The sequence below is a fragment of the Ochotona princeps genome, chromosome 20, assembly GCF_030435755.1.
Source record: "Ochotona princeps isolate mOchPri1 chromosome 20, mOchPri1.hap1, whole genome shotgun sequence".
In the NCBI taxonomy this organism is placed as follows: Eukaryota; Metazoa; Chordata; class Mammalia; order Lagomorpha; family Ochotonidae; genus Ochotona; species Ochotona princeps.
The window spans coordinates 2,130,120-2,201,043 of NC_080851.1; the positions used below are offsets into that span (position 1 = coordinate 2,130,120).

At 48.7% G+C, this 70,924-nt stretch overlaps 1 protein-coding gene and 1 pseudogene across 4 annotated transcripts; both read left to right on the forward strand.

Annotated features, from left to right (window-relative positions):
- Positions 1–4,595: 4,595 nt before the first annotated feature.
- Positions 4,596–40,408, forward strand: OLFML2B (olfactomedin like 2B). Of its 4 annotated transcripts, XM_058678040.1 has the most exons (9): positions 4,611–5,243; positions 7,557–7,820; positions 9,393–9,500; positions 20,982–21,155; positions 27,359–27,587; positions 29,115–29,252; positions 29,388–29,642; positions 38,840–39,016; positions 39,653–40,408. In XM_058678040.1, exons 1-9 carry the CDS (start codon positions 5,070–5,072, stop codon positions 40,252–40,254), a joined length of 2,121 nt encoding a protein of 706 aa, XP_058534023.1. In that variant the 5' UTR covers positions 4,611–5,069; the 3' UTR covers positions 40,255–40,408. The 4 variants fall into 4 exon arrangements, with proteins under 4 accessions (XP_058534024.1, XP_012783601.2, XP_004589174.2 ...); XM_058678041.1 differs by having other exon boundaries at positions 4,596–5,243; positions 27,362–27,587; positions 29,115–29,642; positions 38,840–39,020; positions 39,653–39,954; XM_012928147.3 differs by having other exon boundaries at positions 4,608–5,243; positions 29,115–29,642.
- An 11,577-nt stretch (positions 40,409–51,985) lies between these two features.
- On the forward strand, positions 51,986–53,269 carry LOC101524251 (26S proteasome regulatory subunit 4-like; annotated as a pseudogene).
- The last annotated feature ends 17,655 nt before the right edge of the window (positions 53,270–70,924 follow it).

Below are 70,924 nucleotides of genomic sequence, written 5' to 3' on the forward strand. Positions count from 1 at the left end.
GGTTTGTAACAGACACTTCAGAGCAGAAGCAGGAGGCATCTTTCGTAAACTGGGAGACAGATGCTCTGACCAGAAGCAAACCTGTCTGGGGGTGGTGGGTCGTGGGAACTGAGGGAGTCTTCTGAATCCAGCAACCTGCTGACCAGTCAAAGCTGGCTCTCCGGCAGTTATAGTAGCACATCTGGCTCCTTCTGAGCCCCTTTTGTTTGAACATGTCCACACTGAGTTCCTTTCGGAATCTGATTCTCTTTGTAAGAGGGCATGATATCTCCAACGCAGGGATTTTGTAAACATTAAATGATGCCTGGCATGAAATTGGTGCTTAGCACAGTGCAGCCATTGTGTGTGCCATGGTCCTGGGGCCTCAGTGATTTCATCTGCTTTTCAGGGACAGCTAGCCTTGCTCCCTACTGTTAGGCTCAGAACAAAGTGATGTGCACTGGCAGCTCTCTACTAAGGATCCTGGGAGCTTCAAGTGCATCCACTTGGATGTTCTAAGCCAAACCAAGCTCACCTCTGGATCTGTAGATCCAACTACCAGTGCAAGAAATACCATGAGCATTGGAGCTTGCTTTTTAAATTTTTAAAAAAGATTTATTTATTTTTACTGGAAAGGCACATATACAGAGGAGGAGAGATGGAAAGGAATATCTTCTGTCCAATGGTTCATTTCCCAAGTGACTGCAACAGCTGGAGCTGCGCTGATCTGAAGCCAGGAGCTCTTCCAGGTCTTCCATGTGGGTGCAGGGTCCCAAAGCTTTGGGCCGTCCTCGACTGCTTTCCCAGGCCACAAGCAGGGAGCTGGATGGGAAGTGGAGCTGCCGTGATCAGAACCGGTGCCCATATGTGATCCCAGTGTGGGCAAGGTGAGGACTTTAACTGCTATGCTATTGCTCCAGGCCCATGTAACTTGCATTCTGTGGTGACAAAGACCTCCCAAGGAATTCTTGCAAACACACAGCCATGTAATCTGGAGCACTGACACTTCTGTCGGCCTGACATCGATTTAGGGACTTTTCCTACTAACGGTCTAGGGTTCTAGAACCTGGCCCTATCTGAATGAAGACAGCTTTTAAAACTTAATGATGTGAATTAAACAGAAACTATACCTACTGGGTTTGGAAATTATGCAGAACTGGGACAAGAGCTGAAACAGTAAGAATTCAACAGGGTGAATCAACGGGCCAAAACCATCACACTCTTCAGTGAATAAAATTGCAAAAGCTGCACTTGTGTTTTAAAAAAATGATCATAACTGGAAAGCATGAGATAAAGGAAACCAGCATAAAATTCATAATTTAGAAAAAAGAAATCTACACTGGAGAAATAAATCAATGTGAATCATTGTTGCATTTTCGCTGCCAAAAAAGCAAAGGCGGTGTTGGGCTGCATGAATAAAATAGCAATGTTCAGGAAAGGGAAGAAATGGTTTCAATAAGCCCTAAATTCTGCTCAAACTGAAGATTTTTCTAGAGAAGAAATAACCAGGAAAGAGGAGGGTCTGGGCAGCCATGTGGCCTGGGGAACAACTAAACCAAACATAGATAAAAGATGCAGCAAGTGGAAACCAGACACAGTTTAGGAAGATTTAGAAGGTCCTTGATTTCTATCTTTAAAGATTTATTTGTTTTATTTAAAAGGCAGAGTTACAGAGAGGTATAGAGGGAGAAAGGGAGAAAGAGAGAGAGAGAGAGAGAATCCCAAATGGCCTAAATGGCCAGGGTTCAACCAGGCTGGAGCAGGAACCAGAAAGTTTGTTCTTCCCAGTCTTCCACATGGATGCAGAATCCCAAGCAATTACATTCTGCTGTTTTCCAAGACAGATTAACAGGAAGCTGGATGGAAATTGGAACAGCTGGGACTTGAACAGCCACTCGTATGGGATGCTGGTGCTACAGGCAGTAGCTTTACCCACTACACCACAATACTTGTCACTACTTTCTTTAAGTGTAAAAAGTGAAAGTGTAAGAGCTCCCATATGGGAAAGGTCTTAGGTGGACTTTAAACGAGCTCTGTTCCAGTTCTGTGGCTGAGAGGATTCAAGCTCAAGATGCCTGCTGTTGTTCTGGGCACCCTGACCATCATCACAGACAAGATGTCAGGGGAGAGCGGTAACAGGAAATTCCTCTCTCCTGTATGCTTCTTTAAGCAGGAAGCAAAACATCTTTCCCAGAAATTCCCTGCAGGTTACATGCTATGGTATAGCATGGAGGGGCCTGATTCTAGACCATTCCCTTGGAAACCAAAGTCTGTAACTGCTCTTATCCCTTATGAAAAACAATGTAATATTTGAATATAACCCATATAATCCTTCCTTATATTTTAAATCACCTCTAAACGACTCATAATGCCTAATACAGTAGAAATGTTACATAAATAGCAGATATTCTGTCTTGTTCATATGCTTTTTTTTCACTAAATTTTTTTTGATCTAATGTTGGTTGAATCCATAGATACAGAACTCAGGATGTGGAACCCACAGAAACAAGGGCCTGACTATATTTTATTCTCTAGGTCAGAATGGAGTCACGTGACCACCCCTAGTTGTAAAGAAAGCTGGGAAACTTAAAGTGTGACCATGAGGTAGCTGGGATTGGCTTAAATCACTACAGATTAGGTTAAAAAGGCAATACCCTGCGAATAATGAAGTGGAAAATGGAAAGCGCAGGGGATGACATCACTGAATTGCCAAACCACATTTCAAACAACCAACCTCCAGTCTTCTCGGGGAAGAAAACTAAATGCCTATTTGATGAAGCCATTGCTGGTAGGAATTTCCATTATTTGCAGTCAAATGAGTCCTAATGGATACAAATAGGGTTTTCATGAGGGCAAGTGGGAAGACATCCAATCACACTCTTTGTAGTTCTCATTCAACCAATATTCTCTTACTGTCCACTTCATTCCAGATACAGGTGAAACTCGGGATTGAATGCGGAATTAAACTAGACAGAGGGCCTGCCCTCATGGAGTTTATAGACAGTTAAGAAGACAGGAACCTCTGAAACAACCCACAAAAGAGTGCAGGAAACTCCATAAAGGAGATACACGGTATGGCAGAGGCACATAACACAAGGCAGGCAGGGGGGCAGCCTGGGGGGAGCTGGGGAATGGACTTGGAGAAGCTTTCCCAAGAGATGGGCTGCAGCGTGAGGTCCCATGTACACATTCAGGCTGCGTGTAGTCTCTCTCTCTGTCTCTCTCTCCTCTTGTCGAATTACTGAAGCCCGTCCTCATCATCCCAGCCATCTTCAGGACCCCTCTTCCCGGGAAATCACTGACCTTCCACCTGGAAGTGGCCTAGTCCTTCTCCCAGCCGCAAAGGGTGTGTGTGCTACATGTACCTCGTATGTCAGGAACAGGATTCTGTTCTGCAGGGTCCTCACGCTGCCTCATGCCTCCTGCTGGACACACACTCTGTCAGGGACACAGACTCCCGCTGAGTGGCCAGAACCTAACTGATGGCCTTGCATTCAGTCGCCACTGCACATATATTTCAACCAAACTGTGAAGCTACAATTTACAGATGGCACTACAATATGGGTCCAGCAACTACCTGAGACCTCTCCCAGAAGAATGTGTTAATATCCCAACAAACCCAGGCACTTAGAACTTTGGATTTGTGTCCATATACTGAATTTTTAAAAAAGAGTAATAAAATTGTATCAATAGGGGTTGTTGTTATGCTTCTGTCAACTGTCATCACAGATTTCAGAAGTCTCATTACATTGTTACAACACTATTCCTTAGCCTGAAGGGCAAAGTGCTTGAAGGTCTCAATACCTTCTACATCTTCTGTTCTCTCAGGGTGACACAGTGTCTCAGCTTAAGTCCGGCTAATCTTCAGGAGCTGTAAACGACGAACACCACCAAGAGCCATCGTAGCACAACTGCCCACTGTTGTAAGCTGGATGCCCTCTGAGAGGTCACGTGGGAGCAGAAACGGGGTGGGGGAGGACACTTGTCCCAAACTACGAAGACGGTAAGAGGAGTTCCCTTGGGAACCTTTTGAATTCCCGGGCAGGAGCGCTCTCCCTCGGGGACGTGCAAAACGATATCGGAGGTTTTTCCGGTACTCCCCTTACTTTCTAACATTTACGTAAATCGACACACGGCAGCACAGAGTTCGAGTTATCCTCCGGGTAAAGAATTACCGGGTCCTGAAACAGCGGCAAACGCACTAACCATCAACGGCGCTAAGTTCAAAGCTGCCGGAGATGAAGTCAGAGCCAAGTCAGAAAAGCAAAAAACGTTCCTTTTCTCCCGCCCCAGGTGCAAAACAGGGCAATAGCCTAGGAGCTGCAGCCCCAGGGCTCAGCGCCCGCATCGCACTCTAAGGGACACTCGCTCCCCTTGGCGAGAAGAGGGGCGAGCGACCCGGATCCGGGCACCTCCGTCGGCTCGTCGCGGGGGCTTCGATGAAACAAGAGCAGCGCCCCGGCTCCTTTCCCCGCGGGCAGCGCCGGTGGCCGCCCGAGGGAGCGGGGGCGGGGTCGGCCGCGCGCCCCTCCGCCCGAGCCCGGGCGCCTCGCGGTCCTCCTCCTCCTCCTCCGCGCCGTCACTGGCTGCACCGCTGCGGCCCCGGCACAATAGAGACTCCGCCCTCCCTCCTCGCGAACGCTCCGCGGCGCCCGAGCCCGGTCGCCCTTGCCTCTTGCCCCGCCGCCGTCCACCTCGCGCTGCGCTTCTCCGACCGGGTGCCTGGTCCTGGTGCGCCCCGAGGCTCCCCGCCGCCCGCCTGGGCGCGCTCCAGCGTCTGCCTGGTCGTCTGCCTTTCACCTGAGATCTACGGCTCCACCTTCCCCCGTCACCTCCTCTCGCGCGCCCTGCCTCTGTCCTGGAGTTGCACAGTCCAGGACTGCTCGCCTAGGGAAAGAGATGCCCCGGGTCGCTGGGGCGCACCCTTCCACCCGGCTCAGCCGCACCCAGCTTTAAAAGACGCTCTGAGCAGACACTCGGGGTCCAGCTAGGGAGACCCTGTCGCCTCGGTCCTTGGCAAAGACCTTTGCTCCCCGGAGTCATTGAGTCGTTCTTTGAAGGAGCCAAAGCCCTCTCTGGTCGCCACAGGCATGGCCAAGCCTGGGCTGCTCCTTCTCAGTTTCGCTCTGCTTGTGGCTCGGGGTTGGGGGTCCACCACTCCTCCCGCAGGGACAAGCGAGCCCCCAGATGTGCAGACAGTGGCTCCCACGGAGGATGAGACTCTGCAGAACGAGGCGGACAACCAGGAGAACGTTTTGTCCCAGGTAGGATGCTGGTGGAGCCCCACACCTTCCTGTCTAAGTGGTGGCAGGGGCCCAGGGATAGTCATAACTCGACGTGTTTGTGGGGGCGGCTGGGTCCCCTCTGTTACCAAGGGCGAGGGCATTTGATGTTCACGTCTCAGGATATTTTCTTAAATGGAAAGACATGGGTCCTCAAAAGAAAAAAAAAAATCACAGAATCTTTCAAGGTTACCAAATCCAGAGACCAGAGAGCACAAGGAAAGGCTCCGTGGGACTCCAGTATCATTCTTGAGTTTGATGTAAGAGCTGTGAAAAGCATGTCTGTGGCTGTTTGTGGGAACTGGGCTGTGGCAAACAGTCGGCATATCCAACAGGAGGTGGTAGATGGCATCGCTTATGGAGAGAGATGTATGGCTAGGGTGAGGTGTGCATTTAAGACGGAGCGGCAACCTAGGTGATGCCTGCAGAGGGGTGACCCCAAAACAGAGGGACTGACCACATACTGGTGTATTGGGGGGTGGAGTTCCATGCAAGTCTGTGGGATGGCTCATGGGGGCTCAGTGAGATGACGGTAAGAGACATGACTCTGCCGTGCTTGCTTCCTCTGGCTCAAGCCTCCAGACACCCCAGGACCATTCTCTAGAAAATGAGAACCATGGAATTAGAGAACGCTGGCCGGACCTCCTGATAGCCTGCAGTGGAGCTCTCAGGACGGCAGGCGCAGTTTCGGCCACAGTGCTTATTTTTACAGAGGTGGGGAGAGGTGTGGAGGGCAGCGGAGCAGGGCTCCTGAGACAGCTGCCTGCACCTCCACTCAGCTCCCTGCACTGAGCCTGCCTCCTTCCTGTAGACAGAGCCACTCAAACCCCATCCACTAGCTTCCCTCTAAAGACCATGTTCCTCCATTTCCTCTAGCCACCCAAAAATTCACCCTGACCCCTAGATCAAAAAGACTTAAGGATCCCTGATACCAAGGGAGCCATCAACAAAAATTTTCCTGCCACTGGGGCCGCCTGAGAGGAAGGCATGCACGCAGGGTGTGGGGAGCCAGGTGATGGAAGAATCTCGGCAGAGTGTCTACGAGTGGGACAGGCACGATTTACTATCAGCTCATAAAGACCAGCCGCTGAAGTCACCCTCAACTCCACCTCCTTCTTCCACTGCTCCGTTCTGTGTTTGACAACAGCTCAAAAGCAAATATTAGTGTTAGAAGAAACCCAACCTTTGCGAGGAAAGCATTACAGCCACCCATTTCCCCCCTCCTCCCACCGGGTCCCAGCATCCCAAAGAACATTTCCACTCAAACAGGCTCCGTGCCTGCCTGCCTGCCGGGATCGTTGGTCAGAGGAAGGGAATATTTCTGCCTGCCTTAGGAGTGGAGCTGTGGCTTTTAGGGATGCGGGGCTTGTTGGACAGAGATGCCCTAGCTGAGGGAGGCCCTTTTCCCCAGCCTGCACTTAGCAAGCCTGCTGACTGAGGTTTTCCTGACCGGGAAGACAGGTGAGGGCAAGCACTCCGAAGGAAATGCTTAGCCTTGTAGAAGCAGCAAGCACTCCCTGGTTGCTCTCCTGGGTCTGGCCTGGGATTTGAGTTCAGGAGCTGTTCTAGGAGGCAAATGCGCTTGACACTGTGTTAAAACCTTGTTATTCTCTAGATCTGTTTTCTCTCAACTCCTTGTCTTCAAATCTAATCCAGTTGTCAAGTCCCAGGTCCAATGCCACTTCCTCCAAGAAGTCTTCCCTGATTCCACATTGGAGCCACTCTTGGCTTCCACTGCACTTTCAGGACACTTCTCATGCCCCACTCTCTGTAACTATAGGTCTCCCGCACTACAGGCTTCTTGGAGTAAGCTGTCTGGCCTATCATTCTACTTCTCACCGTGGCCCCCACAGTCTCTGGGAGCTACTCAGATATTAAATGAATGAATGAGGAGAGAAGCCAGTAGCCTTCAAGTTTGAATGCTAACCTTCCCATCCCTCCTTTTCTGTTCTTTTTTTTTTTTTTTTTTTGCATCTAAGCCTGAATTCTAGCTGAAGGCAGAGACTATTGGGAGAACGATGGGTTTGTCTGTTTTTTCCTTTTGATGTTGAAAGGCTAAGGCCCCCTGAGAGATGCACAGCTTTCCAAGACAAACGAGGAGAGCTGAACTCTGAGTGCCTTCAAGGGGAAGGCAGAGTCAGCAGATTGTGTGGCAATGACCTAGTAGCTCCGTGCACCAGGCTTGTCCGAGATCTCTGACAGTGCAGGGTGTGGCACAAAGCAGAGGGGGAACCTCCTTGAAGAATCTGCTCCATGCCTGTGTTTGTACACCCCTCCCTTGCTCTCCACGTCCAGTTGCTGGGGGACTATGACAAGGTCAAGGCTGTGTCCGAGGGCTCCAACTGTCAGTGCAAGTGCGTGGTGAGACCGCTGGGCCGGGATGCCTGCCAGAGGATCAACACGGGGGCCTCCAGGAAGGAAGACTTCTACACAGTGGAAACCATCACCTCTGGCCCGTCCTGCAAGTGTGCTTGTGTTGCGCCCCCTTCTGCCCTCAATCCCTGTGAGGGCGACTTCCGGCTCCAGAAGCTGCGGGAGGCGGACAGCCGGGACTTGAAGGTAGGCGCACATGTGGGACAGCGCCATGGGTTAGAGGTCCCCTTAGAAACCCATGAGTCCACCATGGGGGGGGGAGATTTGGGGAGGGGTGGGGGGAATCCCAGTGCGTATAGGACTGTGTCACATAATGCAATGTAATTAATAAAAAAAAAAAAAAAAAAAAAAAAAGAAGAAACCCATGAGTCTGGGCAGAGCCATTGCAGGGGATTGTAAGGTCTTTAGAGATGAGCTCCTGGTCCCTGAGGTTCTCCTATGTGGATCTATGTAAGAAGATCATTTTGACAGTCTAGTCATTTTCAGCTCTGGGCCTGGAGGAAGATGCTGACAGCAAAGTGCACTGGTTTCTCCTTCTGGAGAGGGAGAGCAGCTGCCAGGCCCAGCTGGCCAAAAGAACCTTGTGTTCTGCAGGAAAATTACTGCCACGATTTACTGCCAGGCCAGCATGCATGATGAAGAGGCGGTAGATGGCAGAGGAGTGAATCTTGTGTCCTTGGCATCCAGGCTGGGCTTCCTCAGGCTCTGTCACTAACCTGCTGGGCAACACTTCACATAGCCCTTCGCTGGTGGTGTGGAGTAGCGGAATGAGCTCTGTTTGAAAGTCAGATGGAGTAACATCACAGCTGCATACTCCTGCTCAAGTTATTGAACCTATCTGACTTCTATCGCTTTGCATAAAATTTGCCTCATAAGACTATGAGAAGCAATAAGCTCACCATTATGAACAATAGCTGACAGTCACTTGGGCATGACCACAAATTGTGTGACCATGTAAAGCACTACTTTTGTGCTTGGCTTCTGTACCCACTCATGACTGGTAGTCACTGAGAGTCTTTTAAGCAGAGTAGTAGTTACCAGTACAAGGAGTTTTCCAGGATCTGGCTACATGACTCAGTACTGTAAATCTGTCATTGTCACCCATTATAGCTCTGGGTTCTGCAAGCTTCTGGAACAGTATCAGGGAAATTGTCTGTTAAGAATCAGAGTATCATTGCAGAGCATGTAGCCTGCAGTCCTTCCGTGGACCTTACCCCAAACTCAGGTGTCTGTTTTGGATGGGCTTTTCCTAAACCTTAAGTGCTTCCTTCATGGAATTCTTCATCTGGAAGCTGCAATACCAGGAGATCGCATAGACAAAGACATTGTGTATTTCAGAAGTATGTCCTTAAAGTGATGATGTTTCTAGCTGCTTAGTTGGGTATTTATAGATTACCTGTTATGGACCAGTTATTATAAAACAAGGATAGATGACAAAAATAGACACAACTTTCAAGCAGCACACAGCCTAGTAGAAAGACATGTGTGTGCAAATGATGTAAATCATAAAAGAAGAGCATGGTATTTGTGAGAATGAGTAGACCTCAGGCTCACTTGTTCTTACAGGATTATCCCATTTGCTTATCCCAAGTGCAATGCACATAAGCCATTGTGTTTACCTGTATGTTATTGCCTATATATTTCAGAGGGCCATCTCTCAATTTTTGGCTAGTGGCCTCCCTGTTGAGCTTCCCACATGGAAATATGATAGGAAGTGTCTCCTGAGTCCTGGACTAACCCCTCTCCTTTGCTTCCTAGGTCTCCACAATCATAGACATGCTGGAAGGTGCTTTGTATGGCCTGGATCTACTGAAGCTACATTCGGTGACCACCAAGCTGGTGGGGCGAGTGGATAAACTAGAGGAGGTAGGAAAGATTAAGATTATTTTTTTAAGATTTATTTATTTTATTACAAAGTCAGATATACAGAGAAGAGGAGAGACAGAGAGGAAGATCTTCCGTTCAATGATTCACTCACCAAGTGAGCCGCAATGGGCCGGTGCTGTGCCGATCCAAAGCCAGGAACCTGGAACCTCTTCCGGGTTTCCCACTCGGGTAAAGGGTCCCAATGCATTGGGCTGTCCTCGACTGCTTTCCCAGGCCACAAGCAGGGAGCTGGATGGGAAGTGGAGCTGCCGGGATTAGAACCGGCACCCATATGGGATCCCGGGGCGTTCAAGGTGAGGACTTTAGCCGCTAGGCCACAGTGCCAGGCCCAAAAATTAAGATTTTGGTAGCCTTCTCTTTCTCAGGTCCCAAAGTGAATCAAGCTACCTACAGTATTTTCTCAGAAAGTATGTGCTCTGACTAGACTTTAACCCATTCTGTCCTTTGGAAAAGAAACATGTGCAAAACGTTCATCCAAAATCATGCCAAATTGCTGATGGCAAAGAGAATCGGTGGAACAAAACTGTAAATACTATTTTTATCTATAAGAACACATGTCAGTGTGTTTCTGTTTTCATCTTGATTTTCAGGGAGCTCAGATCTAAATGAAATACAAAGGTGAAATACATATCTTATTCCTAGTTTTAATATGGAGTCAGATTGGTTCTGGATGTATGATTGGTGATTTCGTACACTGATTTTGTTTTTCTTTAATTATTCTCATGTACACCTGTGTGTGTGTGTGTGTGTGTGTGTGTGTGTGTCGAGCTTATCCATTTTATAGAAAAAGAAGCAAGAATGATGACTGATAAGTAACTTCACTACATGGGCCTGTAAGTAGTTGTTTAGTGGTAGAATTTTAAAGATTTATCTATTTTTTTATATTTTTATTGGAAAAGTAGATATACTCATAGAAGGAGATACAGACAGAAAGATCTTCTGTCTTCTGGCTCACACCCCAAGTAGCTGCAATGGCTGGAGCTGAGTCAATCTGAAACCAGGAGTCAGGAGACTCTTTTGGGTCTCCCACGTGGGCGTCCCAAGGCCCTGGGCCATCCTCTCCTGTTTTCCAAGGCCACAAGCAGGGAGCTGGATAGGAAGTGAAACAACTGGGACATGAACCACTAGGCCATCACACCAGGCCCTAGTAGTAGAATTTTAATAGACAAAGGACAACACAGCCTAGAGCAACTGGCATATGATTTTCAATTAGTAGTATGTGATAGGATGTGAGAGTAACGTCTATTACAGATAGACAGTAACACTGACATATACTTTTTATGTAAATAATAGACTATTTAGTTACCAGAAACAAGGTCCACCATTTAGCTTCATTGGTGAGAAGCTCGATGGGTGTGTTTTGCTGAGTGGCATCCAGTTGCTGGAATAATACTCCAAAAGAGGGTGCTGTCTCAAGCTGAAGTCAGTTTCTTTCATTTTTGGAGTGTTACTATAACTGGTACACTTTATAACACAGTAATTGTAAACATACCGTGATTTCTTGTGAAAAAGGTGCACTTTTGAGGTTTGTCATGGAGGAGCTCTGGTTCCCTAAGGAGTTATTAGTGAGTAGAAGATGGGAAGCAATACAGCTGCCTTGTGCATGGCAGAAAGGGACACGAGGTCTGGAGTCAGGATGGGATGAAACACTAGTCTACTATTGCCAGGCACCCGTATCTTAACTGTTTGGATGAAGCAGAATGGTACTCTGCCTCCTTCGTGTGACTTCTGAGGGGGTAAGGTACATTAGTCACAATGAAAATCACTGGAAATGGTTAAATTAAATAAGGCCCTTAGATTATTCTTAAAGAGAAATGGGCCAAACTTTCCCATTTTGTTTTGCCAAGAGTGGTGGGACAAAGATGACAAAATGCTGTAAATGCCAGGATTGGTTTCGGTACAGTCATTCCTCTGCAGAAGTTGGGCACGAGTGCTTTCTCCATGCACGTTGGCCCCGTCCAGGATGAGGCTCCTCTGACTGTCGCCCTTTGTTCTGGGAGGGCTGCTGAGTCCACAGTCCACCTTCACTGATGGAGTCGGATGGGGAGAGTCCCACACACTGAGCTTGCGAGATGGGTTGGGTGGCCAGTAGGACCAGGTGCCTGCTCAGTGTCTTGCTGCTTTCCCCGAGGGAGTCCCTAGGAGAACTAGGTCACCAGGCATCTTGAGTCTTTTCATTGCTAACCTTGACAGCTGGGTGATGAGGATGGGAATGGGCCACATGAACATGCTCTTACTGGATTTCATGCAGGCTTAGGACTCTCCCTCTCACTTGAAATCACACTCAGATCCTTCTCAATAGGCTGAAAGGGAATGCAAGTCCAGTATTGGAAAAGGCCTGTTTCTCAAGGCCCCAGAATCATGTCAATGTGCAATGTCCTTTTAAGAAAACGATTGCATTTTTACAGAAACAAGGCTGACAGCCACTTCTGCTTCCACCTGACCTTGGCAACCTGTGGTTTTCTATCCATCTGGGAGACACTGCCTTGGAAAGATAGCTGTGAAGGGAGAGCACAGCACTTGGAAGGCCAAGTTCAAGCACCTGACCCCTGAGAACGCCAGAGGAGTTGAGGGCTGTATTCAAAAGCCAGACCTGTGTACTACTACCAAGCAGGAGGTTATCTTCTACAGAATAGCACGACTGGGTTTTTGCTCAAAAAAATAATATTTTAGTTGCATCATTGAGATAGCCCTGTTTCAAAAATGGTATGCTAATAGTAAACAATGGACCATACCAAAAGTAATCTTTTAATGTTTGTGTAACATTTTATATATTTAAAAAAAATCATTCCATGTGCATTTAACCCATTTCTTCTTGTGATCTGGATGGTATGTGAGACCCAAGGAAATTGCAGAAGTTGTCTAAGATTATAGAGCTAAGGAGGTAGGACTGGAGTTCGGCCTCCTGATTCTGGGTCCAAGACTCTTTCTAATCAAACCCATAACTTTCTTCGAATCATCATCATCTGGCAGTGAGCATCAGTTTTTCCTAACCAGAACTTACAAACAATGGTTCTTCCAAGGGGATTTCAATGCAGAAGTCTGGCTATGTTCCATCTGTCCCATTAGATGGGATTAAATTTGAGTTTGAGATGGTTCCACTTGGAGGAAGGTTTCCACAACCTGGACATTCCAAGGCAATGGAGTGCTGTGGGGTGGCAGTAGAGTCTTGGGATGGGTCTGGGCTTCTGGACCCATGGAGTGGAGCCCTGCATCTCTGCTTGAGGTCGTCTCCTGGCTCGTGCCTGCTGACTGTCTGGAGTCTGCAGTAATTGAAAAGACAGAATGTTGGGTAAATGGGAAAAACACTCCCTTTCTACCCTGACTCTACAGGAGGAATGGAAGTCAAATTCTGCCCCTGGTCTTTGGAAATTCCTGAGTCCCCAGGGTAGTTTTCTGGAGGTCAGTCGGGACAGAGGGGATTAGATTGGAGGGGCAATTTGCCCAGAGTGAGATCCATGCTTGGCAATGTGATCAAATGCACACACATGCATCTATGGGTCTATAGGAGGAGCTAGAAATGGAAACTTCATTTGCAGATTAAACAGGAAGGAAGGAAAGAGAAAGCAAATCTGAACGACAGAGCCTCACCCCTTGGTAAGTCAGCTCAGGGAGCTTTGCCGGGTGCATTAATTTTGATTAAGTCATTTTTGTCTTAAATTGTGAGAAATAAAGGTGCCAGAATAATGGCTAATTCTCTGCCTGCAAGTGCCAGCATCCCATAAGAGCACCAGTCTCTCCTCTTTGTAAATCTGCCTTTCCAATAAGAATAAATAAATATCACACCGGTAGACAGATAAGTGTGTACAGAACTGTGCATGCACAGACTAACAGATGTCTGTGTACCACCGCCCGGTTCGAGAAATGAGATGATGTTTCCATGCCAAGAGCCACCCACAGGCTCCTTCTACTCATGCCCACTCACTGAGTGGGACCTCATCCTGCCTTTCCTGTTAACTGTCTTTCTTGCTTTTCTTTACAGTTTCATCATCTAAACATGTGTCTCTATGATAGTTTCACTGGGTTTTGAATCTTATGCAATCCTACAGAATCTGTGTCTGCATATGTTTGTGTATTGGTTGTCTTTGACTCAATTGTATGTGTTTTATAACTGCCTATATTGTTTTCATGCCTTGTGGTTTATCCATTTTTACTGCTGTGAAGTACCCTATTAGATGAATATGCCACAGTCTACGAGTGTCTGTATATTCTGCTGGTGATGGACGTGTGGGTTGCTTCCAGTTTCCTGACTCTTAATGACCCTTTCAGTGTCCTGTATACAAACATCTTTGTGCAGGAACTGTGTGTGGTCAGTCGTTCTACTTGTCTCCGACTTCAGAGGTTATTGCCAAATGGTTTCCCCAACAAGTACAAGTCTACACTCCCTCCAGCAGGATATGAAGGCTCTATACACATGCTGCCCAACACTTGATATTGCTGCATTTGCAGATTTATTTCAGTTTGAAAAGCATGTCTTCATGGGGCCATTTCACCAGGTTCCAGAATCTTAATTCCCTGCGCTTGGGTGAGGCCAGTTCTATTTTAGAACTGATCCAGCGAGAATTCATGGTGAGCGTGCCCAGAGCATTCCCTATGACAGAGCCAGGCTGACCCTCACCTACAAATGCCAAGGAGGGGAAGAGGATTAAGGAAATGTGATGTGTTCGGGAGTTGGGGAAAGTGGGGGAGATTGGTAGGCACAAAGCATAGGAACCAGAGAATTTAAAGGAAAACCTACAGTTGCCATGTGGCAAAGGCAAAGCCTGTTTATTGCATACACTGTTGGGTGTGGCACTGATTTGGTTCCAGAAAAGATTGCCCTAGAACTCTGGGAACCCTTAGAGACTCAGAGAGCCTGGCTGGTTGCTCAAGCCTGACCACGAGACTGAAGGCAGCAGGACTAGAGGCCTGGAGTACACCATCTGAAACCACGTAGTTCTGCCAGGAGCCAGTTTACTACTAGAGTAGAGAAAAAGACACAAGGACAGGTCATTAAAGTAATCTCCTCTACCATCGAGACTTTAGCTGGATTAAATCATTCTCATAAAAGTGGCAAATGTTCGTGAGGAAACGCCCCAGCCTCACGTAGCTGCAGGACACCTGTTTGCAAGTTCTGGCTGTGCTAATGCTGGGGCTCATATGCCTTTGTATGTGTGTGGGTGCAGCCTGTGATTTCTGTGCCTGAGGCCTCGCCTCTTCTCCTGTGTATGTGAGTCTTTCTACCCCCTGGGGTTTGCAAACCCTGGCTGTGAGCACTGATGTGCGCTGGGGGACTTCGGGTGTCAGCCAAACCTGAACCTGTGCTTCTGATGAGGTTGCTTGCAAAGATGATTGAAAGTCCATGATGGGTTTATCAGACTCTTCACTGGTCCACTCCCTAGAATAGGCTGAGGGCTTCTCTCCCAAACCTAAAGCTCTGAAGGTTTCTGGCTGGGAGGCAAGATCAAAGGAGCTTCCCTGGCTCTGGGGGATTTATCTTTTCACCAACTTATAGGAAAATGCAGTCTTCATCAGTGCAGGTCTGGCTGGGCACTGGGGGGGACCTCTCTCCAAGCCCCCGATTTCCTCCTGCTTTGCACTGCCATCAGGGACTCACTACCGACTGAGGGAACTGGCCTGTGTGTAGGGCTTTGCCCTCAGTCACTCTTCTTGGAGTGCAGGCGTGGAGGGACTGAATGTATGGCTGTCCTCTGGGGAAAGGCGGTGGGTCGAAGATAATGTTTCCGAGATACATTTCAGCTCTAATGTTATGTAATTCAATTTCCATCTTCATCTGAGTTCTAGCCAATATATTTCCTCTCTTGAGGCTATGTATACCTCCAATCTAATTTGCCACTGTGGAATGTAAAGTTTTCTTCTTAGCTAAAGGAGCTCAACATGCGAGAATTATCCCTCAACTGCTAAGCTAGAGCAGTGTGTAGCTGCCAGGACATGTGGCTCTGTTCTCAGCATGGGTAGCCCACCCCTAATATAGAGTCTTCCCCCGAGGCCTGGGTTTCTTGCTCTTCACTTCTGACTTCCCTCTTGGTGTCTGGGTGGTTTGAAGGTGCCCCGGGCACGAGTCCTCTCTGGTTCCTCACCCAGTCCATGATGTACAAGAGCTCCCTAACAGCTGTTTGGTTCAGTAAGGGATTTAATTGGCAGCTGGTGATTTCTTGAGCCCAGGCCTGCCTATCTGTCCTCATCAGCTGTGACTGGAGGGATTGGGCAGAGGCCTGCCTGTCCTGCCATCAGGAGCTCCAGCTGTTTTCCTGGGGCTAAGGGACAGCTGCGGCGGGGGTGGCAGTCTCAGATCACAGGTCCCAGCGATGACGAGGAGGGCTCAGGGAAAGAGATGGGCAGGACAGACTGTGAGCCTGCTTGCCCCACACCTGTTCCTTTCACTCCACCAGGAACCATGTGCCTTCTGCCCTTAGGTTTGCCATGTGCCTTAAGGTCCTGTGCACATTCAGCCAGGCGGCCTCTCAGGCAGCCCCTCTTAGAGCCAAGGTTTTGCCCACCCACAGTCAGTCCTTGTCTGCCAACCAACACCCCAGCCTTAGATTCCTTCCTGACTGCCACACCAAACCTTAGCTCTGCTATCCTTTTTGCACCTGCAGATCTGTCACTGAAATCTTACGAGTCTACCCAGCCCCTTGCCCCTCGGATACATCTGCAGTCCTACTTAGTGCCAGACACCAGCCACGCCAGCCCCCCCTTCACTCTTCACATCAGGAGGCAGGCGTCATCATTCTTTCTTCAGCTGGGACCTAGAGCGAATTCATTACATACCTTACATGGTTCCAGGTGGTGGGTGTTTTACACTCGAGCTCGAGTGTTGCCTCCCTCCCCATCTGCTGTGCACACCCCTGACTGGCATCAGAAAGCAAGATCCTAGACTACTGACAGAGCTCCTTTCTGGGTTCATCTTTGATCCTGCTCCCTACATGTTTGGCCTAACTGGTGCCCAGTTCCACTCCTGCCATACCCATTCTTGTCCAGGAGCTGGCAAGGTCAGGATGTAGTCCATAGCCACGGAGCAGCCTCCCCTACACCTGCAGCGTGGCTCCTTCAGCGTGGGTGCTAACCAGTCGTACTTAGTACCTCCAGTTCCGCTCACACTCCCCTTCTCCCTGGCTCAGGGGCCCTGTCTAGCTTCCATGCATCTGTCTGTCATCAGCACCCAACACCTGTCCCCATCTGGTGTTGAGGGTTTGTTTTCAGAAGACACCCCCCAGTGTCCACCGCCTGCTCCTCTGGCGCATAGCCATGGTTGAATGAGCACCCCAACCCATCGACTCCACTTAGCCCAGGGACTCCTCACAAAGGTTCCTAGGGACTTCGTTGTGTCCGGCCTTCCACACAGTCCCCTCTCTGTGTGCCTTCTCCCTCCCCTTCATTCCTCTACCAGGATCTTGCCAAGGGGTTGTGTGGTGATGCACTTGCTCCTGCCTGATAGGATCCCTCCCCATTTCATCCACCCTACTGCCAGCACCGCCTGCCCCTGAGCAAAGCTGCACACATCATAAATGTCAGGGTTGCAGCTGTCCCCGAGGGGAAGAGCCTGAGGCATGAGGTCATGGGCTTACCCACCTTCCAGGGCAGGATTGAGAGAGCCCTCTGGGCGGGCAGCATCCCCCTGCTTCCTCCGACCTCCTGGGAGGCACCCGACAAAAGGCCCTTGGTGCAAGGACAGCAGAGCCCTTGGCGAGAATGCCACCCTTCAGGCTGGGAGCAGCTGAGTAGGGGTGTCAGGGAGGGGCAGCAGCTGCTGCAGCTGCTGCCTGGGGGACACCAGCTGGCTTGACCCCCCCCCCCCGGCAGGCCCAGGGGGTGATGCCACCACCAGCCTGCTGTTTATTCAGGCGGCTGGTGGGCTTTGCCATTCCCTGGGGCCAAATAAACCTATTGCTCCTCCAAACTCTCCAAGCCAGACCCACTCCCATGCTCCTCTGTGGAAACCCGGAATAATGGCTCCCTCACAGAAAGCAGGAGGAGGACTTAGAGAGAAGCCCACTAGGGCCTAGAGACCCAAGGATCTGGGAGGGGAGGGCGGAACAGGGGCAGCATCTGAGGGGCTGGGCCTTTACTCACAGCATGTCTTACGCTGGGCTGATGGAAACTGTCCCAAAGTGTCCAGGGAGCAGGTGACACTTGGGCCATGCCATCCACTATGCCCCATGGTGCCATTGCCTTACGTGGCTTCCTGGACAGCAGGTGTGGGCTGCCTCAACCCTCTCCCTAGAGAGACAGCATCCACTACACCGAGGAGTCAGTGCCTATGTCACATCCCTCTGACTTCATTTCCCCATGGCACTGTTTCCTAGCAGATGTTGCCATGTTTGCTGCCTAGTCTTTGCTTCACATCCCCACGGAGGATGGTGTTTGCTGGGGTGGGGTCCTCAGCCGTCTTACTCACCCTTGGCAGCCCGGTGCCAGCACTGAGCTCGTGAATGTATTAGCGAATGACTGAAGCACTTGGATCGCTGACCCTGCTCAGCAGTATGACCTGCTTTAGGGGGGATCCCCACAGGAGGGAGTTCACAGGTGCTTCTCTCTGCAGGTGCTTAGGGATTACAGATATGCTTGAGCCAAAAGGATGGGGAATTTCCCTTATCCGTTCCCTTGTCCATTGACCCCTGTAACACAGCATCTCACTAGCACATTTCTGTTCCTTTATCCCCCACTGTCCTCCAGTTTAAGACAATGGTCCTCAGACCTTCACGGGTGTGCAGAAGACCTGGGAGTCATGTTAAAACTCAGGCAGTGCTTCCACAGGGGTAGGGGGTACCCATGACTGCATCTCTGAGAAGTCCCTGCAGGATGTTAGTGCTGCTGGTCTCTGGGCCACCTGTGCCTGAGCAGTTTAGATCTGAGGGAGTCACACCTTTGTCTGCATGTGCTCAGCTTCTCCTGTCTCCTGAAACCGAGTTGCAGGTGTTCTCTGGCTGCTTTGCCGTGCTTGGTGCTGCGAGGGCTGACTGCGTCCCACGCTCCCCTAGGCTGTCTGTGGTCTCCATGTGAACTGAAGAAGTGGGAGCAGCAGGCCAAATTTTTTTGAAGTTTTTTTTTTTGAAAGGCAGATTTACAGAGAGAAACAGAGAGACCTTTCAATTGCTGATTTGCTTCTCAAAGAACCACAACAGCCAGGACTGGGCCAGGCCAAAGCCAGGAAACAGGAGCTTCATCCAGGTCTCCCATGTGTGTAGAGGGTCCAAATACTTGTGCTACCTTTTATACTTTCTCAGGCACATTTGCAGGGAGCTGGATCAGAAGTGGAGCAGCATGGGGCATGAATTAGCAACCATTTGCGATGTTGGTATCACAGGCAACAGCCTAATGTGATATGCCACAAAGCCAACCCTCCCCCATTATTATTATTGTTATTATTGTTATTATTATTAGTGATCTTGGGCAAATCACATCTTTACTGTGTGCCTCAGTTTCTCTGTGAAATGAAAGGTTAGGCTTCAGTTCTGGGATCTCTTCCAGCTGTAACATTCTATGGTCATTTCCAAACAAATCCGCGCAGTTTCACTCATTTAAGCCTCCTGCAACCCATGGAAAAAGTGCTAGTATTATCCCCATTTTAAGATGCTGGAGACATCACAGAATAGCAGCACAACATTGAGGTGTGAACACAAAGTTTCTTCTAGAATCCTTACACTTAGCCATTGCACTTGACCTTCCTGGATTATCTTGGTCAGGAATGATAGCAAAATCAGTCAGATGACTCATGCTGGGAGTACTGAAAATGAAACTGCTTTCTCGTGGGCTTAGCTCTCACAGTTACTTCTGTGCAATTTAGAGAGGCTGAGTTGGCCTGAGCCCTGTGGAACATACTGAGTCCTTCCAGGGCCCTAAGTCTGGCATGCAGTGAAATACCAGAAGAATGGCATGGCCAATGCTTCTGGGACCTGCTTAGTTTAACACACACCTATTGGGCTCCTCTGAGCAGCCTCTGTGGGAGCCCCTGGAGCCACAGTGTCTGGACCTTGTGATCCATGTTGATGTGCACTCATCCCCCCGGGCTCAGGGCCACTATGCTGCCCTGGAGGACATTAGCGTCATACCAGGCTGCAAGACTGTGCCTGGGAGTGTCTGAACTTTTACACTTGCCATGTTTGTTTATTAAAGACAGACAAAAGGCACACACACCCTTAATTTTACATGTTTGCTTCCTCTACTGACGTAAACAAGATCCAAAGGAGGCCATCATGTCGGACACTGCAGATGACGTGAAAGAGGAGGGCTGTTACTGGGCTGATTGCAGCTTTCGTGGGATCAAATCCCATCTGAAATTTGCTTTCTCCAAGTTTCCTTTTTAAATATCTTTTTTAAAGAGTTATTTGCTTTTATTTGAATGGTATATTTGTAGAGAAAGAGACACACAGATAAAATTCTTCTATCCACTGGTTCACTCCTCAGATGGCCGCAATGGCCAGAGCTGAACCGATCTGAAGCCAGGGGGCAGGAGATTCTTCCAGGTTTCCCACATAGGTGCAGAGTCCCAAGGCCTTGGGACATTTTCTTCTGCTTTTCCAGTCCCTAAGCAGAGATTTGGGTGAGAAGTGGAGCAGTTGGCACTAGAACTGTTGCCCTTATGGGATGCCAGCATCACAGGGTGGAGGATTAGTCTGGTATGCTATTGAGCCAGCGGTTGCTTCTGACTCCTCCAACCCTCTCTGAGTTCACTGATCCTCACAGGTAGCACTTATAGAACCTACTGTGGTGGTCACCATTGTCATCCCTAACCCCTACAACTTAGGACAAGTGCCCCAGGGTATTGCAAGTTTCTGACATGGCTGCCTCTTTCCCACTAACTTGCACCCCGCAGTGTTGGATGACTGACATGTCACTTTGGCCCTTTGGTGTGAAAGACCAGGCCTTTTACGGGTCTGTAATGTGGCTGATTGCCAAGTGGGGGTCATTTAGGGAAAGCACTTTTATGAGAAAATAGGAAAGTTTGAAGCTAGCCTAGCACTCTGCTATGTAAATGATACTGCCAAAGTACTGGGGAAGAGTTGGTGCTCATTAGAAAACTCCACTCACTAGCCTTGTTTGGCCACATCTTCTAAAATTGCTCAGAAAACCCTACTTTCACTAATTCTTGTACTGGTTTCCACGCACGGGGTGTAAGGAAACAGAACATTTTGTGATGTTTTGCTTCCATAGGTAAGGGAGGATTAAACATAAACAATAGAAAAAGCATAACGTTGTGGTGGTCCAGGGGCACGACAATGTTATTATCAGAAAGTCCGTGGCAGTTTGGGCAGTATTTTCAGAGCTGGATGACCCTGGAAATGCTGCTGGGGTGCCTGACACCCATCGCCAGTCCATGGCTGGGCACACTGTTGGACTGTGGTCACTTGCTGACTAATTCTCAATCTGTTTTCTGTGTCCCCATTCTCTGGCTGCCAGCTCATCCTGTTTGTCTACAAAGCATGTGAATAGATCCTGTTTTTAAATGTTTCTTCTCAGGAAGTTTCTAAAAACCTCACCAAGGAGAACGAGCAAATCAAAGAGGATGTGGAAGAAATTCGAACTGAGATGAATAAGCGAGGCAAGAACTGCTCCAGTGCCATTCGAGAGGGCATGCCAGACATCCGCTCAGCCCTGCAGAGGGATGCAGCCGCGGCCTACGCCAACCCAGAGGTACAGCCCAGTCGCCATGGGAGGGGGGGACTGTCATCACAGCCCCTACCCCTACGAAATGGGAGAGCCGCGTCTCTCATTTGTAAGGAGCATTGCAGGATGCAGCACATCTCCCATTCTGGTTTCATCTCATCTGTGTGATTCTTGTGTGGGTTGGAAGTGCAGGGGTTGATCCCCTCTGATTTCACACTGAATCCCAGAAAGGTTCAGTAAGGACTCAAATCAGAGTCTCCTGTGTCCCATGACCTTCCAACCCACTTTTGTGAGTGGCTTTTACATTTATAAGGAGGGCATGACTGCTGGCTTTGCTGGAGCCATCCGGCGTCTCCTGCTGCTCTCCTGACATGGTTATTAATAGCAGCTCATTTCACTCGCAGAAATGTTCCAGTTTGGAAATGATGAATTATGTGGTCCCCTTTTTTATGAGGGACTTTGTAATTTCTACCGTATTTCATCACTGCAACATGCGATCGGCACCACAGCCTTGGAACGCAGGCTGGGTGGAGAGCCAAACCCTCATGTTGCAGATGATGAAACAGCTCCTGCGTTGCCCCTGCTCTCCTTGCTCCATTCCACCATGCAGGCAAATATCTCAAGACTCTGGCCCGTCCCACTCAGGTGTGTTCCAGTGCACAGTTTCCTGTGTGTGAAATAGGACAGTCTAGTACGACTTAATGACGCATTGCCTTGCCTAGAAATGCCTCCCCGTGTGGTGCCTGTTCTTTTGATTCTAATCATGAAGTTATGTTTATGTGCCAGTGGTTAAATGTGTTACTATTTAATTTATTCAGTTGTCTCATAAATTGATATCCAGGAAATAGGCATTCTGGGAAAGAGGACCCACCAGAGTAGAAGAGGACCCTGGGAAATTCTGATGGCAGAATTAGAAGAGTCCTGTTAGCAGGGCAGGTCTATGTGAAATATAAAATGTAGTGGGGGAAAGTCCCTGGGCAGGCAGGGGACAGCAGCACTTAAGAAAGAGGCCTGGCTTCCTTTATTAGGTTGCCAAGGGTCTGTGGGGTCAGTGATGGATGGCAGCCAAGTTGGTGTCCAGGAGTAGGATCCAGGGATGTTATTCGGGGGGGGTCCCCTCAGTCTTGGGCAATCATTATGGATGTTTTGGGCAGGACCTGGCAGAGTTAGAGCCCCTGGACTAGTGTCTTTGTGTGTGGTGGTGTGAAGAATGTGAGGAGCATCGCCACGCAGGACTGTTACCTGGGTCGTCAGGAGAGCAAGACTGGGTGATGAGCAGGGCTCTGAGCCACTGACTGGAGGAGCTATCCAGCTGTGGGCTCAGGAAAGCGTGGACACACATGATCTGACAGCAGGGTGACAGGCACGCCAAGGCCAGGGCATGAAGCCCTGAACTCTTCCCCAATCTGCAACTTGAAATAAAAACAATTCCAAACCATAACATAAATATAAGGGAGGCCAGTAATTTCCTAGCTTTTCCCATGATGACTACTTAGATGCTTTCTTTGGGAATATCATCTTCCTTCCAAAATGATTTCTATTCTCATGTTGGGACCCCAGACATGCTGGCTACCAAGCATGTGTTTAGTCTACATGGTGGGTCACCCATCAGTGACTGGGTCTGAGCTCACAAACCAAACTGTCAGGGGACATTGGCACTGCATGGGGCTCTGAAGGCACCTGCTCAACACATCGGTGGCCCTGTGTCTTTTATCTTCTTCTCCTCAGCTGGCCCAGTTGTCTGGTGGAGCCAGGCACTCCTTGCCTTGCTGGTTCCCAGTATCCCATTTGGCTAGGCTGGCGAGTTCGTCTGGTGTCTTGATGACACATTGTGTGGTATGTCCAGGAACCCAGCTCAGATTTCCCGAGGGCAAACAGCAAACCAAATCAAACACACCAAACTCCTTTTCTCCTTGCTCAGCAGCATGCTTTCCTCAGCCTCGGCTTCCCATTCATCACACTGCTGAAGTTAGCAAAATCCACACAGACCAGGGTGGTTGGGCAGAAGGGGAAGTGGTGAAGCAGAGCCACATGTGGGCTGGGCCTCGCCCTTCCCATCTCTTGTCTCATTAGTAAACCCCATGTGGAAAGAGAGGCGGGTAGGGGAAGGGGTTTGGCTGTTTATTTTCAGGGTTCTTGTGGATTGTGTCAGGGGGTTTTTTCTTTTTTCTTTTTCTTTTCTTCTTCTTTTTTTTTTTGAATAGTGACTGGTAATTTGTTGGCAGCCTGTCTCAAAGATGATCCTGGCCTACAGGGTTGGCAGGGGACTCCAGGGACTGGTTGGGAGTTGGCATATTGGCCGCCAGAGGTTGAAGTCATACAACAAGACTCTTGGATTGACAGAGAGAGGAAATCAAAGCTTAGTGGGTGCAGCTGCTGCCTGGTGAAGCCTGTCGCCAGTGGATCCAAGGAAATTATATGTTCTCTGGCAAAGGCTATCCATGCTCTTGCTCCATCCTCCTGGGCTAGGACAAAAAACTGGAGTTCCTGCCCTTCCCTGAGAGCCTGGAATTAGAGAGTTCTTGGGGTTGGCCACGAAGGAATGATGCCTTCATTCTGCAATGCAGAGGGAGACCAAGGCCAATCATCAGATACCTCTCAGCGTCTGAGACCAGGGTTGTGGCTGGGGCCTCTTGTCAGCCACCAAGCAGTTCTTGCCAGTGGGAAATGACAGTTCTCCCCAGCCTGCTGCGCAGCAGTCAGTCCATGGCACTGAGGACTTGGGCACCAGGGCGAGTTTTTGGACAGCTGATGAACTGGTGTCATGGTCATGGGTATGTGCAATGGGGTAAGCGGAAAGACACTGGCTCTGAAGCATGCAGTCCTGGACCTCATTACTGATAGGGTGACTTAGTTAACGCTCTCCCAGCTGCTTAGTTAGTTGGCCTTCAACCAATTGCTGGGTGATTGAAGGAAACCCTGGCTTCCTCATCTATCGAACGTGGATGGCTGCCTTTTCTCATTGTTCTAAGAGCTAAAATAGGTGAAAGGAATATGGCCGTGACAGGTGCTCACTGAAACATCACGAACAACAGCCAGATATCCCCTACACTTGCAGTCAAGAATGCGGAATGGAGGGAGGAACACCCATAGGGGTGGGCGCTGCCCAGGGCACAGCTGTGCACGCCTGACCTGTTGTTGCTTCTGGGTATCTTTGGCCTCAGCCAAAAGAGGCTGGTGGAACAGTGTCACCTGCCTTCCAGAGCCTGTCACCACTGTGTGTTGAGAGACACGCATGTGTAGGAACTGTCTTATCTGTGATACTTCACAGCTAAACCCTCTTGTCATGGGAAAATCAAGTACAGTTTTGGGGGTGTGGCTGAAAGTGAGGATTCTGGGCTTTCTGGGGCCAATGTGAAAGATCTAGTAAGACCCTGACTTGTCTCCTGCTGCACAGAATAGGGAGGTTGGCTATGGTGACAGGGTCCCCATGGCAGACAAGGAGTGGTAGTAGAAGGACTTGCTCTGCCATGCAGCTCTGTTGTCAGCAGGAAGTTCACCAAAGGCCTAGGCCAACAGGACTTGAGGGAGCTCAGCCACTTGCTTCTGGCCTGAGAAAAGAGTATTGGGATGGCTTAGGGGCCTGGTTCCCACAATGCTCATCTGGAGCTAGACCCACCTGCGGGTGGCCTGACTTGGAGCACAGTCAGCTCACAGACTCTGTGCCCAAGGTCCTTTGCTTTCACAGATGGGGGTTGATAATTCTGGGCAGGGAGCGTGACTGGACAGACCTACAAAAGAGCAGGAGACCTCACTGGGCACTGTGACAAGTTAGAGCAAGCCCCTTGGTTCTTGTCACCCAATGGGCCAGCAGTTCTATGGAGGACAGGACAGTCCTTCTTCATGCCCAGTGGCATTTTTATTGTGCCAGCATGATGCCCAGACATAAGGTCATGGACTGCCCACTGGAAATCACTGGGTTTAATGAGATCAAATGCTGGCCACAAATAGAAACAGCACTTTGGGATTTATTACGATTCAAAAAACAGATTCCCAGTTAGGGAGCACTCATCCAGGAGTCTTGAGTAAGACAGATTTCCATTGTCTGCAGACACACCAGCACTCTTAAGTGATGCCAATGAAAGCAGACTAGGAAAGGTGTTGTGATAGAAGCATGGGCTTGTATCCATTCGGAACTGTGTTCTGCACTGAATAAGTGACCCAACTCCGGTGGCCTAAATTACAGTAGAGAGTTCCTTTATTCTTACACATAAAGGAGCTTTGGAGGCAGATAGGTCAGGGCTGGTTTGATTAGCTCAAAGAAATCATCAGTGACTTAGGGCCTCAGAATCTCATGCTGACAACACAGCTGCTCAGCTCCAGCCATCCTCTTCATAGAACAATAAAGAAGTGAGTGAAAAATGTTTCCCAGTTAAGCCATCCTCCCCCTCGCCGTGCTAAGGAATGTTTCTAGAAGCTCCTCCCACTGACTTCTACCCATACCACACTGACCAGACTTCAGTCCCACAGCCTCTCTCACAAAAACAGCTCTCCATTAGTTAAGGGACAAAGGGGACGAGGAGTCGGGATGTTGAGAAGTCCTTGTCTGTCGCCGCCGTCCAGCAGCAGCAGCAACACTAAAAACACCGAGTCTTGGAGGTCTGGGGGAAAACTGGCAAAAACGGCTGTGTTTAAAAATCTTTTCTCTGCTGCTTCTGTCCCCATTTGTCTAAGCTTTCCTACCCGCTTCTTCTGCCACCCTTCCTCCCGTTTTCCGCCACCCTTCTTCCCACATTTCTTCCCGTACTCTCTGCTTCATTTGCCAGTCTCCTTGTCACCCCCTAGTAGTCTCTGCGTTGCCCCCCAGTCTTCTACTGTCCATCCGTCCAGTCGTGCCCTGTCCCCCATCTTCGTCCGTCTTCGTCCGTCCATCCAGCTTTTACCAGCTACTTTTATATCGTTCTTCCACCAATCACTTCTGCCCTTGGTGCACGGGGCTATCTGATAGGCCAGCAATCGCAGCGGGGGAACTAGCCTATCCTGTTTACCTGCTGGCGAGACAAATCCCGCCTCTTGGCCCTTGGCCAGCCACCATCTTGTGACCACCTAACATACACGTGGGGTCAGCCGCTCCCCACACTTGTCACAAAGAAAAAGAAAAACCTAGGGAGGAAGGAGGAATTCTGGATGAGAATTTGCTTGGGGCCTGAGTTTTGAGCTGAGCCCTGAGGAATGGGCAGATTTCCATCAGTCACTGTATGTCCAGGGAAGGAGGGGTATAATGGCTTTCCTGACAGAAAACAGAGTCTGAACAGAGACCCACTTGCTCAGGAGAACCAAGGGGCGCAGGCAGCAGTGAAGTTACTAGAGTACAGAGGGGCTGGCAACAAGAGAAGAGGATGCCTCATGGTTCAAGGTCAGCTTCTAAGAGCTTGAAAGGCCAGGCCAAGGACTTGGGGCTTTATTCTATATGCAGTGATGGAGCGTTTGGGGGAAGATGAGTGATTTGTGGTTTAGGCAGGCTTGTCTGATTGCTGTACCAACACTCATGCTTCTTGCTGAGGTGCCACACGCTAGGGTTAGAGTTAGGATTAGAGATTAGGGTTAGGGCAAGGGTTAGATTTAGGAGTTAGGATTAGAGGTCAGGTCTTAGATTAGGTTTATGATTAGAGGTCGGGTTAGGGTTAAGGTTAGGACTAGGGGTTAGGGTTAATTAGGGGACAAGGATAGGATTAGGGTTAGGGCTAGGGTTAGGGTTAGAGGCTAGGAGCTAGGGTTAGAGTTAGGTCTAGGGTTAGCGTTACGGTATATGGAAAGGATTGGGGAGTTTGGGCCAGTATGAGTGTTAGGGTTAGGTGGGTTAGGTGGGTTAGGGTTAGGGTTTTACTGGCCCAGCCAATGCCCCCTTCCTCTCATATGGATATATCTGGAAACAACCTACCCTAGATCTAATTGACACAGCATCGCTAGGCCAGAGCTGAGAGCAGAACCACTTTCTGGGCAGTTGGTTAGAGACATTGATTCTGGAGTCACACTACCTGGTCACATCCTGCCTTATAGCCTTTTGTTGGGCCTTGGGCAGTTTGTGTAGTTTCTCTGCTTCCTGATCTTAAATGTGAATTGTTTCTGGGACTGATGAGAAGAGTGTATCATTAATGATTATGAACATATTCAGCATGCTAACGGGCCATGCTTTGAAGGAGAGCTGTTGTTATAGCGTGGTCATTGCTACAGCATCATCCCTGCCTGATTGCGCTGCCCTGGCCTCCCCTTGTGTCTCCTCTCCCAAGCAGTATGAAGAGCGTTTCCTCCGGGAAGAAACCGTGTCCCAGCAGATCAGTTCCATCCAGCTCCTGCAGACGAACCCTCTGACCCCGCCTGAAGTGGTGACGCCACAGCGGCCCTTGCACCGGCAGGTGCACCTGAGGGGCCATCCAGCCTCCAAGCCCACCGTCATCCGGGGCATCACCTACTACAAAGCCAAGGTCCCTGATGATGAAAATGACATTGAAGAGCCACGTGAGTTGAGGCCAGGCAGGATGGGGAGGGAGATGCCCTGTGGGCCAGGTGCAGCCATGTCTTCCTTGCAGCTTGCTGAGTCTCCCTGGGCAGGTCAGTTAGCTTTTTTGGACTGACAGAATGGAGCATGGCTGAGCCTGAAGGGCCTGCAGGATGATGAGATCGAGGTTTGGGTGCAGCGATGTACAGAGGCATACAGTGCGTCTCCTGCCTGTCCCAGGTGCTCCTGAGGCCCTGTGCTTCCTGACGGAGCTTCCAGCACCTTCTTCTCTTTTGATCTCTGTCCATCTTAACTCCTCAGCAGGAAACAGATGTGCTGTTCCTCGGTGTCCCCATCTGGTTCCCTTAATACCTCCTCTTCCCGTGTTCCCTGCACCACCTACCTCTGCCTCTGTCTCCTTTATGTTTTCCTTGGGGGAATTGTGAAAGGTCCCTGCTGTCTTCTCCCCACTGTGCTGAAAGGACTTTCTTCCCACCTCACCTGTAACACAGCAGCCTCCGGTCGCATCTCCCTGTTTTTCTTTTCCTCTGTCTGGGTTTTCTCCACCCGACAGCTGGCATGACCGCTGTGCCCATTTTTAGCTGTGTTTTCACGTTATTGATTTGTGGGCATTCTTTACATATTTTGGACCCTAGCCCTTTGAGATCATAGCTACTGCAAGTGCTTCTTCATCCCTGTGGCTTGCATTGCAGCTCTGGAATGGTATTTTGAATGAGCAAACAAAGTAAATGGAGTAACTATGTTTTTTTTTTTCTGCCAAAACTCTCTGTATCTTCCTAAGAAATTTTTACCTCTCATCTCTGTAGTCTCTCTCCCATTTCTGTCAGAATAAACATCAAAGTCCATACCCAGCCCCAGCCATGCACGACCTGGCTTCTGTTTTGTCTGTTGCTGCACCTTCAGTTACACTCACACTGTCAGCCTCATCCACACTGGCCACCGCTGTGCTCCTGAAGTTCAGTGGGCATGTTGCAGCCTCATAGCCCTTGCCCGGCTGCTGCTTTGCCAGAGTCTTCTCACTGCACCTGTAGCTGCACCTGTAGCTGATCGTTACCATTCTGGAAGTCCCATGCTGAGTACTTGCTGCTCAACCATCTGGACTCACCTTCCCCTACTCCTCCTTTCCCCCGTAGCACCTTTAGATGTACAGTCTGCCTATTTTAGGTCTCCATCAGCAGGTAGGAGCTCTGTGAAGTCTGGGATCAGTACAGGTCTCATGATTATACATATTCTCTGAATGCTTGTTAACCCAGGGATTGATGACTTCCTCCCCAGCCAGCAGTGTCCACAGCCCAACTGTGCTTTGAGACCTCGGAGCAGGGGCTGCAGCCTATTCAGAAAGACCCTGTAGGAAGGACAGGTTCCTTTCCCCTGTGTCCCCCACCACATGTTTCTTCTGAAATCCTAGCTGGTTCCATCCCTGAGTCAGGTCACCACACTGCACAGAGGAGCACCTCTTGTGTATCTACCAGTTGCCACTTGTTTCCAGTTAATGGTGGTTCCTCTGCCTTGCGTTTGCTTCACAGATGATGAACTGTTCAGCGGTGAAAATGGAGTGGATTTGCTGATTGAAGATCAGCTCCTGAGACACAAAGACCTGCCCACTAGCGCCACACGGAAGCCCACAGCCACCTCTCAGGGAACCACCAGGACCACTGACCCAAGTACCCGGGCCACGCCTTCCTCCCCAGCACAGCCCCCTGCCTCCCCCTCACCTGCCAGCTTCCCCAGCCCTGCTCTCCCTGCCTCTGCTCAACAGCTCTCTGCAACATTCCACACCTCCTCTGTGGTCCTTCCAGACCCTCTCCAGGAGACGGGCCTTCAGCCTTCTACGCAGGAACCAGCCACCACCGTGGCCCATGCAGCCACTGCACCACCCATGGCTCCAGCTTTCCAAGCGTTGGCTCCTGAGGATGCTCCAGAGGAAGCCACATTCACAGCAACGGCTCCTCCCACCACCGTCAGGACAGACTTGCCGGGCAAAGCTGGTGGGACCGTGCCTGACAGCCCCACCCTGAGCCCTGAAGAAGAAGATGACATCCGGAATGTTATAGGTGAGCTCATTTTGGCCTGGCTGAGGTCTCCTGGACAGCCTCTGCTGAAGCTAGACATAGGCTGAAAGGGGAGGGAGGACGCAGGTGGTCAGGTTCATCCTCTAGAAAGGCGAGTAGAATTACACTTCGGAGTGATGACTGCCTTTACCTTCCAGGGTTTACACATTCAAAGTGTACCCACAACAAGAGTGGGAACGCCTTTACCTTCTTAATTAAATAATAAGTGAGAAAACAGAGCACTTCCGCCTGCTGGTTCATAAACCACCCCCTCCCCACTCAACCAAGGCTGCCTGCAGGGACACCTGGCTGGGGCCAAAGCCAGAAGCCCAGAACTCAGTTGAGGTCTGACTCTTGAACCATCAACACTACCCACCAGGATCTATGTTAGTAGGGCACTGAGGTCAGGAGTGGAACTGACTGTCAGACCCCATGTGGGACACAGGTGCCTTAACCAGCTGCTTAGCCATTAGGCCAAACACCTGATCCCACCTTTTCACTAAAATAGATATTGAACTTAGTGGAGCTGAGTTCTCACCTTCATCAGTCAGTTTTACAAGCATTTGCCAAGTGCTTTGTGATACTTTTTACTGTATCTGGTGATAACTCAGCTAAGTTTGCTCCTGTGAGCTTGCAAGGTCATGAAATAACAACAGATTGTTATTGGGGGAAAGTTCTAGAATCGTAGCAGAGTGGGAGCCAGCACAATCTCTCATGAGTCCTAGACTTGAGGGGCAGTGGCAGTAGTATTGTGTCACATGCCAAGTACTCTGATGAAGGTTCACTGAGTTGGGGTTTGAAAGATGAGTAGGAGTTTTCTCATCAGACTGTTGGGTCTAAAGAAACAAGTTGTATTACAAAAGCAGAGAGAGCATCAAAATACTTTCTGAAAACTAAAACTCATCTGACAGAAGACCTGGTGGGAACTGTCCTCTCCTTCTTCCCAGTCCCCATTCTTTTGGAAGCCTCTTTCCCAACTCCTCCTAAAATAAGGTTCCAGCTACTGCCAGAGAGGAGGTAGGCCAAGGGGCATCTACTGGGGTCTCATCTTGGAGTGGTTAGCTACAGGACCTTGGTCAATCCCTGCTTTTCTCTGGTCCCAGGTGAAGTCTGAGGTTTGCAAAGGACCCAATTCTTCCGTGATAGTCTGCAATGTTCTGCAGGAGGTCTGCTGGGCCACAGAATAGCAAGAGAGTCCTATTGGGGGCACACACACACACACACACGCACAGAGGGGGAGAGAGAGAGAGAGAAACAAAGCAAAAAGTCCAGAATAATGGCAATTTGGGAACAGAGACATTGTCAGTAAAAATGAGCTTCAGGGCAAAATCTCAGGATTTTCCTGGCCTGGGTTCTGCTGAGCAGGAGAGCAAACCTAGGGTCACAGAGGTTGGGGTGAGAAGAGGTGAGAGTATTTTCCTTGCCACAGAAGGCTGATCCTCGCTGCACAGAAAATCCAGGCTTTGAAATTGTGTAATACCTATACTCTCCAGCTCACTGCCATTCTTGGGTGGGAGAAAGAGGCTGGCTGGGAGATTTGGAAACCTGCCCTCATTACCTCTCTACAGCTGGCTGGACCACCAACAGTGGAGAGAGGCTGCAAGTAGGACATGCCAGCTTGTGGTGACTTTGGGGGATGGTGTTGGCCAGCCGGGGAGTCTCTTGCTAGCCAAGTATCGAGTTCTCTGCCATCTCCACAACCCACCTCCAGCTGAGTCCCACTCCCCTCTCCACCTGCCTCCCTGGAGTTTTACCTCAGCCATCTCTTCTGATGTGGCATGTACCTTTCTGGGCTTCTCAGGGCTCTGTGTGCCTCCAACACCCTGTGTTCTGGCAGCTGGTCAGCTGGTAGCAGGAGCTGAGTGATATAGGCATGTCTTCTGCTGTTGTCCAATAGTACAGTGAGGTAGAAAACATCATGGCACAGAGGACGTAAGGTTTGCTTAAAGGCCAGCCTGTATGAGACTGGCGCTGTGGCTCAACTGGCCAATCTTCTGACTGTGAGCACTGGTATCCCATGTGGGCACTGTTTCATGTCCTAGCTGTTCAACTGACCATCCAGCTTGCTGCTTATGGCCTAGGAAAGTGGTGGAAGATAGCCCAAGTTCTTGGGACCCTGCACCCATGGAGGTACCTGACTGCAGATGACCATAGAGGTTCCTGGCTTTAATCAGTTGAGCTCTGACCATTGTGGCCATTTGGGGAGTGAACCAGTGGATGGAAAATCCTTCTCTGTAAAATCTGCCTTTTCAATAAAAATGAATAAAAATTTTAAAAGGGGGGTGACAGTCTGTAGAGTTTTTCAGAAAGTCTGAAATTCTTGCTTTGTGTATCTACTGCAGGCAAAACTTAGAGGCTGTGTTTTCTCCGGATATCTAGAGGTGACACAGGAGGTGGCCCAGGGAAGAAAGATTTGATGAGGCAGGTGATGTGAGTTTGTTTCCAGGAATCTTTTTTTTTTTAAATTGTTTATTTGAAAGGCAAAGTTAGAGAGGGAGGGACAGAGACCTTCCATCCAATGGTTCACTCCCCAGATGGCCACAATGGCTGAAGCTGGGTTTATCTAAAGCCAGGAGCAGCCACATCTTCCGGGTCTCTTTGCTGGGAGCAGGGACACAAGCACTTGCACCAGCTTCTGTTGCTTACCTAAACCATTGACTGGGAGCTAGGTCAAAGTGAGTGAGCAGCTGAGACTTGAGCAGTGCCCACATGGGATGCCAGCATTGCATGTGATGGTCTTACTGGCTGTGCCACAACACCAGCCCCTCTAGACAGCACTTCTAATCCCTTGCCTCTGGCTGCTGTTGGGTGAGTGGATTCCCTTCCTGGAACCTTCTCGCTGGACCTCTTGACATCCTGCACATAGCAGTCATGTCTCACGTGAGGTGTTGACGTCTCCCAGTCATGAGCAGAGTAAAAAAAAAAATTAAATTAGAAAAACGCATTTGGATGAAACACACTCAGGCCATTGGCTACCAGGGAAGGGCTGTTTGCCATTTTGAATTATCTGGCTATTTTGATTTTTGATCAATTTAAGATGTGGCTTTACACGCACCCTTGTTTAGAAGGAACATCTTGTCCCATCTTATTCTCAAATCTGACTTTGTGATACTTTATGATGTCTTCCTCTTGGAGGAGTCATAGAATTCTCAAAAAAATTCCCCCAAATGAATGACTTGGAATGACTTGGAAACCATTGTTGGCGGCACAAGTGAGCATGTGGCTGTCGTAGAGCTGGAGGACTGACCGGGAGAGGATGACACCATGATGGGTGGGCACTGGGGCATAGGAGAGGGTGGCACTCTCGGGTGCCACACCCCTGTGCCCACTTCCCCAGCTCTGGGAGCCCAGCACTGCTGGTGCAGAAGAAAAACCATGGCCGTACTGCTGGCCAAGGCCAGGGCTGCCAGACTTCCTGGTGTGTTTATTAGAAGGGGCTGCCGAGGAGTGGCTCAGGGCTAGGGAAGGGCAGTCAAAGAGGACAGTCAGCCTATGATGATGCCAGAGAGAGCTTGTCTTAATATTTGAGTCTAGGAAATATCATGATCTGTGAAGAATGTCGCCCCCACAAAGCACACGACCTTTCACCATGTCCAGGGTCATGGTTTGTGTCAGGGTCGGCCTTGTGTCAGAGAGGCTGCTGTGGGAGCAGCCCCAGGAGGCAGATGCTGACGAAAGCTGGGGCGGCACCTTCTGGTGCCTCCGCAGTGCCGAGGCTCTTCCTCGAGTCACTGGACAGCACACCCCCTGGACCCAGCCTCTCTGTTGAACTATCTAAGCCTCTGGGAACTATCTAACCTCAAGCCACTGGGAACATCACTTGTAACACAAATAGCACTAGAAAGAAAAATGTAAAGTGGAGCTGCTCTTTGTCAGTCGGGGGGACTAAAGGTTTCGCCACGGGTATAGACAGAAGTGAATGAGATGGAGTCGCTTCCCTAGAGCGACCAGTCATGCAGGGAGCAGCGGCTGGTTCAAGTGGCGGAGCACATGGGAGACATGGAAGGTGACAGGTGCATGTGATCCAGTAGCAGCATCACCAGACCTGCTGGGAGACTTCATTCTTATAAGTGGTCCTGAGCTCATCAGGCCCACAGAACAGAGAAGACCCCTTCCACGTGGCGCCAACAGTGAGAGCCAGGGTGGATAGGAGAATGGAAAGCAGAAGTTCTGGCCCAAAGTTGGGTATAGGAGGGAGTCAGGCACCTCAAGATAGGGAGCGAGGCCCTGCTGATGAAGGGAATAAATTGAGAGTTAATTCTGAAATGATAGATAGGGTTCAAGGGTGAGTGATGCGTGAGTGCAGTGGGTAATTGGTGAACTGATCTAGAAACGTGACTCCAGTCCAGGTTGTCATGGGACTTGGGCTGGAGGAAGTGCTACGGCTCACAGAGGAAGCCCAGGGAAGAGACCGACAGACCAGCTACCTTGAATGGCCAAGGCAAAGAAGGAGGGTGGCATTGCAGGGAGAAGGAATGGCATCAACAAGACACCAGATATGCAATAGCATGGTCAAGTCTAACCATGTCATACGTATGGCTTGGTGCAAAGTGAAAGCACGGAACCCCCATGTTTGAAAAGCAAGGAACTAGTGACAGTAAAGGCAGTGAATATAAGGCTATGTGTGTGTATGTGTGTGTGTGTGTGTGTGTGTGTACATGCATGCATTTCTCTCCTTGTAGTGGTTTTATTTGGCATTTTATGCTGTTGGCAAAGAAATATCAAAAACTCAAATACTAGCATAAATTTTACATTCGTCTTTATATTTTGCAGTGTTCGTTTTAACCACAAATGTAGTTGTCCCTCAGTATCCACCAGACTGTTTCCGACTCCTCTTAGATACTGAAATCTTCAGACTCATCTCTTATATAGGAGCTCATACTACTTGAATATAACCCACGCCCATCCTTCGTTCCTAGGTTATTATAATGGCTAGTACATTGTAAAGGCTATCTGAATAGTGACTATACTATATTAATTGTGGAATAATGCCAAGAAAAAAGTCTGTACCTGTTCAGTACATGAGAGATTTTTTTCAAATACTTTGAATCCATGGTTGGTTGAATCTGCAAATACAGAATGTGTGATCTTTATTTTAAAGCACAAGTTCAAGGGTAAAATTCTTAAGGCAAGGTGGTAACAGGGAAGTATAAAACCAAGAGTGTTATCTGACTGCATAGGTCAGACAGCCAAAAAGCCAGCCCTGGCCCTAGCACCCTGAGGAATGCCAGCTGTTGCATGGGCCTGAGACATCCTAAGCTGGCAACCCAGGGGCCTAGTTCACCCCAAGAGGTGATTTCATGTTCCTGAATGTGAGAGCCTTCTAGCCCACTGCTCTGCCAGCTGGCCGCCTCTTCTGTGGCCGCTCACTGTCTGAACCTCAGCCTGCCCAGCCCTGGGGGCATTCAGGCAGGCAGAGGGTGAGATGTGAGGATGACCTTGCAAAAGGGGCTGCTGTACTGGGACAGGGACTCGGGACTTCCCACGGTGGCTGGAGACGCTCCATCAGGGAGAGTGTACACAGAGGTCATGTTGGGAAAAGCAGCTTGAGGACAAGTGGACAGCAGGACAGGTTAGAAGAGGGCCAAGAGGAGCCAAGAGACCAACTGACAGAATTGAAGTGATCCAGGCAAGGAGCGCAGAGGTGCAGAGGAAGGGCCAAAGGGTGAAGAGGTGGAAACCGACAGATGAGAGCCAATAGCCAACTGGAATATGGGGGAGGGAAGAGATGTCACAGATAGCCCAGGTTCTGACATGGCAGATGGGTGGTGTGCCGTGCCCTCCTCTAGACAGGAAGTACAAGAGAAGCAAATGTTAAGTTGATAACCCAGGAGACACCCAGGAAACAAGCACAGCATGCCTAGAACCAAGATCTGAACTAGAGTCATCAGCAAAAGAAGGGAGAGGGGCTGAGAGGGGAGCTGATTGGAAAGAGTAGTGAGGCAACAGCATAGAGGAGAAACCAACCCAAGAGCTGGGGAAGGATAAGTGGGGAGATGGGGGTCAGGGAGTGGAATCTGCCCCCGAGGGGAGGAAGGCTGGGGAGGGGCGGTGCCAAGCTGGCCCACAGAGAAACTTCCTTAACCAGAAGAAAAGGGGCGAGAACATTCCCACTGGCTGATGCCAGGCATTCCAGGAAACAATCAGGAGGAGTTGGGGAGCATCTTTTGTGGGTGAGATCAAGTGTGTGCCTTATAAGGGGGCTCGGAGGGCAGGAGAGGTTCTGGTTTGTAGATTTCTTCTTTTAGGGTGCCGTTTGTGTTTCTGGTACCCTTTGAAGCAGGGTCAGCTGGTTCCAGGACCACCGATGATTAGATAAGCTGATTCCTGGGCAGTGCTTGGTGGACATAAGCTGGTTCCATTGCTTTCATGTTGGGCAGTGTGCTCTGGGGAGGCTGGAGGAGCAGGCCCTCTGAACAGTCCTCGTCCCTCACCATCTGACATTCCACCGAGGAGGAGGAGGAGTGAGCACGCAGTGGCCCCGCCTCGCAGTGGCCCCGCCTCACAGCTGCCCCTGGCTGCCAAGGCTGGGAGCGCCTCCTCCCTGTGTGGTGACCTTCTGGCCTCAAGGCTTCCTGACCTTGTGCCTTGATCCTGTCCTCAGGTGTTCTGATATCACAGGCATGTGTCTTGCTGCCCATGCCTGAGCTGTGCAGCCTGCGTGGAGCTGGCCAGGATCTGGCCAGAAAGCCCAGGTGTCAGGACCGCCAGGCTGTGCAAGCAGGGGCTCTCCAGGGGCTGAGAAGCTGACTCCTTCTGTATCAGTTTCCTAGGCCACAAGCACCCAGAGGTGTCTCCCAGGGCTAACACTCAAAGTGTCAGAGGTGTGCTTCTTTCCAGAGGCTCCAGAATGGAATACTTCATTTTCCGGCTTCTGGGTGCTGCCAGCACTCCTTGGCACGTGGCCACTCATGTCAGTCTCCGTATCCACGCGTCACATGGCCTCTTCCTCGTCTGTGACTGGATAATCACCTCCCCTCCCCATTACAAGGAAATTTGTGGCTGCACTCAGGGCTCACTCAGATCATCTAAAACCATCTCCTCATTTCAAGACACTTGCCTAAATCCCATCAGCAAACTGCCTTTTGCCATATAAGGTCACACTTACAAGTGCTGGGATTAGGACCTGGATCTCCTTGGAGGCTGTTGTTCAGTCTACAATGCCATGCTGTGCCCAGAGCAGGTTCTGCATCGGGCACCCTTGTGAGGTAGGCAGAGCATGAATTCTACTTGTTTGCAGAGGTAAATGAAGCCTCTCTCATATAATGGAGACCACCCAGACTGTGGGGTCAGTGGCAGGGCCAAGCCCCGTCAAGGCCAGGCCTCTGACTTTCAGCTGGGGCCCTTCTCCAGCCCCATATTACGAACCTGCATCGCAGAGGTGGGATTAGGTGGGGGAGAGGGTGCTTTCCTGGAGCAGCACAGGCCATCAAAGATCGGGGGAGCTTTGGAGAATTTCTTATGTTTGGTCTGAGAGGTGGCAAGGCTGTGGCAACCCCAGCAGCTGTTGCCCTCACTTGGCCGTTTATGGTGCTTGGGGCATGGGCTTTGGCTGACCTTAAGACATAGAGCTGTTGTGCTTTTGGGCCTTGCCAGGGGAAGGGGGCACCTAGCTGCCCCTCCCTAGGAATGGCATGTGAGGGCCTGCCTCCCAGACTCAGGGCATGAGGTGTGGCTCCTTTGCTGGCAGCCACTGCCCCATTCTGCGCCAGGGAATGAGATACTTCCCATCAGATCTCTGCTGCCAGGGCTCAGAAACTCCACTAATTTATTGCTCTGAACAGATGAGCTCAGTTGGGGTGGTGGGGAGGAGATTCTGTTGTTTGTTTCCCAGAGACGGCATCACTTCTCCACTTTGTCACACTAGAACTTGTAAGCCCTACACTGAGCCGCCTAAACCTGGACAACTGCACCCAGCTACGGGACCCATCTGCAAACCAGGGCTAATGCCACGTCCACTCCAGCTTACCCCAGAACTGGAGCCGTGGGTGCAGCTGCCTGCCCCTGTCATGCCAACTGTGTGTTTGGGCTCCTTTCTTAGGGGCGGTATAGTACACAGCAGAGATAGGATCCTCTTAGAAGTGGAGTAGGCCTGGAATGTAGAGCCCTGAATCTGAACCATACGTCCTCATTGCTTTTGTTCTGAGTGTCATGGACAGGTCTTGTCTCTGCTGCCCTCTGTGCTGCCAGTCTTGATGGCAGGTGCATTTGAGGAAGCTGAGAGGGCAGGATCCACGTGGCTTTCTGTTCTTGTTCCATGGACTTCCTTGTGTCTCCTCTGCAGCCTACTAGTGAGCAGTTATGTGTGACTTTAGAATCACTCAAGGCCGTTGCCAGGAATAATATCTCATGGAAGCCTTGTAGGCTTGAAGCTTAGTCTAGAACCTGATGTGATTCAAGTGCCCTTTAGGACCTGGTCTGGGTACCAGGCCACTCCAGGGAACCACTCAGGAGGGCTGATTATTGGGTTCCTATGCCCTAGTGAGATAGAGTGAGGTCCTTACATGGGAACCTCATACCCTGTTCCTTCTACCCTTCAGCAGGGGGGCCTGGCATCCTGCTCTCAGTAATGGCAGAGAATGGTCTCAGGCTGGCAGGTGGGTCTCAGTCATGGTTTCTGCAACAGCCTGGAACTCTGCAGCTGGTGCCTGGTCTCACCTAGCACAGCACATCTTTTAGGCTGCTGTGCACACAGCCCCAACATCAGACCATCTGCTGGTAGCCATGACATGCCAGGCACACCGAGGAGAAGCTATAGCCTCTGCCCCCTTGGGTGCTTATGCCCTGGTTAGGGGTAGGCATGGAGAGAGGAGAGAGATGCATACACACCCTGGTGATGGCTCCCATAAGAGAGGATATGCAGGGCACCATGGAGCAGGATAGAATGGACCAGAAGGACAGGGTGGCTTTCTGGGGGAGGCGGTGGTGTCAGAACAAGACTTCGGATTTGAGGGTCTTGAGGAGTAGGATGGAGAAGTCTGAAAACAATGGAGCGAAGCATGGGGCACATGAAGACAGCCCAGACTAGGGACAGTGAATGACTCTGTAGGGGTGAAAGGTGGAGACAGTGCTGGAAAATACGTGGGACAGGGTGTGCAGGGCTGTTCCAACCAACTGAGGTGGGGATGAGTCAGTTCAGCACTTGTCGGGGGATGGCACCAGCAAACCTCTTCACAACTTGTCTACCTCTCCCTCACCAGGAAGGTGCAAGGACACCCTTTCTACAATCACAGGGCCCACAACCCAGAACACGTATGGACGGAACGAGGGGGCCTGGATGAAGGACCCCCTGGCCAAGGATGATCGGATTTATGTGACCAACTATTACTATGGCAACACCCTGGTGGAGTTTCGGAACCTGGAGAACTTCAAACAAGGTCAGTTCAGGTGGCCTCTTCCCTTCCCCACTGTCCTCTGACTTCATCAAGTCCACCCCCCCGTCTGGGTGGTGATGGTAGGTAACTCTTGGCAACTTACACATCACATTCATATATTAGCACCCTCGCTACTTGAAATAGCTCAGTGAGGCAAGTGGGCTTTGTTATTTACTTTCCATTTTTATTTACTTCTTTTCTTTTTTTCTGTGCAGAAGACAGAGAGAGATCTTCCATCAGCAGATTTACTCTCCAAATGCCCCCAAAAGCCAGGCCTGGGCCAGGAGCTTAGAACTCAATCCAGGTATTCTACCTGGTGGCAGGAACCGAAGCACTTGAGGCATCCCTGTTGCCTCCTCGCATGTAAACAAGTAGGAAGCTGGATGGGAAACAGATTAACCAGACAGTCTGATATGGGATGTGGGTATGCCAAGCAGCACTTTAACCACCGTGCCGAATGCCCACCTGGGGCTTTTTCTTTTGTTTGTAATGGGTGAGAGTGCTGAGGTGCAGGAAGGATGGGCAATTTGCTGTGTAACATTAAGCAGAGCCAAGACGTAAACCCTGGTCTCCTTACCCCCATGTGGACGGTTGCTTGTTGCCTTATCCTGAAGCCTCCTGTCTGCTCACTGCCCACAGGTCGCTGGAGCAACTCCTACAAACTCCCATACAGCTGGATCGGCACTGGCCATGTGGTGTACAACGGGGCCTTCTACTACAATCGGGCCTTCACCCGCAACATCATCAAGTACGACCTGAAGCAGCGTTACGTGGCTGCCTGGGCCATGTTGCATGACGTGGCCTACGAGGAGGCTACCCCCTGGCGGTGGCAGGGCCACTCGGATGTAGACTTTGCTGTGGATGAGAATGGTCTGTGGCTCATCTACCCAGCACTGGATGATGAGGGCTTCAGCCAGGAGGTCATTGTCCTCAGCAAGCTCAACGCTGTGGACCTAAGCACGCAGAAGGAGACCACGTGGCGCACGGGGCTGCGGCGGAACTTCTATGGCAACTGCTTTGTCATTTGTGGGGTGCTGTATGCGGTGGACAGCTATAACCAGCGCAACGCCAACATCTCCTATGCCTTTGACACCCACACCAACACGCAGATCGTCCCCAGGCTGCTGTTTGAGAATGAGTATTCCTACACGACCCAGGTGGACTACAACCCCAAGGACCGCCTGCTGTATGCCTGGGACAATGGCCACCAGGTCACCTACCATGTCATCTTCGCCTACTGACACCATTGTCCCTGGCAACACAAACGCAGAGGGGCCGATTGCACCTTGTGTGTGCGTGCGTGTGTATGCGTGTGTGTGATACGTCTGTGTGTGATGGGTCTGTACTGTTTCAAAATATATATTATTTTGTATAATATTAACAAATGTAAAATGACACTCGGGGTCTATTTTTTTTAACGTGGGTTGTAGATCAACCCACGCGTGTATGTGCTGGTCTCATCCTCCACAGGTTCTATTTTTGTGCAGATGAACTTCTCCTCTTGACCAGGGATCACCTTTCTTCCGGCCCCCAAGCCCTCCGACTCTCCGCAAGGTCACTGTTGGAAAAGTGTCTTCCCCTGGGGTCCTGCAGGTGCACAGTGCCAGGAGTGGCAATGCAGGGAGCCAGAAAGGAGTACCGCATGGCGGGGAGGGAAGTTTCTCTATTGGAGAAGTTTGAAAAACCCAGAAAAAAAAGCCTCTTTTTTTTTTTTTTTAATAAAGAAATTTAAACATCAGCCATCAGTGCATTTTCGTTGACCACAATGTGTCAGGCCCAATGTTCAGTCCTTCTCCCAGAAGGAAACAGGTTTGGTAGTGTGCCACCCCGGAGTTCTGTACACTGCATGCATTCCAGGTCAGTCCCCTGCTGAGGAGTGAGCTTCCCCAGGAGGGGATTAGCAAGGACCTGAGCCTCCACTTGGGTTTCCCTTCCTTTCTCTCTCTCACCATCACACTAGCCTCTTTGCTCTGTTCTGCCTGTGTTTGGTCATTAACCCAGGATGGAGGACCGGCTTTCCCAGGCCTGGTGTTAAACCACTGTTGAAAACACCATGCTCAGTTAGTGTGGCCTGGCCCCGTCCTTCCTTAGCAAGCTTTCATTCAGACTGACTGTCTCTTTCCTCCCCTTTATCTCCTCAGTCTCATCCTGCATGTCAGCCCAGTTTTCCCTCCCCCTCCCCTTCCTTTCTAGTAAAGGGGCTGAGTTGGGATGCAAGGCTTCCCTCCTCCCTCTTCTGTCGAGAGACAGAAGAGCTACAGCCCTCCCAGGTCAGGCCTAAGCCCTGAGCAGTTCCTACTGTCCCAGTGGATTCTTCCCTGGGAGGCACACAAAAACAGGTGATGGAACTTTTGAAGGAACCTCAGCAGGTGTGCTGAGGTGGAGAAGGGAGAGCCTGGGCTGAACTGGGGAAAAGCTCCGACATGGCAGGCAACTTCGCATCCCTCTACCTGCCCTCTACCTGCCCTCTACCTGCCCTGCCCCACCAGCTTCTTGTCCTTACACATTTGCTAAGGCCCAGTAGCCAAATGACATTGTGATTTGGTCAAGCTTTCCTTGAGCAGATTCTGGCACCATGTGTTTCTACTGGCAGAAGGGCTAGGAGGAAGAAAGTATTCCCAGAGCTCAGAAGGGGAAGAGTGGAGAAGCCTGTAGCCAAGGTCTAGCTTTGCTAGAGCAAGAAAGAAGTGTCCCCTCCTGACACTCCCACAAAAGTGATGCTTCTGCCAGGACCTGGGATGTAAAGCATAGCAGGAACCCAGGACTGAGCCCTGGGGTGCCCTGGAAGGGAACGGGGATGAAGCTTTACAGAGACACTGCTCAGCCATCCGCCTACCCACCCAACCACAGAGGCGTATCTGCCTGGCCGGGGCCCGCAGCCAAGACTTGCTCCATACCTCCCATGTCGGGACCTCACTGCTGGCTGGCTGCATGGAAGCCACTGTAGCATGTGGGTCCCTCGCAACCTGCGCTCATCCTCCAGTTTTTGATCTTCACTGCAGTTTATATCGGAGCATATCAAACAGTTCAAGGAAAATGGGATCAAAGTATGTTCCTTTGGTACAAAACTTTTTCTTGAAGTTATTCATAAGATTTATCTTTGTCAGTAAGGGAGATCTACACAGAGAAGGAGAGACAACAAAAGATTGTCCATCCATTGGTTCACTCTCCAAATGGCCACAATGGCCAGGACTGAGCTGATCTGAAGCCAAGAGTCAGGAGTTTATTCCAGGTCTTCCATGTGGTTGCAGGAGCCCAGGGACCTGGGACATCACCCACTGCTTTCCCAGGCCATAAGCAGGAAGCTAGGTGGAGATTGGAACAGCTGGGACACAAACCAGTTCTCAGAAAAGATACTGGTGCTTGCAGTTGGAAAATCAGTCACTTAAAATTTTTTATTTTTTATTTTATGATACAATTCCATAGGCTGTAGGCTTTCCCTTGCCCCCTCTCTGAAGTCCTTCCCTGCTCTCACTGATATCCCCCATCATTCTGCTATCTAAGTGTACCCTGACATTTCAGGGGCAATGGCAGAGAGTCCAGCAGCTTATTGTCAAGGTATATTTAACAGTTTCATTGGGAGTTCATCTTTAGTTTGGAAGTAGAGATGCATACTGCATTGTTTCTTCACATCTAGATATGATAGTCCCTATTACACAGTTACTATACATTCCTTTAAATGAATAGCCATACACCAAAATCAACAATAGGAATAAAGTTAACAATTTTACACCACCAGCAAGTTAAATAACTTGCTACTGAATGACCAATGCGTTGATGAAGAAATGAAAAAGAAAGCAAAAAAACCTTCCTGGAGAAAAATGATGCTATTGTATGATCTGTGAGTCATTGAAGAATTTAACAATAGAAAATAAACTATTTTGAAGAAATGTAAATAAAAACAAAATATAAAAATCTATGCGTTGCTGTAAAATAGTATTGAAAGGGTTACTGATTGTGTATTTTGCATGGAGGTTGCTTTATATCAGAGAAAATATATGGTATTTGTCCTTTGGGGATTGACTTATTTCGCTGAACATAATGGTCTATAGATGGGACCATTTGGTTGCAAATGATAGAATTTCATTCTCTTTAATGGCTGAGTAGTATTCCATCAGTACATATACCACAATTTCTTTATCCACACCTCTTTTGACAAGTATCTGGGTTGTTTTATGTCTTTGCAATTGTGAATTGTGCTGCTGTAAATACAGAATTACAGATCCCTTTCTCATACGCAGATCTCATTTCCTTTGGATATATTTCCGGAAGTGTGATAGCTGGATCATTCAGCAGGTTTATTTTCAGTTCTCTAAGCACTCTCCAAACTGATTTCCATAGTGGTTGCACTAGCCTACACTCCCACCAACAGTGAAGGAGGGTGCCTTTCTCCCCACATCCATGCTAGTAGGTCTTGTTAGTAGAGCTCTAAATGCAGGCCAATCTCACTGGAGTTAAGTGAAACCTCAATGTGGTTTTCATTTATATCTCCCTGACGGCTAGGGAGCCTGAGCATTTTTTCATATGTCTGTTAGCCATTTTAATTTGTTTTTTTTTTTTTTTGAGAAATGTATGTTCATTTCCTTCACCCATTTCTTCATAAGGTTGTTCATTTTGCTGTCACTGAATTTCTGAAGCCCTTTGTAAATCCTGTATATTAGACTTCTATCGGTTGTGTAGTATACAAAGATTTCCTCCCATTCTGTTGGCTGCTTCTTCATTTTGTCGATCATTTCTTTTTCTGTACAGAGCTTTTTAGTTTGATGTAGTTGCATTTGTTTGTTTGCCCTGTGCTATTGGTGTCTTTTTCAAGAAGCCTTTCCCAATTCCTGTATCTTGGAGAACGCTTCCTATGTTTTCCTCTAATAGTTTGGTGGTTTCTGGGTGCAGATTTTGGTCCTTGATCCACTTAGAGCTGATTTTTGTGTAAGATGACAGGCGGGGGTCTTGTTTCTTACCTTTGCAATCTGCTGTCCAGTTGTGCCAACACCATTTTAGACCAGGCTTTTTCCCTGGATTGTTTTCACTTTTCTTCTCAAAGATTATTTGGCTATACATTTGTGGGCTAGCTTCTGGGGTTTCTATTCTGTTCCATTGATCTTCTCTGTTTCTGTATCATTACCAGACTGTAGTATGTCTTGAGCTCTGGAATTGGGATTCCTCCAGCTTGATTTTTATTTCAGGATAGCTTTGGCTATTCGTGGTCTCCTGTGTTTCCTGATGAACTTTGTATTTGCTTTTCTATTTCTGAGAAGATCATTGGGATTTTGGTTGGGATTGCATTAAATCTGTATATTACTTTTGGTAATATAGACATTTTGATTACGTCAATCCTGCCAATCCAGAAACATGGTAAGTTTCTCCATTTTTTAATGTCTTCTTCTATTTAAGTTTTTACTCCTTTATAATTTTCATCACAGAAGTTTTCCACATATTTGGTTAGGTTAATTCCAAGATGTTTAAGGTTCCTCTCCACTATTTTAAAGGAAACCGTACTTGCAATTTCTTTCTCAGCCATGAAGTTATTTGTGTATTCTAGTGCCATTGATTTGTGTTCATTAATTTTGTATCCTGCTTCCCTGCCAAAGTCTCTTGTGAGTTCCAGTAGTGTCTTGACTGAGTCTTTTGGTTCTCCTATGTAGAGGATCATGTCTTCTGCAAGCAAGGATAGTTTCAATTCCTCATTTCATATTTGAATTCCTTTAATTTGTTTTTCTTCCTAATGGCTCTGGCAAGGACTTCCAGCACTACAGTGAATGGCAGTGGTGAAAGTGGACATCCTTGTGAAGTTCCAGATTTTAGCGGAAGAGTTCCCAGTTCTTCTCAATTTAGTATGATGCTGGCATGGGTTTTTTGTAAATTTCTTTGATTGTGTTTTAGAATATTCCTTCTATGCCTATCTTGCTTAGGGTTTTTAGCACGATATGTGTTGAATTTTATCAAATACCTTCTTGGCATCTATTGAGATGATCATATGGTTTTTATTTTCCAACTTGTTGGTGTGGTGTATCACATGTATTGATTTGTGAATTTTGAACCTTCCCTGCATGCCTGGATAAATCCTGCCTTGTCTGGATGAATGATCTGTCTGATGTGCTGTTGGATCCTGTTGGTTAGTATTTTGTTGAGGATCTTTGGGCCTATGTTCATCAAGGATATCGGTCTGTAGTTCTTTTCTTCTGTTGGTCTCTATTTGGCTTTGGTATTAAGGTAATATTGGCTTCATAGAAATAGTTTGGAAGAATTGCCTCCCTTTGTGTTGTTTGGAAAAGCTTGTAGAGAACTGGGGTAAGTTCCTCTTGCAATGTATGGTAGAATTCAGCAGTGAAGCCATCTGGTCCAGGGCCTTTCTTGGTTGGGAGGGCTTAAATTACTGATTCAATTTCAGTCCTTATTATAGGTCTATTTAGATTATCAATTGTCTCATGATTCAATATTGGTAGATTGTATGTGTCTAAAAATCTATCCATCTCTCTAGGTCTTCTGACTTGTTGGCATATCGTTGCTTGTAATAGTCTCTAATAATTCTCTGTGTGTCTGAGGTATGTGTTGTTATATTTCCTTTTTCATCTCTGATGTTATTGATTTGTATTTTTTTGATTAGTTGGGCTAGTGGGCAATCTATTTTGCTGATTTTCTCAAAGAACCAGCTCTCTGATTGAATGATTTTATGGGTTTTTTTTGGGGGGGGGTCTCTATTTGGTTTATTTCCTTCCTTATTTTGGTTTTCTTTTTTCTTTCTAATCTTGGGATCACTATGCTGTTGTTTTTTTTTAGCTCCTTCATCTATAAGGTTAGTTTACTTATTTGGTGCTTTCTAATTTCTTAACATAGGCATTGATTGAGACAAAATGTCCTCTTACCACTGCTTTGATTATGTTCTATAAGGTTTTTTTTATAAAAAGAAAAATTGACATTTATTGACCTACCTCAATCTCACTGTAATTACAAAAGAAAGGCATATTGCTGTATACTTCAGAAAATTAACAAATAAAGAAGTTGATTTATCACTTTAGGCAAAAGGTAGAATTTGACCATTATGTTGCAGCAAGAAAAGTCATGTTTTGATTGTACAATGAAGGGGAAGAGTTGAGTACTTCATAAAAAGCAGAGCATAAGACATATGCAAGCGTCTGTGGCTTATGCACACAGACACATTTGAATTGACAACTTACTGAATATACATGGAGGAGGTGAAAATATGTGAAAGATCGTGTTCACATTTGTTAACAATTCAGTGGTTTTAGCAGTGGATTTTTTTAAATCTTTTTTTATTGTATTTTTGACAATCTTTACATAGTTAATGAGGGTAAAAAAGGTTCAAGGGCTATAGGAAAGTGGGTAAGACTGTTATTTCCATATTGTTTCCTTCATGTTTAAAGGGGGGTATTAAGGGAGAAGACCTACCCAATTTCCCACCCTCCCAGGTCCAGGATGTAGGGCATGCTCCGAGGTTCTTGCTCAAGTGGTTTTGATGGTTCACCAATTATGAATCGCTGCCAATCTTGCCACTCCAAGCACGATGAGGTCTTTGAAGAATCCACTGATTGACATAGTCCATCATAGAGTCTCCATTGCCCCATATTTCTCTGCTAACTTATAGCTGAGATGGTTGATTGACCTGTTCTGTCCTCTGTCTTTTCTTGGTTAGGGTTCTGAGTCCAGCATTTCGATTGGGGTGATCTCCAAAGAAACTTTGTCTGAGGTGTTCTCAGACCAGATTCTTGTATGTACTAGCAAGGACAGGGCCTGGCACATTCCATCGCCCCGATCAGCTGGTGGTTGCAATTGCTGGGTTGGTTCTGTTTTCTGCCCCGACTTCACTGGAACCAATGGGTGTTACAGTCCAGCCTGGTTCTACCCAGCACATACCCGGTCCTCGCATAAACCAGTGGGAGCTGCAGCCTAGTTGGAGCGACCCACAATAACCCCCACCAGGCCCGTCCCCTACCGTGTTTTGCCAGTATGTGTAGCAGTAGTCCAGTCTATCCCACACCCCATTCGGCTCTCGTACATGTCAATGGGTATTAAGGCTTTGTTCCACCTAATCAGCTCCACTATGCAGCCCACACAGATGCTGTTGGGTATCTGTCTAGCCACCCCAGCCCCTGTCCTAGTTTTCTTGCCCTCCCGTGGAAGTGGTAACCCAAGAGGGAGGAGCCCACTATTTCCCTCCCAGGTCTCTCTCACTCCTGGATTATGCACTCTCCAGCTAGTTCTGTGGTTTGACTTGACAGAATTAGACCCCAGTGCCAGCTTCTGCCAGCTGATGCTGTGACTAAGCCCAAACCAGCCTCACCCTTCACCCACTCTAATTTTGTTTGCACCAGTAGGAACAATCATCCCAGACTGGCTTTTCCCTGATCTGGTCCACATGAGGCACACAGGTATTGTATCCCTGCCCAGTCTGGTCTGCCCCCATCCCAGCTCATGCTTTCCAGTGGGAGTAGCTGTGCAGCAAGGGAACCATCCCTTATTCCCCTGCCGGCTCTGCCCCCTCCCTTCCTGGTTCTCACGCGTGCTGGTTGGGTGCTGCGGTCACATCTGGTACAGGCAACCTCACCTTGGCATTCCGTATTGTGCACTAGTTTTTGTTGCGACTGAATCTGGCTCAACCCACACTGTTCTGGTGCTTACATTTGCCAGTGGATGACATGAACTGATTCAGCCTGGTCTTCCCCCGACCCATGCCAAATGTATGCCAGTGGGTAACTTTCCATGTCTTGTTCTGGGCTGTTTCCTATCATGTTTCTTGCGCTTACCTGCCAGGTCTGTGTCCTGACAGAGGATTTGCCCAGGCTCCTCCATCAGAACCTCTCCCAATGCCAGATTTTGCGCATACCAGTGGGTCCATGAGCCAGCCCTACTCAGTTCACCTCCTGTCCTAGCAGGAACAGTGGCTTTTCCTGACTGACCTTCAACCCAAACTGGTCCTTGCTGTTGGATGTTTCAGCCCAGCCATGGCTCGTCCATACCCACATATGGCTCACACATGGCTCAGTAGAGGTTGAGACCTTGCCTAGTCCATCCCACATCTACCCTGGTCCTCCAGGACACCATCGGTGTTGCAGTCTGGCCGGGCCCGGTGTATCCAATCCCAGTCCACACTTGTGCCAAGGGAGACTAAAACCATTTCCTGATCAGAACGCAGTGCCCATTCCAGGCCACACGCCCCTTGGCGGGAACCTCAACCCAGCTAGGGTTGTCCCCTTAGCTCCCCAACTGGGCCTGTTCCCAGCCATAGATCATGCACATGCCAGTGGTTGCTGTGACTCAGCTTGGCTCAGCCCCTCATCTGTCCTGACCTCTGCCTTAGACACTGTGGCTTAGTGCTCCTGGCTCATGCAGACCAGTAGGTGCAAGAGCCTAGCTCGGCATGACCTGTGCTCCGTCCTGGTCTCTAGTTTCACTTGTGGGCTAAGGTTTGCTCCATCCTGCCCGGTCCACCCCATTCCATTACCAATTGACACATTAGCCAGCTGTTGGAGCTACTTTGCCCAGCTTGTCCGACCCCCAGGTCTGGACCACATGTTCACCAGCGGGAACTATGACTCGCCAAAGGAGTTTCCCAAGATCCTCCACTTAATCCACTCCCAGACCCAGTTCTCATACATGCCATTGGGTTTAGACCAGTGCTCGGTGTAGTCTGGCCTTCCATTTGGCCTTGTATGAGTTGGTGAACATTGCAACCCGGCCCACCCCACACCCTACTCAGGATGCACATTTGGGTGCTGCTGCCTTGACCAGTCTAGACTATTGCGGGTTCCTTTACCTGTGATTGATGGCAGGCTCCTTGATCACACCTAGCTTAGTCCATCACGACCCCAACCCTCAAGCTAACCAGTGGGGCTAGAATTTCCACAGGGTTTGGTCCACACATCCCTCACAGAATCTACGCCTGGATATAGTTCTCAAGTGCTAGTTAATGTAATAACCCTGCTTAATGTGACCCTTCTCCTGATCCATCATCATGTCAGGTAACAGGATATGATTCTGCTGGACAAGCCCCAAGCCATAGCTTTCGTATGGACTGGTATTTGGTGGTCAGCATTGTTCAGTGATTATAAGCTTTTCAAAGGAAGAATTACTGTCATTGGAAATTTTATGATTGATTCACGTCCTAGAAGCATACTGGGTTCAACCTGGAGCTACCTAAGCCGCTATTCAAAGAACCAAAACTCCAGAGCTGCCCGGCCAGGCGGCCAGCAGGCGGAGCCTGGCACCAAATGGCGCACTGGTCAACTCGGGACAGCTCACCACATGCACGTGGTGGCTGGCGTCTGGGATCCAGGCATGAGACACCCCTTCCTGAGACCCACCAGCAGCCAGGAGGCTGCTGGAAGTTTAAACTCCCAGGTCCAAGGTCGTGCCCCTCCCCAATCCCATTCACTGCCCAGTGAGGGCGGCGGGTGGGTCCCGGACCTGCCCAGTCACAGAGACCTCCCCCCTCGGTGTAGTCACCCTGAAGGGAGCAGACCCTGGACACAGACAGGCCCAGGGACAGCTCACCACGTGCATGTGGTGGCTGGCGTCTGGGATCCAGGCATGAGACGCCCTGTCCTGAGACCCACTGTGTTCTATAAGTTTTGATATTATGTTATGATGCCTTCATTTGTTTGAAGCAATTTTTATATTTCCCTTTTGATTTCCTCTCTAACCCATTGCTTATTTAGTAGCTTATTATTCAGTCTCCAGCATGTCTTCTTGAGTGTTTTTGACTTACTGGTCTCCAGTTTCGCTCCATAATGGTCTGAGAAGATGCATGGTATAATTTCAATTTTTAAAAATTTTTTGAGGTTTGTTTTGTGGCCTATGACATGGTCAATTGTGGAGAAGTTTCCATGTACTGACGAAAAACAAAATGTATTCCCTGTCTTTAGGATGAAACTGCCAATTGGTTTTTTTTTCCATGTGTACATTTAAGGATCTTTCTCTTATATTCGATTGAAGAGAGTGATTATCATGTATTATGGTGAAGACAGCCTTTGGTCAATGCTGGTGGGAGTTCTGTAGCTCTCCTGTATTCTGTTTCCCAATTCTTTCTACAGATTAGGGAAGTTTTCATTTATTACTTCACTGAATACAGCTTTAAACTCAGCTTGTCTTTCTGCATCTTCTGGAACTCCCATAACTCTTATATTTGGCTGTTTAATTGTGTCTCTTAATTCTTGAATACTTTTTTTTAGCTTGACCCAGCTCTGTTCCCAGCTTTTTTTTTTCATTGTTTCCCCATTGTAACAAGAAATAGTTTCCAGTTCTGAGATTCTTTCTTTTGCTTCATTCATGCCTTTGGAATATTAGCCTTTTGAGCCACCACAGCAGGAAGTTGAAATGGTTTTTCAATTTCTAATTGATATTAACAAAGCAGAGGTCATGTATTCCAAAAGTACAGTTCCAAGAAGACAACTCTACTGCCTTTTCTTGCCCTCTTTCCTCTCTTTTCCTCCCCTCTTCCTTTCATCAAAGACATTACTTTAATCCACTTTTATATTCATAGATTTAATTCTTGATGCAATTTTTTAAGAAACCTGAGTATATGAGAGGTTTTTAGAAATTCATGAAAATGTGTATTATAGGTGTTTATTATGCATTTATTTCCATTTTTCTTTTGCACTCAAATGAACTAGAATTCAACTTGCCATGAACTTCTGGACATATTCTTGTACAATGTCAGGGCCTCCGAAGCTGCCCATTCGTCAGGCCTCTGAGCCACGTATCCTCAGCACTGGGAAGGCTTGCAGAGTCCAGAAAAAAACCAGATTTCTGGATTCCCAGGTCACATGGCCTGCCAGAATGGACCTCAGGAGGAACTACCAGAGCCAGTAGAAAGGGTTCAGGCTTCAGTCATGAGACAGCATACTTAGTTCTGGGAGGTCCTGCTGGTGAGACTGGGTACAGGATCCTAGGACACGGCCCTGCCTCCTGGAGAGCCAAGGCCCAGGAGAAAAATCTGGAGGGAAGAGGAGCAGAGTGAGGCAAAGGCAGTTGTGCTGTCTAAGCTGAACAAAGCAGTTTTACAGGTTGCTCTTGGCCAGGACCCAGCAGCCCCAGGTTGAGGACTACAACAGGTGAGCAGGAGTGCTGCCTATCCCTTAGTGATTCAGATGGGGCTGGAAACTTGTGTGTCCACTTTCCTGGGCAGCAACTGTCCTGCTGTAGCTCCTCTGAGCCTCCTCTGAGTCCCTCTGCAGGTGTCCTTGTTTCCCCCACCCTCTAGCTGGAGGGGGGCGTCGTCACACTTTGGTTGGGGGTTTGCATTAGGCTATTCTGTTACTTGAATTCAAGGCCAAACCAGGAGACCCAGCCCTTTAGTGATGCCACCAGTAGTTGGTCTGGGTGAATGCATTATCTAAGGGCCTAACTGCCCCCTTAGGCAGAAAGAAGGTGTGGCATGGCTGGCAGAACCAGGAGAGCTAAGGCCAGGGGCTGGAGACTCGAAATACTTTCCCTGAGCAGGAACAGGTCTCCTCCCTCCCTGCCCCCCTAGCTTCTCATTGTGGGATCAAATTTTGAGAACGCAGAAATTTAGCAAAAGCAAGGCTCAGAAGGCTGAACAGTTGAAACTATTCAAGTGGTTTCCCTGTGCTTGCCTAGCTAGTCCTGAGCACCTGCCTCCTGTCCCTGGGGCTCCTTCCTCACCTGTGAAATGTCAGGTATTTCTCAGCTTCAGACTTGCACAGAGTTTCTGCAGTGTGTGACTCCTCATTGAACCTCAGAAATTTCCATGACTTGAATTGGATGGGAAAAATCCAAGTATTTTTCCCCCTCCATATGAAAGTACTTCCCAATAGTAAAATTTCAAAAGTAAAGGGGAAATGACTAAAAATTAATCTTTCCAGTCTTTTTCCTTGTCATTTATTTATGTATCTATTTATTCACTCCACAAGTACAATTAGGAGGCCAAGTCAACACGAATAAAGGTCAGAGCAGTGATCACAGTCCCAGAGGAGGACAGCAAGGACAAGAGAGAAATGAAAACCTCCTGTGCCAAGCAGAAAGGGGAAGGAGGAAGAAAACAAAAGCACCAGAGGCTGCCAGCTGACTGCTCCTGGTGACACCTTCCACCCACAGCTGACTACAATTATTGAAGTTAGAATTAAAGACTATTTTCTCATGGAGGAAGAGTTCACTAGAAACCAGGAACAAAGAAAACAATTTGGAGAAAAGCAGAAAGGGGAAGGATCCAAGATAGGATGACCTGAGAGGAACCCCACTTTGAACAGGAACCTTGGGGGTGATCATGGATGTCAAGCTCGCCACTGTGTCGACCTTGTGGGGCCGGGACCCTAGGTCGGCGTCCTTTTCTCTGTGGACATGAAGCAGATAGAATCAGGCTACTCAGTCCTGCTCAGCCACAAGATGCATGCTGTGATAAGGGTGTGCTGATGGATGACAAAGACCCCTTCCTAGGTCAGTGATGAGGTGGAAATGGTCCCTCCGGAGACCTATGCTAATCCTGGGGGGAGACAGTGATGATGAAGGTAGTTTTCCATAGGAGAACTACGCTGATACTGGGGGGACAACTAGATCCAGGAAATTAAGGAATCTGTGGAGCTTCCTTTCACCCTTCCAGAATATTATGAGATGGGAATAAAGTTCCCCAAGGGGGGGAGAGTCTATGGTCCACGGGATACAGGTAAAACAATGTTGGCCAAAGCAGTGGTAAACCATACCTCGCCACTTTCTTAAGAGTGGTTGTCTCTGAACTTACTCTGAAGTACCTAGGTGATGGGCCTAAACTCATACAGGAATTGTTCCGTGTTGCTGAAGAACATGTACCACCCATTCTGTGCTTCAGTGAAACTGACTTACGCTATAAGGACAAAAAAAATGTGCCTCAAATTCTGGCAGAAAGAGAAATTCTGCCAATGATGTAGGAGCTGGTGAAGCAGCTGGATGGATTTGATTTAAGAGGAGAAAAACAAAACAGAAAACTTCAGGCCCAGCACTTAACAGACGAGGCAGTGCCAACTGGAAGATTGGACTCCCTCTGTCTGATGAAAAGGCACAGAAGCGCGTCTTTCAGATTCACACAATCAAGGTGACAGTGGCCCAGGCTTTAATTATGGACATCTCAGTCACGATTAAAGATGACCTCCCTGGTGCTGCTATCAAGGCCATCTGTACAGAAGCTGCTCTGGGAGCCTCGAGAGAGCGCAGAATGGAAGGAACAAGCAAGGAAGCAAGGATTTCAATAAATCTAAAGAGAATGTCCTTTATAAAAACCCTACCCCCAACTCCTGGGCTTATCTCTAGTGGACCACTGTGGGGTAAAAGCTGCCATCTTCTCTACTCCTGGGAGTGAGGTGCTGGGGTGGGGAAGCTGCCCAGAGGAACTTAGGTTGCAGTTGATTTTATGAATAAACATCATGTGCATCTTCTGGAGTATTAGGTGTCCTTTGATTACTGCTCATTCTGCTTCCCAATAAAGTGTGCTGTTTCCCACAAACAATGACAATAGCAAATACTCACACAGCCTGGGCTGGTGATGCTGCATGGACCAGGCCACATCTCTGCCCTCTCAACACTCCCAGGCTGGAGGTGGAGAGAGGAGAGGCGTCTCTTCCATGCAGTCTGACGGCAGAGAGGAATCCAAGATGGGAGGTGAGGGTGGGGAAGGGTTGCTGTTTGTGCAGAGAGGTTTGAGAACGCCTGACTGGTAAGGAGCCTGCGGCAGAGACAGATGACAGCTCAGAGGTGAGTGGGTGGGGCTTGAAAGGGTGACCTGGAGGCTGACTGCAGGTGCAACTGTCGAAAACACAAGCCCTGAAACCATCCTGCTTGCCTGCACCCCAAGGCAGCTGGTGGTACCTGCAAGCCACCAAGCACCTGGAAGAGGCATAAAGCCTCTTTGGCCACGCTGGACTACTCAACACCCGCCCTTGGTTTGGTGAGGTGGTGGTGGTGGTGGTCTGCCTTTCTCTTACTTTCTCTCTTCAATGAAGAGGGGTGTTTGATGTAGGAAATTGTCTGCAGAATCAAGAACTATGTATTCCCATGACCTTAGAAAGTCACCTACCCTCTTGGAACCTGGCTGTCAACTATGCAAAGGACCTATGCTCTTCCTGTAAGGAGGATGGTTCATGGGGGAGTCAAGTAAGGCAGGTCTAGCCAAAGCTCAACTTCTTACTGCATGTCTGCAGCCAGCTCCTCCTTTTGACTTTCCTGACAGCCCTTTGGCTCCCCAGGATATATACATGCTTGAGGGCTCTCTTCTTCTTACTCCCCCTTCCCGGGTCTCCACATCAGCTTCATGCCTATGACCTTGGACACTTGCTTCCTGCCCAGGCACTGTGGGAGGCAGGGGACTCCCACGGTCAATCCCAGCTCTGCCTTGTTCTGGCCATGTGATCTCAGACAAAATTCCAAACTTCTCTGAGCCTTATTTTCCTCCTCTTTAAGATCTGAGTCATGGACCTAATAAAACTGTTTGGGGACACAGTAAAGTAGTATGTGAGGCACAGGGCACTCATTAGTTGATTAGCTGATTTTAGTTGTTATGGCAAAAACTTTAATGCATACAAAAAAGTAGGGAGAAAAGCATCATGAACTCAGTCTCTAAGGTGTATCTCCCATTATGTCATGTTTGATTCATCTGCTTTTATTTTGGTTAATATATTTTAAATTAAAGACAGCGTGACATTTTACCCAAACACTTCAGTAAATGTCTCTTATAAAGATACAATCTGACGTAACCTCAAACAAGATTAACCACGATTCCTTAAAATCAGCAACACCCAACCCACATTTCATTTCCCCAGAGACCTCAAAACTGGCTTGCCCAGTTGGGTCTTTCTGTGGACCAGAATTCATCAACATCCATACACCGGGTTTGTGGGTTTTGTATGTTAACTTTTTCCTTCTACCCCTTTCTTACTCATAAATTCTAAGTTTTTAGAATAATTTCTGATTTCCAGAAAAATTGTGAAGCTACATTGGAGAACCCCATTCATATATTTCTTCTAGTTCTCCCTACTACTAACATCTTACATAACCATGGTTGTTGTCAAAACTAAGAGACCAATATGGGAGTAAATTACTGTTAATATGATCCAGTTATGGGAACCCTGATACTTCTCTCTGGAATAGCTCTTCTGGGCTGTTTTCCAAATGCCTGCAACAGCTGGGGCTGTGCCGGGTCAAACCCTGGAGCCAGAAACTTAATCTGACCTCCTACATAAGTGACAGGGAACCAGTCACCTGAGCCATGATTGCCTCCAGAGTCTGCGTCAGCAGGAAACTGGAACTGGGATGGGTCAGAGACCGAAAGTCAGGCCTACCTTATCTGAAATGGAATGCTGGCACCTTAATCATTAGTATTGATGCCCCTGCCCCATTTTCCCCCTAAAATGGAAGTTAGATCTAAAGGCCTGTTGAGATTCAGGTTAGAACTTTTTGGCCAAGGACTTCCCAGGGACGCTGTGAACCCGGTGCTCAGGATTCTCCATTTTCACCACCTACAAATTTCAAGAGGACATGTTGCAAGCATCCTACACCTGTCCCCCCGCTGCTTCCTGGGCCTTCCTCCACCCCCAGAGATTCAAAGCACCCACAAGTGACAGATGAATATTGATTTAATCAAGTCCCTCTAAGTGTCAGGTGGAATAAAGGACCTCTGGGCCAGTGATCCTCAAGTAGCATTTTTTTTTCATGTCAAAACCTCAATGAATCTGCAGCAGGTATTGTGGTACAGCAGGTTACTAAGCACTTTGAAATTCCCACATTCCATATTGGAGAGCTGGTTCAGGTCCTGGCTACTGTGTTTCTAACTCCCTGCTGATGCACTGGGGAAACAGCAAACGTTGACTCAGCTGCCTGAGTGCCTGCCCTCCGTGTGAGAGGTTGGACGAAGTATGCGGCTTTGACCCGACTAGGTTGTTTGTGGCCTTCTGGGGAGTGAAGCAGCAGATAGATTCTCCCTCTCTCCTCTCTCTCATCCTTCCTTTCCAATAAATAAGTAAATCTTAAAAATATAAATTAATTTTCTGGGAGCTTTTTTTTTTCTTAGATTGGTATGAAACATTGGACAGGTCGCTTGACTTGCCTGGCAATGGCTCAGGTGATAAAAAAAAGTCATACAGTCAGTTTCAATGACAACAACAGCATAGCTTTCTGGTTGTATGAAATTAAAACATCCAGTCAAATTCATCATGGCAACATTGGACATGATTTCAGGTTACGGCCAGCAGCCCCATTCCTGCGCGGGCCTAATGTGGGCAGGAACCCTGCTGTTGAGGAGGGCATCACTGCCTGGCCCAGGGACTGACTTTAGACTCCGTCCCCCACGGGGAATGGGTGATTGGCATACTGGGTAAGACATTTCTTGGGATGCCAGCATCTCAGATCACATTGCCTAGATGAAAGCCTCAACTTCGCTTCTGCTTCAGGTTCCTACTAATGCCCACCATGGGAGGTAGTAGGCTGTGAATCAAGTCACTGGGGCCTTGTCATTCATCTGAGACATTCAGATTGGGTTCCAGGTTCTTGGACTCAGCTTAACCTGGTTCCAGCTGTTGTAGACAGTGGATGGGAGGTGTCTCTCTCTCTCCCTCTCTCTCTCTCCCTCTCTCTCTCTCTCTCTCTCTCTCCCTTCCTCCCTCTCCCCCCTACCTTTCAGATAAATAAAAGTAAAAATAAACAAAATATGTTTAAAAAAGATACAAATTTCCAGGAGAGGAAGGTGCCATCCAGAACCTATCTCAGAAGTGGAGTGGTATTCTGTGCTTTGCAGCTCAAATCTATGCACCGTGAGTCAGGATGGCCTGAGCCCTCCCTTCCGTCCCCTACTCCCCGACGAGGGGCTGCTGAACAGAACAAACAAAATGTTCTGCACCTTAATTGTCGACAAATGTATTGTTAGAGTTACAAGCCAGGCTAGATTATCCTAAAATCTGCCAAGATCAGCAAAATTATACTTCATCACAACAAATGGCTAAATACTAAAATGAAATAGACACGAGACAGCTGAATGGTACCTTATAGCCATTTTAAGGTATATAGCAGCCGGTCCTGTATATAAACTAAAATTGAAATGTCAATGAGCTAATCATAGGTTGTGGTTAAGAACTTGCTTTTTTTTTTTTTTTTTTTTTTTAGCATACTGGTTACTCAAAACCATGTCAATTCCATAGTATTGCAAATTGCTGTTGATGTTATATTGGGACTCTTAATTGACTGGGACGATATTCTACCAGCTCTAACTTCGGACCAGAAATGGTCTCCCCAAGAAACTGTTCAACCCATCTGGACAATAAGTAGCTGGACTCCATGCTTGGTATACGTTTGCAAGGAAAGAATCTTGGTTGAATTTGAACTGTAATACTGCATCAAGGTGGAGGAATCCACCAGGGGGAGGGGAGGAGTAGGGGTGGGGGATTCCCAGAGCCTATGAAACTGTCACATAATGCAAAATAATTTGTAAAAAAAAATGGAAATGAGATGTCCACTACAAACACGTTCTACATTTTATTTTTAAAATTGTTTTATCAATATAAAGAGAGCAGATTTCATGTATTTTCATGGAAAATAACCATACTTCCCTCTCTCCCTCTGTCCCTCAATCTTCTCTCCTTTCTTACTTTTACTATTATTGTTATTTACAAATTTCTTTAATTAAAAGACCTATTTATTTATCTATTTGAATTTCTGAATTAGAGCGAAAGACACAGAGGGAGAGAACTTCCATCCACTGATTCACTTCCCAAAAGGCCACAGCAGCCAGGGCTGGGCCAGGTCAGAGCCAGGAGCTTCTTCTGAGTTTCCCACATGGTAGCAGGGACCCAGGGACTTCAGCCATCCTCTACTGCTTTCTCAGGCCATAAGCAGGGAGCTGCATCGGCAGTGGAACACACAGGACTCAAACTGGTATCCATATGGGATGCCAGCGCCGCAGATAGTGGCTTAACCTGATGTGCCACAGTGCTGACCCTAAACATTTTCTTCAAGAGCAATCTCCACGAATGTACTTGAAAATCACATACAATCTGATTTTCCAAAGTTCAGTTTATGCACAACTCTTTATTTAACCAAATTTCCCTCTCCAGGTTGCTGCTGCAAACCTCAAGGCCCAGAGCAAGTGTGTGGGATCTTTGTGGTGTCCTCACGGCCTCTTCCTTTCCTGGTTCTACGTTCTGGTGTTGATATTCCTTTTCCTTCTCTCTCATTTGCCATCATGACACATGCTTCTCTCCTCCCACCAACGCTAGAACAAGGCAGGACACACATGAACAGTTTATCAGTGACTCTTCAGGAATGTGTTGTGGCCTACAGCTAGCTTTGTCTGTACTGGGAATTTTCCCACTGGAAAGACTCACAGTTTGGAAGCCAGAGGTTCCAAAGACGACGTGGCACAAAATCCCTGAGGCACTCAACGTGCACAGATTGCCAGAGCCATGAGGTGCAAGCACGTTGGCTCTACCCTGGACTAGTTGGGACTCCTGTGGGAAGGGGTGCACAAGTTGGTCTATGCAGACAGAACCTGGGGCTGTAGGGGTAGGGGAGAACAGGACAGAGACCAACGGGCAGTTGGCTGAGGCCACGGGGGGCCGGGCCCTGCTCTGGGGTTCTGTTCCAAGTGACCTCAGCTGAGCTTGCTTTCTGGAGGAGATTGCCTGGCCTGGGAGCACCAAGGAAGATTTGGCAGTGCCTGGGGGAGAGAAAGTGCAGCCAACAGCAGCAGCAGGTGCCAGGGACGGGCTGGAAAACTCTAGTGAACTTTCCAGAGTCACGAAACAGCTTCAGTTCTTAGTGTGGAGAGGCAAGAGCAGGACTCGAGAGAGGAAGGGAAGCCTCGGCCTGCTCCCCAGGCACAGGTTAAGTTCCATCCTCCAATCTGACAGCAGCTGGCTTTCCCATCAGAGCCCAGTGTTGCAGAGCAGCCTAGGAGGGGTGTGTCCTCCAAGGACGTCTTCAGTGCAGACACTAGAAATCAACTTAACCCGGCTCCAAGGGAGGACCACTCACAGGCTGCAAGGACCCAGCAAGCAGCCCCATGGGGCTTCAGGGAGGCTCACTGTCCTGCCAGGGACTGGAACAGGAATCTTGGAAGCTGGGTGGGCCCTCTCCAGCCCTGAGGAACCCCCATTCCCTCAGCTCTCTCACTTGCAATTCTCTCTCCCACTCAGTGTACAGATGGCCCAGTGTGGCACAGAGCATGCAACCTCCACAAACGCTCTGGACTTGAACACAAGGCAAAGCTGGCTGAGGTGTTCTGCGCCCACATCTCCTGGTCAGGCGTGGTTCACAGCCCCCATGTCTCCTACTCGGGCTCCCAGCTATGCTCAGCACATCTGCTCACACGGAGCATGCCGGTTGACAGCACCTGCCCCCGTGCAGCCAGCCACGGCCACGCGGCTCCTTGGGCCAAGAGGACAGAGCAGTTATCTGCATGCAGGTGTGTCACTCCTCCATGATCGCCCACTCGGAGGACGCTCAATGGCCTTCCTGGCCTAGCTGGGCTCTTGCCAGAGGTGATGGGTAAGGCAGTTCTGCACCCTGGGACCATGAGATCTGAGACTCTGAGGATGTGACATATGTTCTGGCTGTTGGAGGCCAGCTGTGTTCTGTGGCATCTGTGGACATGTTTGTACTTTTTAGTCCTGGGAGACATCTCAGAGTGCAACTCTTTGGGGTGAGAACTATTCACGTTTGGGTCCCTGCATGATGGCTCAGTGGCTAAATCCTCATCTTGTACATGCCGGGATCCCATATGGGCTCTAGTTCATGTCTTGCTGTGTCACTTTCCATCCAGTTCTCTGTTTGTGGCCTGGGAAAGCAGTAGAGGATGGTCCAAAGTCTTAAGATCCTGCACCCATGTAGGAGACCTGGAAGAAATATTCCCGGCTCCTGGCTTTGGATTAGCTCAGCTCTGGCTGTTGTGGCCACTTGGGGAGTGAACCAGCAGATAGATCTTTCTTTCGGTATCTCCTTCTCTCCATAAATCTGTCTTTCCTTCAAATTTCAGGAACATTTGACTCCTTTGGGAGACAATTTGAAACTGATTTCCCCACAAAACCAGCACTGGAGATACAATTATCTCCCTGGCAGCAGCAGTGTCAACCTATTCCAAGAGCACCAGGCCCTTGCTGCAGGAGGCTGTGCTGTCTCTGAGAGCTGCTTGCCTGTTTTTGTGTGAACCGGGGGTCACCAGCTGGTAGAATACCTCCCAAAGGCCTTACTCAAAGTCCACCTCCTCCAGGAAGTCCTCTCCCACCCTCCTGTATCTCAGCACACATCCCAGCACTCCAGCCGGCTGCACCCAGAGTCCCACATTTGGGTGTTTGCCCCGGAGCCAGGCTGTGGCTGGAGGACATCTTTGCATGCGGGTCAGGCTGGCACCACAACAAGAGGTGGTGATGCGCTGGCCCCCGTGCTGCCATCAGAGAGCTCTGGGGCTGGTCTCCTGGGAGGACTTTGGCTCCTCCCAACAGCACCTGGAATCCGCCAGCTCTCAGTAGCCCCTGAGTGGCCTTGTTCTAGCTGCTCTCTCTGCCAGCCATGGAATTCCCTCGGCTCACCAAGCCCCCGGCCCCATGCCACGCCACACAATGACCACTTTTGTTCTAAGAGGTCTGTTTCTTTCTGTGCTGTGCTTTCACAACAGATAGGGCCTTTCCAGGGACACCCGTGTGGTGACAGCCCCCTGTAGCACGGCCTGGCCTGACCTCTGCAGAAGACAGCCCTTGACCTTTGCTGCCATGGGTCTCCCACGCACACCTCTCTTCAAGATCAGGCGCGTTCAGGGTGGTATGGCCGTAGATGACAACCGTACCCCCCTCTTCATACACACACTTCTCTCCTCTGCTCTGAGAAAGCAGCTATCCCTGGCTGGCTACATCCCCCAGGCTTACAGCCTGCCTGACTCTGTAGAAACTGGTCCACTCTTGGGCTCTGTGAAATGCCAGGCCACAGGCCAGGATAGGGGGAGGCAGGGCAGAGAGAGAGAGGAGGTTGTGCTGGGAAGTGGAGGGCTGGAATGCTGGAACCCTGGAACACTCCCCCTGGATGCCACAGACAGGAAGCACAGGGCTCGGCATTCCCGTGGGAAGCCCTGGAGCATCCCAGACCCTGGGAGAGCACAGCTTGTGCAAAGGCCCTGGGGAACGAGTGAAACTGGCTGGTGCAGACACTCAGCATCTGGAAAAACTTGATGTTAGCATAAACCCAGTCAGTTCCTTGGACTGGACTAGCATCTTTCTGACTCCTAGGAAAACAGATTCATGGCAGAGAACACCAAACCCCGAGTGGGGATGTAGTGAGGCAGATGTGTATGTGTGAGGGGGAGTGTTCCATGCATGCTCCACCCTTAGCCATGGCTCTGGTGTAGCTACCACCTGCTTGCCCACTTCCAGTGTTCAACAGGTTTCTATGGGTGCCACATGCCAGGGCCCAGGTGGCACTTCTCCTTTGCAGATGGCTTGTCACAGCAGGAGCACTGCTATCCCACCACACCCAGGCACAGGAACCTCCTGACTTTGCATACAGTAGATGTGCAATCTGTCCTCCATGAATTTCAGAGCCAGTGTCATGTTTTTTCCTCTGGTTTTGCCTTGAGGCTTTTATTTTTTTTCCTCCCACAATGTGACACAGTGTTTGAACTTGGCTTTCCCGGAGAGAAGCCCTCTGGGTGCGATCTAAGAACCAGGGGCCAGGCCAGGCTTGGGCCAGGGCAGCTGCCCCAGGGAGCTGAAGGCCTGTGCTTCTGGCGCCTCTTTCTGTCCCTGGGGGCACACGGGCCCCCTGTCCCAGGCAGGCTTCTGACCGACCACAGGTCCTGAGTGCCTTCCTCCCTGCGGTCCTCTGGCCAACGCAAACCACCTCCCCTCTCCTTCACATTCTTCTCACATCTTCACACGCATTTCCCAGCTTGCCAGGGGTCCCCGTGCCTGGGAGCAGAATCTCCCTGGCCTGCTCTCCTTGGCATGGGGCCTCCTCCTTCCCCATCTCTCCTCCCCATGCTCCCCTCCACCCCCCCATCTCTCTCCTCCTTGCTTCCAAGAATGTGCCATTTCAGAGAAGGTTCCACTCTCTCAGCCATGGCTGTTTCCATGCTGTTTCTAACATCCCAGAGGAATGTCTCACAGCTTCACCAGTGAGATGACGCACTGGGGCTCAGTCCCTAGCTCCCAACGTCCTCTTCCTCTCCTTTCTCCACCAGCGCCATCTGAAACACAATTTGTTTTTCCTTTTTTTTTTTTTCTTGCCCCTAGAAACCTACTCCACCCTCAACCTCCAGGATTCTATTGCTCCATAAATAACACCCTAGAAAAGGTGGTGTATTGAAAGGTGGTGTGTTGCTAAAGTTTTCTTTTAAAATCAGCTGGGGAAATTCAATCCTCCTAAGCCCAGGTCACTCCCTTTCCCAATTCAGCCAGAATGCCTGCGAGGGTGGTGGCTGGGTAGCGGTCATTCATAGAGATCCCCAGGTAATTGTGATGGGGGACCAAGTTGAGGAGCCAATCAAGAAGGAGGGTGGGAGGGGAAGGGAGGAGCCTGTAGCCTTCAGGCCTGGGACACAGCCTTGTCTTCAGAGCTGGGAAGGAGAGAAAAGAGAGGCTAGGAACCTTCTCTCTTGAAAGCCTCTGCCAGGTGGACCAGGGACTCCACCAGGAGAGACCCTGCTCCAGGGGTATCACCTAGCCAGCCCAGGAGGCCTCCGCCCTCCACTGCAAAGTGGGCTGGTTGCAGTGGTGCCCAGGGAACTCTCAGATCTGTGGCTGTGTAGGTAGCCAGTGCCATGTCTTCTTCCCAGGGCAGACCCTGGGTCCCGGGCACTCCCTGACTCCACAGCACACACATCAATTAGTTGGAACAAGGGCCTAGCTGTGCTGCTGTGCCTTGGCTCAGCAGCCAACCGGGGCAGCAGGAGGCCAGGTGACACAAAAGAGAAGGGAGATGTGAATGGACGCTCAAGCTGCAAGCCATGGGGACATTCTTTAATTAAATTACTTTAAAAATTTATGTATTTGAAAGGCAAAGTTATGGGGTGGGGGAAAAGAGAGAGAGAAAGACAATCTTACATTTGGTGGTTCACTCCCCAAATGTTTGTCACAACTTGGGCTGGCGCTCATGTGGAACCCAGTGCACTGTGACACTGGCCCCAATCCTGGTGGCCTTTCAGACAGGTAGTCACAAAGAGGAGATTTTTTTCCTGCTGTTTTCCCCAGCTGCCCGTTGATAACAGCCACGGGAATGCTCCTGTCTGATGGAAGTGGGGCACCCCTATCCTCCCACCTGACAGGCACCCACGTGGGTGGTTGGCAGAGTCCTTATCAGTATCCCCAGAGGCCCAGCAGGCTTTGGCATCTGCAGACTCAGGAGGGTGGGTGGACCTGGGAAGTTGTAAGCTTTGAGGTGCTGCTCATGCAGCCTGTAGGTCTACCACACTGTCTTGCTCTGCTTCCAATCTGTCTCAGACAGAGGTGGGAGGGAAACAGCAATGAGAAGGAGTGGAAAGGAGAAGGGAGGAAGCCTTGTCCAGCCTCATCTCCTCTTCCCTTCCAGTCCTACCTCAGTGCTGGGCACAGTGCATCCCTTGGGGTGGGTGTGCCATGCATCTCTGTATACAGGGATGCAGCCAGGACCTGCCAACGCACGCAACAGATGCCAGTCTGTCATGTATACTCTTGGAGGGACAGTGTGTACTCATATTTTTGGCTTGTTAAAATACCCAGTAATTCCACTCAATAAAATACTGATCGAGCCTGATGTGCTGCAAGCACGCTCCAGTCACAGCCCTGCTGGGGAGACAGTAATGAATGAGACACTGAGGGGGTTGCTGGTCTTGTGTAGACCCTTGTCCTACAAGGACAGCAGATGTTTAACAGCAAAGGCAGAGGGGGTGTGAGTTAGGAAAGGAAACATACAAGAGGCTACAGGAGCGAATAATAATAATAATAATAATAATCATCATCTTGCTCTCCTATGTGTAGGTTCTGCCTCCCTTGGACGGATGGTGTCAAGCTGATTTGTTTAGATGTTCTTGCTCAGGCCTGAGTCAGCTCTAGCTGAGCTGCTAGCAGCAGAGGGCTCCTGGCTGTGATCACCTGGGTGGCCCTTTGCACTACTGGAATAAGGCAAGAGGCTAAGTGTCTCTGCAGCTTTCCAGCTCACACCATTCAAATGAACCTGCAGGTCTAGTGCCCCAAGCCAGGCTGCCTATGTAGGGGCTGGCATGGTCTCTCCAGACACTGCCATGCTGGAGGGGACAGTGTCTTTGCCTGATGCAAGTAAGACTCCCAGCAGAGAATCCCAGCCACCCTAGACAGAAGAGGAAATGTGGCGGAAGGCAGCCTTTTACGTCTGGGGACCAGAAGCCAAGTGAGTGGGTGAACCCTGTGGCCACCACAGACACGCTGGCCAATATGATTCCAGTTCCAAAACCCTCCTGAGAGCAGCTTGGGGCTAACTCAACTTTATTTTTTCTTCAGGCTAACCAAAAGTTTTCCCATCTTCTGGACATTTATCTTGCCTCGTCTGGGGGACAGAGGGTAACCACATAGAGCCATGGAAGAGACATTAGTCACGTGGTTTGGAGGACAAACATGTTGGTTTGTCTACAAATCTTCCCATGGTCTAAACAGCATACGGGTACTTCAAACTGTTCATGGAAAAATACGATGAAAACATAAGTTAATCTTAGCACAAAAAATGTCTGAAGCCATGAATATATATATATATATATTTATTTATTTAGTAGAAGACACCTCACACTTACATTGAATGTGGCACAAGGTTTCAATTCCAGAGTTCTTGCCTCCAGGCCAGTCTGTGAGAAACGTAACTGAAGAAGTCAAGCCCCATTGGGTGCTCCGGGGGTGGAGGTATTGCTAGAGGCTTAAGAAGCCAAGCAAGGGCCCGGCGGCGTGGCCTAGCGGCTAAAGTCCTCGCCTTGAAATCCCCCGGATCCCATATGGGCGCCGGTTCTAATCCCGGCGGCTCCACTTCCCATCCAGCTCCCTGCTTGTGGCCTGGGAAAGCAGTTGAGGACGGACCAAGGATTTGGGACACTGCACCCACGTGGGAGACCTGGAAGAGGTTCCTGGTTCCCGGCATCAGATCGGCGCGCATCGGACCATTGCGGCTCCTCCTCTCTGTATATCTGACTTTGTAATAAAAATAAATCTTTTAAAAAAAAAAAATGAAGTCAAGCAAGACAGCTAGGAAACATGCCACAGGGCCAGTCCTTGCCTTGTACAAGCTGATGGTCACAGAAAATAGGGCCTACACCCACAAACAATTAGACATGGTATTTTGTTCATCTTACAAGGCTCTTCCATGTAAATGAGCACAATTTTGAGGAGTGACAGTGCGATGAACACTCTTACCAGATGATGCACTTATTATGATGTTATGCCATGGTTATTTTAAGGACACATCCTTTGCATCTGAACATTTCAATTTTGGGTCCCTTCCATAAAAATCTCTTCACCATCTCAAAGTGCTACACACACCCTGGAAGCGAGTGCTTCAGCGAAGACTCTCTATCAACCTCGAAACTTGTGATTCCAGGATGGGTAGGGGCCGTGTCCTGCAGACGGAGGCTGTTGGATATCTTTGCTCTACTGGATCACTTATCCAAGATGTGGAGCATGAGGGTTGAGTCCCAGGAGAGGCAGCGGAGCAGCAAAGGGCTCTGTGCACAGCCAGAGTCCTCTAAAGCAACAGGTCATTGACAGAAAGTGTCCTGGTACTGCTGGATCCTGTCTTCTAGAGTCTGCACTGTTTGTGAGCATGGCTGTTCAACACCCTGGTTGCTCAGGCTGTGTAGCCGGGTTTCTTTCTCCCCTCTAGGCCTTCTGTTGTCACCATTTATGGCTTCAAAGCATCAATAGCAATGTGGCTTTAAAATCACAATAGGCTTAATTTCAAATCCTGGCTCTGTTACATATTCACTGTGAGATCTTAGGTAAGTTACTGAATTTTTTATGCCTAGTTTTTCATCTAGAACATGTGGATAATGACATCCATGTCTCTGACTAAAGCTGCTGCAAAGCTTAAATGAGCTTAAGCTTGCAAAGGCTTAGCAAGACGTCTGGCAGAGCCTAAGCCTTCAATAAGCATCAGCTGTTGCCATTCTCTTCAGACATTTGTACAGCCCACACCAAGCACTTTGACGGAGTGCACGACACGATAGATCTCTTATGGTAGGCAAAACATTGGAAGTGATCTAAATCCCTACCCAAAGAGGAACAATTAGATGAATTGCAGGGTATACACCAGAAGAGCCCTCTATTTATGACACTGTGTATTGTGTAGCCCAAATGTCATTTGTGGTTATCCTTTGAGATTCAAAAATTGGCTTGACCCATATCCCACATACAGTGAGAAGTCCCAGAGCACAATTCCACGAGGCTCTGGTGGTGAGGGTGGGGTGGGGAGCAGGAGTTCTATTTCTTTTATTTACCTCTGTGGCTTCCACTGACTCTTCCAAGCAAGAATTACTCTGCTGTGCTGTCTGCATGCTTTTCTCTTTGCTATTTAACCACACTGAACCCCACTTCCAAGGGAACATGGCTACAAAGCTGGGTGTCAGCTCCTTAGGCCAACTTAGGGCAAGCCAGGAGGACCGAAATTTCCTACCAGTTTGTAAAACTCCTTTTGCCCTCCTGCCACCAGGGGGTCTTCTGGGACTCCTGTCTGCACGCCCCCAGTCCTGTTCCTTGGACTCAACTCCTGTTTTTCACTGGTCCATCTCCTCCTCTCCAATTTCTGCTCTCTGCAGCAGATGTGATTTGAGGTCAGTCTCCTTCTGAATGGGCAGGACCTTGTAAATACATCTACTAAGGTATCATCTGAAACAAAGGCAGTTTTGTCTCTCTAAGAATCCTAATGTTACTGTAATTTTGTATACAGTTTGTGGAAAACGGAATTAAAAGATAAAGTTTATTTTGGTGCAAAATTGTTTGGAAATTCATGAACACAGGGTGTGTTTTCAAAAATTTCATGAGAATTGTGTCATCATGGCGGGGGGGGGGGGACACTGGCATAGCAGTGACACCTTCCCCCACAGCACAGCGCCACATCTCAGTCCTTGCTCCACTTCTGACGGCAGTGTATTGCTGATCCACACCCCAGGAGGCAGGAGTGGTTTGAACACTTGGGCCCCCGCCACCCAGTGGGAGATGAATCCTGACTGAATTCCTGCCTCCCAGCTTCAGCCTTGTCCAGCCTTGGCTGCTGTGAGCATCCGGGCAGCAGACACAGTGCAGTGGATGGGAGATTTCTCCTCCCACCTCCATACTTTTCAACTAACTCAAAATAAATTACTTTTAAAAGGATATTATGGAAATCTACATGGATTTAAAAAAAATTTTTGTACCTGAACTTTTAATTCCACTTGATGTACTCTTGTCTGTATACAGCAGCATAAGCTAACTGTGAGCTACTTCAGGCAGGAGCTTAGGCTAGACGTAAGGTTTAGGAGGTAGTACAACGGTTCTAATCCATGTGCTCAGGCTACATTGCCTGCGTCCAAATATTGCGTCTACCTCTTACCAGTTATATCACCTTCTTGAAAAAAATGGGTGGAAGAGAGGATTGAAACAAACTAATACAGTTAACAAACCTGAACAGCGTCTGGGCTTTCCAGGGGTGCTCACTAAATGTCTGCATCAAGTACTGCTGTGTGGGCCCTTCGCTGACATTCACCAGTGAGGGGCTTTGCACAGCTGGCCTTTGCCATTCCACAGAGTGCCGTGTGTGTGACTGGGTGAGCCGGTTTCCTGATGACACAGAAGGATAAGTGTGGTGTTTTAGAGGTTTGTTTTCTTTTTCCCCTCTGCCTTGATAAGATTGCAGTTCAAATATCTGGACTCAATACAGGAAATTTTTACTTAACCAGGCTTGGGAGAAGAGTGGAAAGAGTTCAACTGTTTCAGCTAAACAGAAACACCAGCCACAGATCCTTTTCGAGCTTCCTTTTCCATTACTAACCACTTAACATCGAAGCTTCGTCTGGGAGCTTTGTGCTGTCTTTCTATACACAGAACAAACCAAGGCAAGTTGAAAAATTCTTTATTTGAATTTGAGAAAAAACAGGTATTGCATTATAAAGACTTGTTTTAAAGTACGAAATGGTCTATTAGCATTACTTCTTTACGTTTTGTAAACCATTGGAGACAATGGTACATCTTTGCTCCACATCTTTAACACATTCGTAAATTAGCATAGAGACAACCATGGAAAGAAAATTCTAGTGAAAAGGCATCCCACCTCTCTCCTCGGGCTCCCTGGCTGAAGGTCTGTTGGTCCTTTGCCCAACCACACTGGCCCACATGACAAGAAGCTAGCAGCTCTAAGGCTGGTAGTGCATAGTTTTCATCTAAAGTGCTGTTTCCTCATCCTTTCTCTATGCTGTGACTGACCCAACAATCAGGGCCAGGTATGAGTTAAAATGGCTCAACATTCACTTGCTGTGAAGGCCAACCTGCTAATTTGTATCCAAGATCAGCATGCCATGGGACATGACACAGGCATACTGGTTTATTGAACTAAGAGTCACCAATACACTAGGAATAAGCAGCACAAGAGTGGGGTGTTCACTGACCTTGACAAATGCTAAACTATGACTTATTTATTCTTTGGAGTCTAATATAGTTGAAAGTCTTTTAATGTGCTAAATCTCTGATGCTTAAAGTTAGCAAACTAGCATGTTGAGAACGGTGTCCACTATGTGATCGTGGCTAGCCATGACATGATTTGTACATAGATCAAATTCTCCCCTCGGATACCTCTGACATTCCTTTTTCATAGATTCCATTGTACCTGAAAGCTAACATATACATTAGAACTAACTGCTGAAAGTTGTAGTCTTATCCAAAGCAAACTTCGTCTTAAGGTTAGGCCATTAAATATGTAAGTTAACAGAACACACTACGATTGTTTTATTCAGGTAGGAAAAAATTGCATTTCTTGTATGTGCATAGTTCTTTTTTGGACTCTGGCAACCTCTTTTTGGGAAGTCCAGTATTCTGTTTCCTAAAACACTAAAACTCAACTCTAACCCTTGTAGGTGTGCATGTGTTTGTAGGGTGTGGGGAGACAAGAGTTTCACTTTCCAGATGTTATCTGGGGCAGGAACAGAAATTTCTTGTATTCTAGTTTCTTTCTTTTAGGTAAACAGAATGGAATTCATACTTACATTAGCAACAAGTCCTAATTTCTGTAAGTTCAAATGACTTTAAGACTGATGAAAATAACATTTTAGTCAAGACTATGGGGCCCTAGCTGATGGCTAGCTCTCGTCAATTTGGACAGCAAGCAGCTCCAGTGATGAAGGTAAATGAAGGTGAAATAGCCAACAGCGGGCTGGTCTCCTCCGCAGTTCTGCTTCTGCGGGTCGGCTTAAGGAATCCGAGACAGGCAAGCAGAATGCAGTGCAAGGAGGGCTTTCATGGGTGGGAAATTTCCATTAGGTCAGACTGCAAGGGGGTGTCAGAGCAGACTGGCTCTTCAGGTATGAAAGTAAACGTGGTTCCCTGGAATACCTGGCTTAGAGTGAAAGTGGCTGGGAAACGTTGCAATGTGTTAGAAAGTCAAGTACAATTACTAGTTTTTTCCTCTGACACATCTCTCTGTCAAGGTTCAAAACCCTAGCTTATGAAAATGGCAATAAAAAATAAATAGCGGGAAAGCTGCACAGAACGGGAGAGTCTCCAGTTTTAGTCACTTGAAATGCCACTGCAGCAGCATGCCGTCAGTGTAACACTGCCAAGACTCCTGGGAAATGCATGCCCAGGAGGAACGGCCAGGCCAAGAAGGCTTAATCAGGGCAGTGTCTCTTTAAACATGAGAGGGAAAAAAAAATCAGTTTGAATCCCAAGTTCCTTCTCTAAGTAATGTTTATTAGGAACTTTTAAGAATGACTCATATAACATTGTTGCTTTCAAATACCTCCACGTCTACTTCTTGCAAACAAGACAAGGCAAAGAAATGCCAGCTTTGTGCTCGAACTTGTAGTCCTTAAAAAAGATTTGGAATATGCTATGAGCTTTTATAATCATGGAGGGTTTTTTATTTCCAAAAATACAAGCCCCACCCAATGATCTGCTGTAAAGTTTGTACACTATAAGCATGGCAAATGGATTTGAATCAAGACTGATCCTCTCATGTGAAGTCCTAACTTTCGAGTTAGTTTACACCAACATCCTAACGAAGCAGCATCCCTGTGTTTATGAGTTAACACCAAGAAACAGCTCCTAACATCGGACTCAGCAGTCAGCCCCAGAAAACACTCACATCTATTCAGTCTGAACCAGCTGGGTTTGAACAAAAGCAGAAACGCTGTTCCTGCGGTGGGCATTTAGTGCAACAGTGAAGCTGCTGCTTGAGACACCAGCAGCCCATACCGCAGCGCATGGGTTCAAGTCCCGCCCCTGCTCCCCATGTATGCTGAGCAGCAGCAGCAGGTGATGGCTCAAATACTGGGGTCCCTGACACCCATATGGGAGACAAGGCTTGACTTTGAGTCCCCAGGCTTTGGCCTGGCCCAGCTCTGACTGTTGCGGACATCTGAGAAGTGAATCAAGAGCCAGCCTTGTGGTGTAGCAAGTAAAGCCACTGCTTGAGATGCTGGCATTCCATAGGGTCACTGGTTTGAGTCCCTACTGTTCTATTTCCAAGCTAATTCCCTGATACAGGCCTGAGAGAGCAGCAGAGGATGGCCCGAGCACTCGGGCTCCTGTACCTGCGTGGGAGACCTGAATGAAGCTCCTGGCACCTGCTATCCGTCTGGCCCAGCCCCAGTCACTGTGGCTATCTGGGGTGTGAACCAGTGGATACAAGATCTCTCTCTCTCTCTCTCTCTCTCTCTCTCTCTTTCTCTCTCTTTCTCCTCTTTCTAACCTGCCATCTGGATAAATAAGAAAATCTTGGGAGAGTGAGAGAGAGAGAAATGAACCAGCTAATGGGAAA

Coding starts and splice junctions, on each gene's coding strand:
- OLFML2B (XM_012928147.3), top strand. CDS start 5,070: ATGGCCAAGCCTGGGCTGCTCCTTCTCAGTTTCGCTCTGCTTGTGGCT. Junction 21,156..27,358: donor CGGCCTACGCCAACCCAGAG/GTACAGCCCAGT, acceptor TCCTCTCCCAAG/CAGTATGAAGAGCGTTTCCT. Junction 29,643..38,839: donor TGACATCCGGAATGTTATAG/GTGAGCTCATTT, acceptor CTCCCTCACCAG/GAAGGTGCAAGGACACCCTT.